Consider the following 72,089-nt stretch of genomic DNA (forward strand, 5'->3'; position numbering starts at 1 on the left):
GGCAAGAAAACTTGCTTAAAATGCAATATTATGCGAAATTCTAAGATTTGAAGGCCAAATCACATATCGTGATACAACATGAAATAGTATCGAAATATTGGTAAAAATGAATATATTTACGTAATATCAAACTACATGAAAAACGTGAAAAAAGTCACTATTTAACCATATTTGAGGATTTTAACTTCAAATCATAGAGCGAGGTTTCGTATTATTTAGATCCAAGAATAGACATATGACAATGTTGTTTCCAATACAAATTATAAAAATCAATGTGTTTTCATTAGAATTAACTAAAATGTTCTTGATTTTCCGTTTATATTACCGAGGGAAGATGTACACGTAAAACCGCTCTAATCCGGCTGAAACGTCGATATATGGAATAAAAACCGAACTTCTCCCCTTTTCATTAGCTTACTCAGTACTTTAACGAGAAACAAATAGATGATTGAAAATGAAGTATTTAAGGTTATTATCTAATCAATAATGTGTTTGCATCATTTTTATCGTATATATATGAATTAATACCCATAGACTGAAAATTCACAAAAACGTGGAAAACGGCAAAATATTGTCTAATTCGATTATATTTTGTTTAAGTCACATAAAGGAAAAGGGGATGATAAACATCAAAATATTGCTAAATTCGATGATTTTTCGTACGAAACAAAAGGCAAGAAAACTTGCTTAAAATGCAATATTATGCGAAATTCTGAGATTTGAAGGCCAAATCACATATCGTGATACTACATGAAATAGTATCGAAATATTGGTAAAAATGAATATATTTACGTTATATCAAACTACATGAAAAACGTGAAAAACGTCAATATTAAACCATATATGAGGATTTTAACTTCAAATCATAGAGCGAGGTTTCGCATTATTTAGATCCAAGAAAAGACATATGACAATGTTGTTTCCAATACAAATGATAAAAATCAATGTGTTTTCATTAGAATTAACTAAAATGTTCCTGATTTTCCGTTTATATTACCGATGGAAGATGTACACGAAAATCGCTCTATTCCGGCTGAAACGTCGATATATGCAATAAAAACCGAACTTCTCCCCTTTTCAATATCTTACTCAGTATTTTACGAGAAACAAATAGATGATTGAAAATGAAGTATTTAAGGTTATTATCTAATCAATTATGTGTTTGCATAATTTTTATCGTATATATATGAAATAATACCCATAGAGTGAAAATTCACAAAAACGTGGAAAACCGCAAAATATTGCCTAATTCGATGATATTTTGTTTAAATCAAATAAAGGAAAAGGGGATGATAAACGTCAAAATATTGCTAAATTCGATGATTTTTCGTACGAAACAAAAGGCAAGAAAACTTGCTTAAAATGCAATATTATGCGAAATTCTGAGATTTGAAGGCCAAATCACATATCGTGATACTACATGAAATAGAATCTAAATATTGGTAAAAATGAATATATTTACGTAGTATCAAACTACATGAAAAACGTGAAAAAAGTCACTATTTAACCATATTTGAGGATTTTAACTTCATATCATAGAGCGAGGTTTCGTATTATTTAGATCCAAGAAAAGACATATGACAATGTTGTTTCCAATACAAATGATAAAAATCAATGTTTTTTCATTAGTATTAACTAAAATGTTCCTGATTTTCCGTTTATATTACCGATGGAAGATGTACACGAAAATCGCTCTATTCCGGCTGAAACGTCGATATATGCAATAAAAACAGAACTTCTCCCCTTTTCAATATCTTACTCGGTATTTTAACGAGAAACAAATAGATGATTGAAAATGAAGTATTTAAGGTTATTATCTAATCAATTATGTGTTTGCGTCATTTTTATCGTATATATAATGAGTTAATACCCATAGACTGAAAATTCACAAAAACGTTGAAAACGGCAAAATATTGCCTAATTCGATGATACTTTGTTTAAGTCACATAAAGGAAAATGGGATGATAAACGTCAAAATATTGCTAAATTCGATGATTTTTCGTACGAAACAAAATGCAAGAAAACTTGCTTAAAATGCAATATTATGCGAAATTCTGAGATTTGAAGGCCAAATCACATATCGTGATACTACATGAAATAGAATCGAAATATTGGTAAAAATGAATATATTTACGTAGTATCAAACTACATGAAAAACGTGAAAAAAGTCACTATTTAACCATATTTGAGGATTTTAACTTCAAATCATAGAGCGAGGTTTCCTATTATTTAGATCCAAGAAAAGACATATGGCAATGTTGTTTCCAATACAAATTATAAAAATCAATGTGTTTTCATTAGAATTAACTAAAATGTTCCTGATTTTCCGTTTATATTACCGATGGAAGATGTACACGAAAATCGCTCTATTCCGGCTGAAACGTCGATATATGCAATAAAAACCGAACTTCTCCCCTTTTCAATATCTTACTCAGTATTTTACGAGAAACAAATAGATGATTGAAAATGAAGTATTTAAGGTTATTATCTAATCAATTATGTGTTTGCATAATTTTTATCGTATATATATGAAATAATACCCATAGAGTGAAAATTCACAAAAACGTGGAAAACCGCAAAATATTGCCTAATTCGATGATATTTTGTTTAAATCAAATAAAGGAAAAGGGGATGATAAACGTCAAAATATTGCTAAATTCGATGATTTTTCGTACAAAACAAAAGGCAAGAAAACTTGCTTAAAATGCAATATTATGCGAAATTCTGAGATTTGAAGGCCAAATCACATATCGTGATACTACATGAAATAGAATCTAAATATTGGTAAAAATGAATATATTTACGTAGTATCAAACTACATGAAAAACGTGAAAAAAGTCACTATTTAACCATATTTGAGGATTTTAACTTCATATCATAGAGCGAGGTTTAGTATTATTTAGATCCAAGAAAAGACATATGACAATATTGTTTCCAATACAAATGATAAAAATCAATGTTTTTTCATTAGTATTAACTAAAATGTTCCTGATTTTCCGTTTATATTACCGATGGAAGATGTACACGAAAATCGCTCTATTCCGGCTGAAACGTCGATATATGCAATAAAAACAGAACTTCTCCCCTTTTCAATATCTTACTCAGTATTTTAACGAGAAACAAATAGATGATTGAAAATGAATTATTTAAGGTTATTATCTAATCAATTATGTGTTTGCATAATTTTTATCGTATATATATGAATTAATACCCATAGACTGAAAATTCACAGAAACGTGGAAAACGGCAAAATATTGCCTAATTCGATTTTATTTTGTTTAAGTCACATAAAGGAAAAGGGGATGATAAACGTCAAAATATTGCTAAATTCGATGATTTTTCGTACGAAACAAAAGGCAAGAAAACTTGCTTAAAATGCAATATTATGCGAAATTCTGAGATGTGAAGGCCAAATCACATATCGTGATACTACATGAAATAGTATCGAAATATTGGTAAAAATGAATATATTTACGTAATATCAAACTACATGAAAAACGTGAAAAAAGTCAATATTAACCCATATTTGAGGATTTTAACTTCAAATCATAGAGCGAGGTGTCGTATTATTAAGATCCAAGAATAGACATATGACAATGTTGTTTCCAATACAAATTATAAAAATCAATGTGTTTTCATTAGAATTAACTAAAATGTTCTTGATTTTCCGTTTATATTACCGAGGGAAGATGTACACGTAAAACCGCTCAAATCCGGCTGAAACGTCGATATATGCAATAAAAACCGAACTTCTCCCCTTTTCATTAGCTTACTCAGTATTTTAACGAGAAACAAATAGATGATTGAAAATGAAGTATTTAAGGTTATTATCTAATCAATTATGTGTTTGCATCATTTTTATCGTATATATATGAATTAATACCCATAGACTGAAAATTCACAAAAACGTGGAAAACGGCAAAATATTGCATAATTCGATGATATTTTGTTTAAGTCACTTAAAGGAAAAGGGGATGATAAACATCAAAATATTGCTAAATTCGATGATTTTTCGTACGAAACAAAAGGCAAGAAAACTTGCTTAAAATGCAATATTATGCGAAATTCTGAGATTTGAAGGCCAAATCACATATCGTGATAGTACATGAAATAGTATCGAAATATTGGTAAAAATGAATATATTTACGTTATATCAAACTACATGAAAAACGTGAAAAAAGTCAAAATTTAACCATATTTGAGGATTTTAACTTCAAATCATAGAGCGAGGTTTCGTATTATTTAGATCCAAGAATATACAAATGACAATGTTGTTTCCAATACAAATTATAAAAATCAATGTGTTTTCATTAGAATTAACTAAAATGTTCTTGATTTTCCGTTTATATTACCGAGGGAAGATGTACACGAAAATCGCTCTATTCCGGCTGAAACGTCGATATATGCAATAAAAACCGAACTTCTCCCCTTTTCAATATCTTACTCAGTATTTTACGAGAAACAAATAGATGATTGAAAATGAAGTATTTAAGGTTATTATCTAATTAATTATGTATTTGCATAATTTTTATCGTATATATATGAATTAATACCCATAGAGTGAAAATTCACAAAAACGTGGAAAAACCGCAAAATATTGCCTAATTCGATGATATTTTGTTTAAATCAAATAAAGGAAAAGGGGATGATAAACGTCAAAATATTGCTAAATTCGATGATTTTTCGTACGAAACAAAAGGCAAGAAAACTTGCTTAAAATGCAATATTATGCGAAATTCTGAGATTTGAAGGCCAAATCACATATCGTGATACTACATGAAATAGAATCTAAATATTGGTAAAAATTAATATATTTACGTAGTATCAAACTACATGAAAAACGTGAAAAAAGTCACTATTTAACCATATTTGAGGATTTTAACTTCAAATCATAGAGCGAGGTTTCGTATTATTTAGATCCAAGAAAAGACATATGACAATGTTGTTTCCAATACAAATGATAAAAATCAATGTTTTTTCATAAGTATTAACTAAAATGTTCCTGATTTTCCGTTTATATTACCGATGGAAGATGTACACGAAAATCGCTCTATTCCGGCTGAAACGTCGATATATGCAATAAAAACAGAACTTCTCCCCTTTTCAATATCTTACTCAATATTTTAACGAGAAAAATAGTTGATTGAAAATGAAGTATTTAAGGTTATTATCTAATCAATTATGTGTTTGCATAATTTTTATCGTATATATATGAATTAATACCCATAGACTGAAAATTCACAAAAACGTGGAAAACGGCAAAATATTGCCTAATTCGATGATATTTTCTTTAAGTCACATAAAGGAAAAGGGGATGATAAACGTCAAAATATTGCTAAATTCGATGATTTTTCGTACGAAACAAAATGCAAGAAAACTTGCTTAAAATGCAATATTATGCGAAATTCTGAGATTTGAAGGCCAAATCACATATCGTGATACTACATGAAATAGAATCGAAATATTGGTAAAACTCAATATATTTACGTAGTATCAAACTACATGAAAAACGTGAAAAAAGTCACTATTTAACCATATTTGAGGATTTTAACTTCAAATCATAGAGCGAGGTTTCCTATTATTTAGATCCAAGAAAAGACATATGACAATGTTGTTTCCAATACAAATGATAAAAATCAATGTGTTTTCATTAGAATTAACTAAAATGTTCCTGATTTTCCGTTTATATTACCGATGGAAGATGTACACGAAAATCGCTCTATTCCGGCTGAAACGTCGATATATGCAATAAAAACCGAACTTCTTCCCTTTTCAATATCTTACTCAGTATTTTACGAGAAACAAATAGATGATTGAAAATGAAGTATTTAAGGTTATTATCTAATCAATTATGTGTTTGCATAATTTTTATCGTATATATATGAATAATACCCATAGAGTGAAAATTCACAAAAATGTGGAAAAACCGCAAAATATTGCCTAATTCGATGATATTTTGTTTAAATCAAATAAAGGAAAAGGGGATGATAAACGTCAAAATATTGCTAAATTCGATGATTTTTCGTACGAAACAAAAGGCAAGAAAACTTGCTTAAAATGCAATATTATGCGAAATTCTGAGATTTGAAGGCCAAATCACATATCGTGATACTACATGAAATAGAATCGAAATATTGGTAAAAATGAATATATTTACGTAGTATCAAACTACATGAAAAACGTGAAAAAAGTCACTATTTAACCATATTTGAGGATTTTAACTTCATATCATAGAGCGAGGTTTCGTATTATTTAGATCCAAGAAAAGACATATGACAATGTTGTTTCCAATACAAATGATAAAAATCAATGTTTTTTCATTAGTATTAACTAAAATGTTCCTGATTTTCCGTTTATATTACCGATGGAAGATGTACACGAAAATCGCTCTATTCCGGCTGAAACGTCGACATATGCAATAAAAACAGAACTTTCCCCTTTTTAATATCTTACTCAGTATTTTAACGAGAAACAAATAGATGATTGAAAATGAAGTATTTAAGGTTATTATCTAATCAATTATGTGTTTGCGTCATTTTTATCGTATATATAATGAATTAATACCCATAGACTGAAAATTCACAAAAACGTAGAAAACGGCAAAATATTGCCTAATTCGATTATATTTTGTTTAAGTCACATAAAGGAAAAGGGGATGATAAACGTCAAAATATTGCTAAATTCGATGATTTTTCGTACGAAACAAAAGGCAAGAAAACTTGCTTAAAATGCAATATTATGCGAAATTCTGAGATTTGAAGGCCAAATCACATATCGTGATACTACATGAAATAGTATCGAAATATTGGTAAAAATGAATATATTTACGTAATATCAAACTACATGAAAACGTGAAAAAAGTCAATATTATCCATATTTGAGGATTTTAACTTCAAATCATAGAGCGAGGTGTCGTATTATTAAGATCCAAGAATAGACATATGACAATGTTGTTTCCAATACAAATTATAAAAATCAATGTGTTTTCATTAGAATTAACTAAAATGTTCTTGATTTTCCGTTTATATTACCGAGGGAAGATGTACACGTAAAACCGCTCAAATCCGGCTGAAACGTCGATATATGCAATAAAAACCGAACTTCTCCCCTTTTCATTAGCTTACTCAGTATTTTAACGAGAAACAAATAGATGATTGAAAATGAAGTATTTAAGGTTATTATCTAATCAATTATGTGTTTGCATCATTTTTATCGTATATATATGAATTAATACCCATAGACTGAAAATTCACAAAAACGTGGAAAACGGCAAAATATTGCCTAATTCGATGATATTTTGTTTAAGTCACTTAAAGGAAAAGGGGATGATAAACATCAAAATATTGCTAAATTCGATGATTTTTCGTACGAAACAAAAGGCAAGAAAACTTGCTTAAAATGCAATATTATGCGAAATTCTGAGATTTGAAGGCCAAATCACATATCGTGATAGTACATGAAATAGTATCGAAATATTGGTAAAAATGAATATATTTACGTTATATCGAACTACATGAAAAACGTGAAAAAAGTCAAAATTTAACCATATTTGAGGATTTTAACTTCAAATCATAGAGCGAGGTTTCGTATTATTTAGATCCAAGAATAGACATATGACAATGTTGTTTCCAATACAAATTATAAAAATCAATGTGTTTTCATTAGAATTAACTAAAATGTTCCTGATTTTCCGTTTATATTACCGAGGGAAGATGTACACGAAAATCGCTCTATTCCGGCTGAAACGTCGATATATGCAATAAAAACCGAACTTCTCCCCTTTTCAATATCTTACTTAGTATTTTACGAGAAACAAATAGATGATTGAAAATGAAGTATTTAAGGTTATTATCTAATTAATTATGTGTTTGCATAATTTTTATCGTATATATATGAATTAATACCCATAGAGTGAAAATTCACAAAAACGTGGAAAAACCGCAAAATATTGCCTAATTCGATGATATTTTGTTTAAATCAAATAAAGGAAAAGGGGATGATAAACGTCAAAATATTGCTAAATTCGATGATTTTTCGTACGAAACAAAAGGCAAGAAAACTTGCTTAAAATGCAATATTATGCGAAATTCTGAGATTTGAAGGCCAAATCACATATCGTGATACTACATGAAATAGAATCGAAATATTGGTAAAACTCAATATATTTACGTAGTATCAAACTACATGAAAAACGTGAAAAAAGTCACTATTTAACCATATTTGAGGATTTTAACTTCAAATCATAGAGCGAGGTTTCCTATTATTTAGATCCAAGAAAAGACATATGACAATGTTGTTTCCAATACAAATGATAAAAATCAATGTGTTTTCATTAGAATTAACTAAAATGTTCCTGATTTTCCGTTTATATTACCGATGGAAGATGTACACGAAAATCGCTCTATTCCGGCTGAAACGTCGATATATGCAATAAAAACCGAACTTCTTCCCTTTTCAATATCTTACTCAGTATTTTACGAGAAACAAATAGATGATTGAAAATGAAGTATTTAAGGTTATTATCTAATCAATTATGTGTTTGCATAATTTTTATCGTATATATATGAATAATACCCATAGAGTGAAAATTCACAAAAATGTGGAAAAACCGCAAAATATTGCCTAATTCGATGATATTTTGTTTAAATCAAATAAAGGAAAAGGGGATGATAAACGTCAAAATATTGCTAAATTCGATGATTTTTCGTACGAAACAAAAGGCAAGAAAACTTGCTTAAAATGCAATATTATGCGAAATTCTGAGATTTGAAGGCCAAATCACATATCGTGATACTACATGAAATAGAATCGAAATATTGGTAAAAATGAATATATTTACGTAGTATCAAACTACATGAAAAACGTGAAAAAAGTCACTATTTAACCATATTTGAGGATTTTAACTTCATATCATAGAGCGAGGTTTCGTATTATTTAGATCCAAGAAAAGACATATGACAATGTTGTTTCCAATACAAATGATAAAAATCAATGTTTTTTCATTAGTATTAACTAAAATGTTCCTGATTTTCCGTTTATATTACCGATGGAAGATGTACACGAAAATCGCTCTATTCCGGCTGAAACGTCGACATATGCAATAAAAACAGAACTTTCCCCTTTTTAATATCTTACTCAGTATTTTAACGAGAAACAAATAGATGATTGAAAATGAAGTATTTAAGGTTATTATCTAATCAATTATGTGTTTGCGTCATTTTTATCGTATATATAATGAATTAATACCCATAGACTGAAAATTCACAAAAACGTAGAAAACGGCAAAATATTGCCTAATTCGATTATATTTTGTTTAAGTCACATAAAGGAAAAGGGGATGATAAACGTCAAAATATTGCTAAATTCGATGATTTTTCGTACGAAACAAAAGGCAAGAAAACTTGCTTAAAATGCAATATTATGCGAAATTCTGAGATTTGAAGGCCAAATCACATATCGTGATACTACATGAAATAGTATCGAAATATTGGTAAAAATGAATATATTTACGTAATATCAAACTACATGAAAACGTGAAAAAAGTCAATATTATCCATATTTGAGGATTTTAACTTCAAATCATAGAGCGAGGTGTCGTATTATTAAGATCCAAGAATAGACATATGACAATGTTGTTTCCAATACAAATTATAAAAATCAATGTGTTTTCATTAGAATTAACTAAAATGTTCTTGATTTTCCGTTTATATTACCGAGGGAAGATGTACACGTAAAACCGCTCAAATCCGGCTGAAACGTCGATATATGCAATAAAAACCGAACTTCTCCCCTTTTCATTAGCTTACTCAGTATTTTAACGAGAAACAAATAGATGATTGAAAATGAAGTATTTAAGGTTATTATCTAATCAATTATGTGTTTGCATCATTTTTATCGTATATATATGAATTAATACCCATAGACTGAAAATTCACAAAAACGTGGAAAACGGCAAAATATTGCCTAATTCGATGATATTTTGTTTAAGTCACTTAAAGGAAAAGGGGATGATAAACATCAAAATATTGCTAAATTCGATGATTTTTCGTACGAAACAAAAGGCAAGAAAACTTGCTTAAAATGCAATATTATGCGAAATTCTGAGATTTGAAGGCCAAATCACATATCGTGATCATGAAATAGTATCGAAATATTGGTAAAAATGAATATATTTACGTTATATCGAACTACATGAAAAACGTGAAAAAAGTCAAAATTTAACCATATTTGAGGATTTTAACTTCAAATCATAGAGCGAGGTTTCGTATTATTTAGATCCAAGAATAGACATATGACAATGTTGTTTCCAATACAAATTATAAAAATCAATGTGTTTTCATTAGAATTAACTAAAATGTTCCTGATTTTCCGTTTATATTACCGAGGGAAGATGTACACGAAAATCGCTCTATTCCGGCTGAAACGTCGATATATGCAATAAAAACCGAACTTCTCCCCTTTTCAATATCTTACTTAGTATTTTACGAGAAACAAATAGATGATTGAAAATGAAGTATTTAAGGTTATTATCTAATTAATTATGTGTTTGCATAATTTTTATCGTATATATATGAATTAATACCCATAGAGTGAAAATTCACAAAAACGTGGAAAAACCGCAAAATATTGCCTAATTCGATGATATTTTGTTTAAATCAAATAAAGGAAAAGGGGATGATAAACGTCAAAATATTGCTAAATTCGATGATTTTTCGTACGAAACAAAAGGCAAGAAAACTTGCTTAAAATGCAATATTATGCGAAATTCTGAGATTTGAAGGCCAAATCACATATCGTGATACTACATGAAATAGAATCTAAATATTGGTAAAAATGAATATATTTACGTAGTATCAAACTACATGAAAAACGTGAAAAAAGTCACTATTTAACCATATTTGAGGATTTTAACTTCAAATCATAGAGCGAGGTTTCGTATTATTTAGATCCAAGAAAAGACATATGACAATGTTGTTTCCAATACAAATGATAAAAATCAATGTTTTTTCATTAGTATTAACTAAAATGTTCCTGATTTTCCGTTTATATTACCGATGGAAGATGTACACGAAAATCGCTCTATTCCGGCTGAAACGTCGATATATGCAATAAAAACAGAACTTCTCCCCTTTTCAATATCTTACTCAATATTTTAACGAGAAAAATAGTTGATTGAAAATGAAGTATTTAAGGTTATTATCTAATCAATTATGTGTTTGCATAATTTTTATCGTATATATATGAATTAATACCCATAGACTGAAAATTCACAAAAACGTGGAAAACGGCAAAATATTGCCTAATTCGATGATATTTTCTTTAAGTCACATAAAGGAAAAGGGGATGATAAACGTCAAAATATTGCTAAATTCGATGATTTTTCGTACGAAACAAAATGCAAGAAAACTTGCTTAAAATGCAATATTATGCGAAATTCTGAGATTTGAAGGCCAAATCACATATCGTGATACTACATGAAATAGAATCGAAATATTGGTAAAACTCAATATATTTACGTAGTATCAAACTACATGAAAAACGTGAAAAAAGTCACTTTTTAACCATATTTGAGGATTTTAACTTCAAATCATAGAGCGAGGTTTCCTATTATTTAGATCCAAGAAAAGACATATGACAATGTTGTTTCCAATACAAATGATAAAAATCAATGTGTTTTCATTAGAATTAACTAAAATGTTCCTGATTTTCCGTTTATATTACCGATGGAAGATGTACACGAAAATCGCTCTATTCCGGCTGAAACGTCGATATATGCAATAAAAACCGAACTTCTTCCCTTTTCAATATCTTACTCAGTATTTTACGAGAAACAAATAGATGATTGAAAATGAAGTATTTAAGGTTATTATCTAATCAATTATGTGTTTGCATAATTTTTATCGTATATATATGAATAATACCCATAGTGTGAAAATTCACAAAAATGTGGAAAAACCGCAAAATATTGCCTAATTCGATGATATTTTGTTTAAATCAAATAAAGGAAAAGGGGATGATAAACGTCAAAATATTGCTAAATTCGATGATTTTTCGTACGAAACAAAAGGCAAGAAAACTTGCTTAAAATGCAATATTATGCGAAATTCTGAGATTTGAAGGCCAAATCACATATCGTGATACTACATGAAATAGTATCGAAATATTGGTAAAAATGAATATATTTACGTAATATCAAACTACATGAAAACGTGAAAAAAGTCAATATTATCCATATTTGAGGATTTTAACTTCAAATCATAGAGCGAGGTGTCGTATTATTAAGATCCAAGAATAGACATATGACAATGTTGTTTCCAATACAAATTATAAAAATCAATGTGTTTTCATTAGAATTAACTAAAATGTTCTTGATTTTCCGTTTATATTACCGAGGGAAGATGTACACGTAAAACCGCTCAAATCCGGCTGAAACGTCGATATATGCAATAAAAACCGAACTTCTCCCCTTTTCATTAGCTTAGTCAGTATTTTAACGAGAAACAAATAGATGATTGAAAATGAAGTATTTAAGGTTATTATCTAATCAATTATGTGTTTGCATCATTTTTATCGTATATATATGAATTAATACCCATAGACTGAAAATTCACAAAAACGTGGAAAACGGCAAAATATTGCCTAATTCGATGATATTTTGTTTAAGTCACTTAAAGGAAAAGGGGATGATAAACATCAAAATATTGCTAAATTCGATGATTTTTCGTACGAAACAAAAGGCAAGAAAACTTGCTTAAAATGCAATATTATGCGAAATTCTGAGATTTGAAGGCCAAATCACATATCGTGATAGTACATGAAATAGTATCGAAATATTGGTAAAAATGAATATATTTACGTTATATCGAACTACATGAAAAACGTGAAAAAAAGTCAAAATTTAACCATATTTGAGGATTTTAACTTCAAATCATAGAGCGAGGTTTCGTATTATTTAGATCCAAGAATAGACATATGACAATGTTGTTTCCAATACAAATTATAAAAATCAATGTGTTTTCATTAGAATTAACTAAAATGTTCTTGATTTTCCGTTTATATTACCGAGGGAAGATGTACACGAAAATCGCTCTATTCCGGCTGAAACGTCGATATATGCAATAAAAACCGAACTTCTCCTCTTTTCAATATCTTACTTAGTATTTTACGAGAAACAAATAGATGATTGAAAATGAAGTATTTAAGGTTATTATCTAATTAATTATGTGTTTGCATAATTTTTATCGTATATATATGAATTAATACCCATAGAGTGAAAATTCACAAAAACGTGGAAAAACCGCAAAATATTGCCTAATTCGATGATATTTTGTTTAAATCAAATAAAGGAAAAGGGGATGATAAACGTCAAAATATTGCTAAATTCGATGATTTTTCGTACGAAACAAAAGGCAAGAAAACTTGCTTAAAATGCAATATTATGCGAAATTCTGAGATTTGAAGGCCAAATCACATATCGTGATACTACATGAAATAGAATCTAAATATTGGTAAAAATGAATATATTTACGTAGTATCAAACTACATGAAAAACGTGAAAAAAGTCACTATTTAACCATATTTGAGGATTTTAACTTCAAATCATAGAGCGAGGTTTCGTATTATTTAGATCCAAGAAAAGACATATGACAATGTTGTTTCCAATACAAATGATAAAAATCAATGTTTTTTCATTAGTATTAACTAAAATGTTCCTGATTTTCCGTTTATATTACCGATGGAAGATGTACACGAAAATCGCTCTATTCCGGCTGAAACGTCGATATATGCAATAAAAACAGAACTTCTCCCCTTTTCAATATCTTACTCAATATTTTAACGAGAAAAATAGTTGATTGAAAATGAAGTATTTAAGGTTATTATCTAATCAATTATGTGTTTGCATAATTTTTATCGTATATATATGAATTAATACCCATAGACTGAAAATTCACAAAAACGTGGAAAACGGCAAAATATTGCCTAATTCGATGATATTTTCTTTAAGTCACATAAAGGAAAAGGGGATGATAAACGTCAAAATATTGCTAAATTCGATGATTTTTCGTACGAAACAAAATGCAAGAAAACTTGCTTAAAATGCAATATTATGCGAAATTCTGAGATTTGAAGGCCAAATCACATATCGTGATACTACATGAAATAGAATCGAAATATTGGTAAAACTCAATATATTTACGTAGTATCAAACTACATGAAAAACGTGAAAAAAGTCACTATTTAACCATATTTGAGGATTTTAACTTCAAATCAAAGAGCGAGGTTTCCTATTATTTAGATCCAAGAAAAGACATATGACAATGTTGTTTCCAATACAAATGATAAAAATCAATGTGTTTTCATTAGAATTAACTAAAATGTTCCTGATTTTCCGTTTATATTACCGATGGAAGATGTACACGAAAATCGCTCTATTCCGGCTGAAACGTCGATATATGCAATAAAAACCGAACTTCTCCCCTTTTCAATATCTTACTCAGTATTTTACGAGAAACAAATAGATGATTGAAAATGAAGTATTTAAGGTTATTATCTAATCAATTATGTGTTTGCATAATTTTTATCGAATATATATGAAATAATACCCATAGAGTGAAAATTCACAAAAACGTGGAAAAACCGCAAAATATTGCCTAATTCGATGATATTTTGTTTAAATCAAATAAAGGAAAAGGGGATGATAAACGTCAAAATATTGCTAAATTCGATGATTTTTCGTACGAAACAAAAGGCAAGAAAACTTGCTTAAAATGCAATATTATGCGAAATTCTGAGATTTGAAGGCCAAATCACATATCGTGATACTACATGAAATAGAATCTAAATATTGGTAAAAATGAATATATTTACGTAGTATCAAACTACATGAAAAACGTGAAAAAAGTCACTATTTAACCATATTTGAGGATTTTAACTTCAAATCATAGAGCGAGGTTTCGTATTATTTAGATCCAAGAAAAGACATATGACAATGTTGTTTCCAATACAAATGATAAAAATCAATGTTTTTTCATTAGTATTAACTAAAATGTTCCTGATTTTCCGTTTATATTACCGATGGAAGATGTACACGAAAATCGCTCTATTCCGGCTGAAACGTCGATATATGCAATAAAAACAGAACTTCTCCCCTTTTCAATATCTTACTCAATATTTTAACGAGAAAAATAGTTGATTGAAAATGAAGTATTTAAGGTTATTATCTAATCAATTATGTGTTTGCATAATTTTTATCGTATATATATGAATTAATACCCATAGACTGAAAAATTCACAAAAACGTGGAAAACGGCAAAATATTGCCTAATTCGATGATATTTTCTTTAAGTCACATAAAGGAAAAGGGGATGATAAACGTCAAAATATTGCTAAATTCGATGATTTTTCGTACGAAACAAAATGCAAGAAAACTTGCTTAAAATGCAATATTATGCGAAATTCTGAGATTTGAAGGCCAAATCACATATCGTGATACTACATGAAATAGAATCGAAATATTGGTAAAACTCAATATATTTACGTAGTATCAAACTACATGAAAAACGTGAAAAAAGTCACTATTTAACCATATTTGAGGATTTTAACTTCAAATCAAAGAGCGAGGTTTCCTATTATTTAGATCCAAGAAAAGACATATGACAATGTTGTTTCCAATACAAATGATAAAAATCAATGTGTTTTCATTAGAATTAACTAAAATGTTCCTGATTTTCCGTTTATATTACCGATGGAAGATGTACACGAAAATCGCTCTATTCCGGCTGAAACGTCGATATATGCAATAAAAACCGAACTTCTCCCCTTTTCAATATCTTACTCAGTATTTTACGAGAAACAAATAGATGATTGAAAATGAAGTATTTAAGGTTATTATCTAATCAATTATGTGTTTGCATAATTTTTATCGAATATATATGAAATAATACCCATAGACTGAAAATTCACAAAAACGTAGAAAACGGCAAAATATTGCCTAATTCGATTATATTTTGTTTAAGTCACATAAAGGAAAAGGGGATGATAAACGTCAAAATATTGCTAAATTCGATGATTTTTCGTACGAAACAAAAGGCAAGAAAACTTGCTTAAAATGCAATATTATGCGAAATTCTGAGATTTGAAGGCCAAATCACATATCGTGATACTACATGAAATAGAATCGAAATATTGGTAAAAATGAATATATTTACGTAGTATCAAACTACATGAAAAACGTGAAAAAAGTCACTATTTAACCATATTTGAGGATTTTAACTTCAAATCATAGAGCGAGGTTTCGTATTATTTAGATCCAAGAAAAGACATATGACAATGTTGTTTCCAATACAAATGATAAAAATCAATGTTTTTTCATTAGTATTAACTAAAATGTTCCTGATTTTCCGTTTATATTACCGATGGAAGATGTACACGAAAATCGCTCTATTCCGGCTGAAACGTCGATATATGCAATAAAAACAGAACTTCTCCCCTTTTCATTAGCTTACTCAGTATTTTAACGAGAAACAAATAGATGATTGAAAATGAAGTATTTAAGGCTATTATCTAATCAATTATGTGTTTGCATCATTTTTATCGTATATATATGAAATAATACCCATAGAGTGAAAATTCACAAAAACGTGGAAAAACCGCAAAATATTGCCTAATTCGATAATATCTTGTTTAAATCAAATAAAGGAAAAGGGGATGATAAACGTCAAAATATTGCTAAATTCGATGATTTTTCGTACGAAACAAAAGGCAAGAAAACTTGCTTAAAATGCAATATTATGCGAAATTCTGAGATTTGAAGGCCAAATCACATATCGTGATACTACATGAAATAGAATCTATATATTGGTAAAAATGAATATATTTATGTAGTATCAAACTACATGAAAAACGTGAAAAAAGTCACTATTTAACCATATTTGAGGATTTTAACTTCAAATCATAGAGCGAGGTTTCGTATTATTTAGATCCAAGAAAAGACATATGACAATGTTGTTTCCAATACAAATGATAAAAATCAATGTTTTTTCATTAGTATTAACTAAAATGTTCCTGATTTTCCGTTTATATTACCGATGGAAGATGTACACGAAAATCGCTCTATTCCGGCTGAAACGTCGATATATGCAATAAAAACAGAACTTCTCCCCTTTTCAATATCTTACTTAGTACTTTAACGAGAAACAAATAGATGATTGAAAATGAAGTATTTAAGGTTATTATCTAGTCAATTATGTGTTTGCGTCATTTTTATCTTATATATAATGAATTAATACCCATAGACTGAAAATTCACAAAAACGTAGAAAACGGCAAAATATTGCCTAATTCGATTATATTTTGTTTAAGTCACATAAAGGAAAAGGGGATGATAAACGTCAAAATATTGCTAAATTCGATGATTTTTCGTACGAAACAAAAGGCAAGAAAACTTGCTTAAAATGCAATATTATGCGAAATTCTGAGATTTGAAGGCCAAATCACATATCGTGATACTACATGAAATAGTATCGAAATATTGGTAAAAATGAATATATTTACGTAATATCAAACTACATGAAAACGTGAAAAAAGTCAATATTTAACCATATTTGAGGATTTTAACTTCAAATCATAGAGCGAGGTGTCGTATTATTAAGATCCAAGAATAGACATATGACAATGTTGTTTCCAATACAAATTATAAAAATCAATGTGTTTTCATTAGAATTAACTAAAATGTTCTTGATTTTCCGTTTATATTACCGAGGGAAGATGTACACGTAAAACCGCTCTAATCCGGCTGAAACGTCGATATATGCAATAAAAACCGAACTTCTCCCCTTTTCATTAGCTTACTCAGTATTTTAACGAGAAACAAATAGATGATTGAAAATGAAGTATTTAAGGTTATTATCTAATCAATTATGTGTTTGCATCATTTTTATCGTATATATATGAATTAATACCCATAGACTGAAAATTCACAAAAACGTGGAAAACGGCAAAATATTGCCTAATTCGATGATATTTCGTTGAAGTCACTTAAAGGAAAAGGGGATGATAAACATCAAAATATTGCTAAATTCGATGATTTTTCGTACGAAACAAAAGGCAAGAAAACTTGCTTAAAATGCAATATTATGCAAAATTCTGAGATTTGAAGGCCAAATCACATATCGTGATAGTACATGAAATAGTATCGAAATATTGGTAAAAATGAATATATTTACGTTATATCAAACTACATGAAAAACGTGAAAAAAGTCAATATTTAACCATATATGAGGATTTTAACTTCAAATCATAGAGCGAGGTTTCGTATTATTTAGATCCAAGAAAAGACATGACAGTGTTGTTACCAATACAAATGATAAAAATCAATGTGTTTTCATTAGTATTAACTAAAATGTTCCTGATTTTCTGTTTATATTACCGATGGAAGATGTACACGAAAATCGCTCTATTCCGGCTGAAACGTCGATATATGCAATAAAAACAGAACTTCTCCCCTTTTCAATATCTTACTCAGTATTTTAACGAGAAAAATAGTTGATTGAAAATGAAGTATTTAAGGTTATTATCTAATCAATTATGTGTTTGCATAATTTTTATCGTATATATATGAATTAATACCCATAGACTGAAAATTCACAAAAACGTGGAAAACGGCAAAATATTGCCTAATTCGATGATATTTTGTTTAAGTCACATAAAGGAAAAGGGGATGATAAACGTCAAAATATTGCTAAATTCGATGATTTTTCGTACGAAACAAAATGCAAGAAAACTTGCTTAAAATGCAATATTATGCGAAATTCTGAGATTTGAAGGCCAAATCACATATCGTGATACTACATGAAATAGAATCGAAATATTGGTAAAACTCAATATATTTACGTAGTATCAAACTACATGAAAAACGTGAAAAAAGTCACTATTTAACCATATTTGAGGATTTTAACTTCAAATCATAGAGAGAGGTTTCGTATTATTTAGATCCAAGAAAAGACAATGTTGACAATGTTGTTTCCAATACAAATGATAAAAATGAATGTGTTTTCATTAGAATTAACTAAAATGTTTCTGATTTTCGTTTATATTACCGAGGGAAGATGTACACGTAAAACCGCTCTAATCCGGCTGAAACGTCGATATATGCAATAAAAACCGAATTTCTCCCCTTTTCAATATCTTCCTCAGTATTTTACGAGAAACAAATAGATGATTGAAAATGAAGTATTTAAGGTTATTATCTAATCAATTATGTGTTTGCATAATTTTTATCGTATATATATGAAATAATACCCATAGAGTGAAAATTCACAAAAACGTGGAAAAACCGCAAAATATTGCCTAATTCGATGATATCTTGTTTAAATCAAATAAAGGAAAAGGGGATGATAAACGTCAAAATATTGCTAAATTCGATGATTTTTCGTACGAAACAAAAGGCAAGAAAACTTGCTTAAAATGCAATATTATGCGAAATTCTGAGATTTGAAGGCCAAATCACATATCGTGATACTACATGAAATAGAATCTATATATTGGTAAAAATGAATATATTTACGTAGTATCAAACTACATGAAAAACGTGAAAAAAGTCACTATTTAACCATATTTGAGGATTTTAACTTCATATAATAGAGCGAGGTTTCGTATTATTTAGATCCAAGAAAAGACATATGACAATGTTGTTTCCAATACAAATGATAAAAATCAATGTTTTTTCAGTAGTATTAACTAAAATGTTCCTGATTTTCCGTTTATATTACCGATGGAAGATGTACACGAAAATCGCTCTATTCCGGCTGAAACGTCGATATATGCAATAAAAACAGAACTTCTCCCCTTTTCAATATCTTACTCAGTATTTTAACGAGAAACAAATAGATGATTGAAAATGAAGTATTTAAGGTTATTATCTAGTCAATTATGTGTTTGCGTCATTTTTATCGTATATATAATGAATTAATACCCATTGACTGAAAATTCACAAAAACGTAGAAAACGGCAAAATATTGCCTAATTCGATGATACTTTGTTTAAGTCACATAAAGGAAAATGGGATGATAAACGTCAAATATTGCTAAATTCGATGATTTTTCGTAAGAAACAAAAGGCAAGAAAACTTGCTTAAAATGCAATATTATGCGAAATTCTGAGATTTGAAGGCCAAATCACATATCGTGATACTACATGAAATAGTATCGAAATATTGGTAAAAATGAATAAATTTACGTAATATCAAACTACATGAAAAACGTGAAAAAAGTCACTATTTAACCATATTTGAGGATTTTAACTTCAAATCATAGAGCGAGGTTTCGTATTATTTAGATCCAAGAAAAGACATATGACAATGTTGTTTCCAATACAAATTATAAAAATCAATGTGTTTTCATTAGAATTAACTACAATGTTCTTGATTTTCCGTTTATATTACCGAGGGAAGATGTACACGTAAAACCGCTCTAATCCGGCTGAAACGTCGATATATGCAATAAAAACCGAACTTCTCCCCTTTTCAATATCTTACTCATTATTTTACGAGAAACAAATAGATGATTGAAAATGAAGTATTTAAGGTTATTATCTAATCAATTATGTGTTTGCATAATTTTTATCGTATATATATGAAATAATACCCATAGAGTGAAAATTCACAAAAACGTGGAAAAACCGCAAAATAATGCCTAATTCGATGATATTTTGTTTAAATCAAATAAAGGAAAAGGGGATGATAAACGTCAAAATATTGCTAAATTCGATGATTTTTCGTACGAAACAAAAGGCAAGAAAACTTGCTTAAAATGCAATATTATGCGAAATTCTGAGATTTGAAGGCCAAATCACATATCGTGATACTACATGAAATAGAATCTAAATATTGGTAAAAATGAATATATTTACGTAGTATCAAACTACATGAAAAACGTGAAAAAAGTCACTATTTAACCATATTTGAGGATTTTAACTTCATATCATAGAGCGAGGTTTCGTATTATTTAGATCCAAGAAAAGACATATGACAATGTTGTTTCCAATACAAATGATAAAAATCAATGTTTTTTCATTAGTATTAACTAAAATGTTCCTGATTTTCCGTTTATATTACCGATGGAAGATGTACACGAAAATCGCTCTATTCCGGCTGAAACGTCGATATATGCAATAAAAACAGAACTTCTCCCCTTTTCAATATCTTACTCAGTATTTTAACGAGAAACAAATAGATGATTGAAAATGAAGTATTTAAGGTTATTATCTAATCAATTATGTGTTTGCGTCATTTTTATCGTATATATAATGAATTAATACCCATAGACTGAAAATTCACAGAAACGTGGAAAACGGCAAAATATTGCCTAATTCGATTATATTTTGTTTAAGTCACATAAAGGAAAAGGGGATGATAAACGTCAAAATATTGCTAAATTCGATGATTTTTCGTACGAAACAAAAGGCAAGAAAACTTGCTTAAAATGCAATATTATGCGAAATTCTGAGATTTGAAGGCCAAATCACATATCGTGATACTACATGAAATAGTATCGAAATATTGGTAAAAATGAATATATTTACGTAATATCAAACTACATGAAAAACGTGAAAAAAGTCAATATTTAACCATATTTGAGGATTTTAACTTCAAATCATAGAGCGAGGTTTCGTATTATTTAGATCCAAGAAAAGACAATGTTGACAATGTTGTTTCCAATACAAATGATAAAAATGAATGTGTTTTCATTAGAATTAACTAAAATGTTCCTGATTTTCGTTTATATTACCGAGGGAAGATGTACACGTAAAACCGCTCTAATCCGGCTGAAACGTCGATATATGCAATAAAAACCGAACTTCTCCCCTTTTCATTAGCTTACTCAGTATTTTAACGAGAAACAAATAGATGATTGAAAATGAAGTATTTAAGGTTATTATCTAATCAATTATGTGTTTGCATCATTTTTATCGTATATATATGAAATAATACCCATAGACTGAAAATTCACAAAAACGTGGAAAACGGCAAAATATTGCCTAATTCGATGATATTTTGTTTAAGTCACTTAAAGGAAAAGGGGATGATAAACATCAAAATATTGCTAAATTCGATGATTTTTCGTACGAAACAAAAGGCAAGAAAACTTGCTTAAAATGCAATATTATGCGAAATTCTGAGATTTGAAGGCCAAATCACATATCGTGATAGTACATGAAATAGTATCGAAATATTGGTAAAAATTAATATATTTACGTTATATCAAACTACATGAAAAACGTGAAAAAAGTCAATATTTAACCATATATGAGGATTTTAACTTCATATCATAGAGCGAGGTTTCGTATTATTTAGATCCAAGAAAAGACATGACAGTGTTGTTACCAATACAAATGATAAAAATCAATGTGTTTTCATTAGTATTAACTAAAATGTTCCTGATTTTCCGTTTATATTACCGAGGGAAGATGTACACGTAAAACCGCTCTAATCCGGCTGAAACGTCGATATATGCAATAAAAACCGAACTTCTCCCCTTTTCAATATCTTACTCAGTATTTTAACGAGAAAAATAGTTGATTGAAAATGAAGTATTTAAGGTTATTATCTAATCAATTATGTGTTTGCATAATTTTTATCGTATATATATGAATTAATACCATAGACTGAAAATTCACAAAAACGTGGAAAACGGCAAAATATTGCCTAATTCGATGATATTTTGTTTAAGTCACATAAAGGAAAAGGGGATGATAAACATCAAAATATTGCTAAATTCGATGATTTTTCGTACAAAACAAAATGCAAGAAAACTTGCTTAAAATGCAATATTATGCGAAATTCTGAGATTTGAAGGCCAAATCACATATCGTGATACTACATGAAATAGAATCGAAATATTGGTAAAACTCAATATATTTACGTAGTATCAAACTACATGAAAAACGTGAAAAAAGTCACTATTTAACCATATTTGAGGATTTTAACTTCAAATCATAGAGAGAGGTTTCGTATTATTTAGATCCAAGAAAAGACAATGTTGACAATGTTGTTTCCAATACAAATGATAAAAATGAATGTGTTTTCATTAGAATTAACTAAAATGTTCCTGATTTTCGTTTATATTACCGAGGGAAGATGAACACGTAAAACCGCTCTAATCCGGCTGAAACGTCGATATATGCAATAAAAACCGGATTTCTCCCCTTTTCAATATCTTCCTCAGTATTTTACGAGAAACAAATAGATGATTGAAAATGAAGTATTTAAGGTTATTATCTAATCAATTATGTGTTTGCATAATTTTTATCGTATATATATGAAATAATACCCATAGAGTGAAAATTCACAAAAACGTGGAAAAACCGCAAAATATTGCCTAATTCGATGATATCTTGTTTAAATCAAATAAAGGAAAAGGGGATGATAAACGTCAAAATATTGCTAAATTCGATGATTTTTCGTACGAAACAAAAGGCAAGAAAACTTGCTTAAAATGCAATATTATGCGAAATTCTGAGATTTGAAGGCCAAACCACATATCGTGATACTACATGAAATAGAATCTAAATATTGGTAAAAATGAATATATTTACGTAGTATCAAACTACATGAAAAACGTGAAAAAAGTCACTATTTAACCATATTTGAGGATTGTGGGTACCGACCTGTGAGATTTATATTTATTTAATTTATATAAATTTATATTTACGTTAATTTATATACTTCGATAGCAATTTGTATAATGATAAGTGGACTGTATTTCTGCAATAATCTCTTAATCTCACAAATCGAGCCTCTACACATTAGGGGGGGTTTATATTTATATATATGCAGCCAATCAAACTACAGTATTAACTACATACATTGAAAAGGTTCCTTATCTTATAGTACAGCAGGTTAGTCCACCAGGTATAACTAGGGTGTAGACACCAAATTATCCTCTTTGAGGTAGCTTCCATATCACCCAGTAACTGGTGCACAAAATCTTCCTCGTCTTGACCTGTCAAAAGTGCGCTAGCTGTGAAGCCAGAATCCTTTATATGACAAGCTATATCAGAGAAAACTGTACATGGAACATTGAAGACCTGGCTTAATTACCTTTAGTTTGAGGCTTCCACGTGCTCTAACCGGTTCACCCTATATCCTGACATTAATGGCCATAAATGAATGATAAACGGGTTTCAGATAGACACTTAACTTGAATTTGTAGACAGCGTGTTGACAATGGTACACCTTTGGTTTCCATAACACTACGTCCAAGTAAATTTAACAGGAGCCGAATTTGCTCCTGTGTGAGCCTCTGGTCTCGATAAACAATGGCTGCCCTCCTCCTCACTCTGACGCCTGGCTTACATTGTCCACATTTCAGAAAGTGATAGAAGGGTCACATTTACTCTACTTTAATATTGATAATTAAGTTAATTTATATAAGATGTTTTATGATGGTAAAGTCCAAAGACTAATGTATTTAAGAACAATTCCCAGCAGAATAGCTGGTGAATTTATAATGGTATGTGGTGATGATATCCCGTTTTCTATAGACGGTAATTCCACTACAAGTTACGTTTTCTATGGGTAACTTGTTTATACAACACAGCTATTATCTGTATGATATATTAAATGCTGTCGGATTTTCCGACATAATTCCCCAGGGGGCTGCTCACGGGTCGAAGTCCTCTTTAGAACAGACGAACACCGATACTCCTCCTTCGAATTATTAGATTAATTTGATGTTAGTAGTTAGTAATCACACATTTGTGTGTCTGTTCGTACAGGACGGATGTCCCGTACTAGAGTTGCAGGGGTTAGAAGTCTAATGCAATTTCATTTCCCTGTCAACTCTTGAAAGGCTAATATTCAAGCCTAATTACTTATTATTTAACCCAGAAGACTGAATGTGATCAAGTACTACAGTCAAGTATGATTCAGGGACTGCAGTGAGATCAGTGACATTAGATATAACTTGAAGTTTCTTCAGGTAACTGGTCACTGATATATAAACACTGAGGCCCATGGAATACATCTTGATTAAATAATAAATGTATCAAATCAGTCATCAGATTTATTGGGGTTTAATTTAGTTAATTGTTTCAGAAGATTGAATAGCTCATCATTAAAGTAAAGTATGGTTCTGAGACTGCAGTGGGTTCAGTGACATTGGTCGCAGTGACTTGTAGCTGGTTTAGGCTACTGTTCACTGATTTGCCACTGAGGCCTCATGAACTCATCTCCAGCTTCAAATGATGATACTAACATCAACCTCTGTTGGTATAGTCAGCTGTAATCTCCTTAGTATAATGCTACTGGAGAAATATAATCAGCTGACAAATTTAGATTTCTACTGGTATTGTTTATCTGCAGGCATAGGTCTCCTCAGGCTTGATACTGGGCCTGAGAGTAATTTACCTCCTGCAGAGTTTAACATGGTTATGCCCTGATATTTAGTAGGGCTACCGATGAATCGATGACAATAGTCTGTCCCTACAAGGAGACCGAAGTCGTTGAGGTGATCAGACTTAATATTATCTGCCAATTTTATTCCTCTATTTCTCAGGAATTTGGCTGTTGCTCTCAGACCTTGAACTTGTAGGTCTACTGGTATTTTGTCCACCACAATGGCTTGTACTCGACAGACGTACCTGCCTAAACGTACTGATGGTTGTACCACCTGGTAGACTTGAGGTCCTGCATCTGTTACAAACCCTGAGATGTTGAATGACATCTGGGCTACAGGCCTTAATTGTAGTTCATCTGCCAACTTTTTAGTGACATATGTTCTCTGGGATCCTTGGTCAAACAACCCACGGGTATGGACCTTGGCCCTCTTATTCAGGATGGTAATTTGGGCAGTAGGCAAAGTCGTATTACCTTTAGACTTTGCCGATTGGACACTCTTTGTTTGTTGCACCTTGCAGTACTGTACTGTGGTGGGAATGCTATCTTCCACCTTGGGGTTTGGAGACGTTGTTTTGGTGTCTCTGCACAATGCTGCATGGTGTTGACCTTTGTTACACCTATTACAGGTGTGTAATTGGGTATCACAGTCCTTGATGTTATGTTTCCTGAGGCACCTCGTGCAATGTTGCAAATCTTTGAGTCGCTCAACACGGGCGTCACTATCAGGAAAATTAGGGCAGTGGTACATTGAATGTTTCTCATTGCAGAACAAACATGTTCCATAGCTTCCAGTACCCTTTGGTGTCACGTTCTTGGATGACACAGTAACTATAGGCTTGGAGGGTCCCACTGCATATACGCCCACACTGCCACTGTTCCACTTTGGTGTTGAATTATATTGTCTAGATTGATTTGGAGTACCTTTGGTACTCTGTGGTTTACTATTATTGGTTTCTGAGGGTTTACTTGGTGGTTTTAATTTGTCATGTGTTCGTAATTGATGAACTACTGACTTTAAACCTTCAGATATTTCATTCATGGATAAGATGCTTTTATTGTAATGAGCACTCATTTGTCTCAATATGTCCCTAGGTATTTTCTCCTGGACAATTATTTTCAAGACCCACTCAGCCCCGTTTGTATCTGCTGTCAGGCTGAGGGCATTGATCAATGATTCTACCTCCAGCTTGAAGACTTGGAGTGAATCAGCTGAAGCCTCCGGTGGGGGTAAATGCAACAGCTCATGAACTAAATGTGATGTTCTTACTTCTGGATCAGCATAATTATCCTTGAGGAGTTTTACTGCCAGATCATAGCCGTCATTAGTTAATCTCAGATGGGATACTACTGTTTTAGCCTCACCTGATAATTGGCCTTGCAAATAAGAGAATTTACTACTCTTTGGTAAAGATTGTTTTGAGTCTACAAGGTCAACGAATTTGTTCCAAAATTCATCCCAATCTTCCTCATCTTTTCCTGAGAAAGTGGGTAAATTAATTGGAGGGAGTCGAGCTTCTGCTTGACTCGTATTAGATGCAACTGTTGTTGTTGTTGCTGCCTTGTTCTGGGCAATTAATTTGACATAAGGCTGTAATGTGGCTTGAGTCTGATCTTCATAATTCGCAAGATCAACCATAATGTCGTCTATTTCTGTTTCTGATAAATTGGTGTTGGCAAGTTCAGCCACATATGTTGCTATTTGACATTTGATTTGCTCAAATTTACCTGCAGCTGCTTGATAATAGCTTTCCAGGTCAGCATAATCAACTGTTGATTGTTGTGACAAATCTTCACATTTCTTGATCTGTCTTGTTAAGTGGCCTTTAAGACCTGCAAGGGTTCTTTTCATTCTCCCTGCATTATCCATACTGGCTAGTTGGTAAAGCCTTGTGGGACTTGTACGTGGGCTGCTCATAATACTGAACAAGCTCTAATGGTAGCCTAGGGTAAATTCTGCACTCACTAGGCAATAATCCTACCTCTACTAGAGGTTAGCACTTAAAATTAATACACATTATATATATACACAATCATCCACACTAATGATTTGAGTGATAAACCAGTGTCATGGAAGTACCTATAGGTTAGCTCTTCTATATCACCCTAGGATGGAAGAGACACTAATTAATCACTCAAAGGTGTAATGATCATAAGTAAATTATTATATATACACAACTCAACTCGAGTTGATAAAAATTACACCCAAAATAGGGTCTGGACCATTCATTAATGGTGTTAGGTTAATCAATATAGTACAACTGACTATGGTAATAATGGGACTAGGATGAACAATAATAGTTCAACTAGACAGTATCCAACCCTGTTGTGGGTTGGCAATTAGTAAATATTATACTGTGATCACTAGTGCAATTTATATTAAATAATTCTCTATTTTGGAGAAATAATATACACAATTATTGATAATAACCTCTTAATTAGCCTCTATGAAACTTCTAATATTATCTAGAAGTATTAAATATTATTAGTGACCTCGCGAAATAAACTCCACAAAATTCGTAGATAATCTCGCGAAATGTAACACCACGAAATCCGTGAACAATCACGCGAAGACACAGTCACTAATTTGGCTGGCTTCTATATTAGCGCTGTCATTTCACAGAATAACACTCCACCAAATCTGTGGGTGTGCATGAAACCGCTGACGAAGCTGATCTGGGCTGAGGGAGACTCCTGAGCTCCCACGAGGCTTCGCCGCTGTCTATGACTGGCTGGCCTTTGTTTAAATAACACTGCACTAGTATATTTAATGAATCCACTGGTTAACTGGTTCATCCGGTACTAAGATGACCAAATGTGGGTTCATAGGACCAAATAATCCGGTTCCGAAGGTCCAAATAATGTGGGTACCGACCTGTGAGATTTATATTTATTTAATTTATATAAATTTATATTTACGTTAATTTATATACTTCGATAGCAATTTGTATAATGATAAGTGGACTGTATTTCTGCAATAATCTCTTAATCTCACAAATCGATCCTCTACACATTAGGGGGGGTTTATATTTATATATATGCAGCCAATCAAACTACAGTATTAACTACATACATTGAAAAGGTTCCTTATCTTATAGTACAGCAGGTTAGTCCACCAGGTATAACTAGGGTGTAGACACCAAATTATCCTCTTTGAGGTAGCTTCCATATCACCCAGTAACTGGTGCACAAAATCTTCCTCGTCTTGACCTGTCAAAAGTGCGCTAGCTGTGAAGCCAGAATCCTATATATGACAAGCTATATCAGAGAAAACTGTACATGGAACATTGAAGACCTGGCTTAATTACCTTTAGTTTGAGGCTTCCACGTGCTCTAATCGGGTCACCCTATATCCTGACATTAATGGCCATAAATGAATGATAAACGGGTTTCGGATAGACACTTAACTTGAATTTGTAGACAGCGTGTTGACAATGGTACACCTTTGGTTTCCATAACACTACGTCCAAGTAAATTTAACAGGAGCTGAATTTGCTCCTGTGTGAGCCTCTGGTCTCGATAAACAATGGCTGCCCTCCTCCTCACTCTGACGCCTGGCTTACATTGTCCACATTTCAGAAAGTGATAGAAGGGTCACATTTACTCTACTTTAATATTGATAATTAAGTTAATTTATATAAGATGTTTTATGATGGTAAAGTCCAAAGACTAATGTATTTAAGAACAATTCCCAGCAGAATAGCTGGTGAATTTATAATGGTATGTGGTGATGATATCCCGTTTTCTATAGACGGTAATTCCACTACAAGTTTCGTTTTCTATGGGTAACTTGTTTATACAACACAGCTATTATCTGTATGATATATTAAATGCTGTCGGATTTTCCGACAAGGATTTTAACTTCATATCATAGAGCGAGGTTTCGTATTATTTAGATCCAAGAAAAGACATATGACAATGTTGTTTCCAATACAAATGATAAAAATCATTGTTTTTTCATTAGTATTAACTAAAATGTTCCTGATTTTCCGTTTATATTACCGATGGAAGATGTACACGAAAATCGCTCTATTCCGGCTGAAACGTCGATATATGCAATAAAAACAGAACTTCTCCCCTTTTCAATATCTTACTCAGTATTTTAACGAGAAACAAATAGATGATTGAAAATGAAGTATTTAAGGTTATTATCTAATCAATTATGTGTTTGAGTCATTTTTATCGTATATATAATGAATTAATACCCATAGACTGAAAATTCACAAAAACGTAGAAAACGGCAAAATATTGCCTAATTCGATGATACTTTGTTTAAGTCACATAAAGGAAAATGGGATGATAAACGTCAAAATATTGCTAAATTCGATGATTTTTCGTAAGAAACAAAAGGCAAGAAAACTTGCTTAAAATGCAATATTATGCGAAATTCTGAGATTTGAAGGCCAAATCACATATCGTGATACTACATGAAATAGTATCGAAATATTGGTAAAAATGAATATATTTACGTAATATCAAACTACATGAAAAACGTGAAAAAAGTCAATATTTAACCATATTTGAGGATTTTAACTTCAAATCATAGAGCGAGGTTTCGTATTATTTAGATCCAAGAATAGACATATGACAATGTTGTTTCCAATACAAATTATAAAAATCAATGTGTTTTCATTAGAATTAACTAAAATGTTCTTGATTTTCCGTTTATATTACCGAGGGAAGATGTACACGAAACTCGCTCTATTCCGGCTGAAACGTCGATATATGCAATTAAAACCGAACTTCTCCCCTTTTCAATATCTTACTCAGTATTTTACGAGAAACAAATAGATGATAGAAAATGAAGTATTTAAGGTTATTATCTAATCAATTATGTGTTTGCATAATTTTTATCGTATATATATGAAATAATACCCATAGAGTGAAAATTCACAAAAACGTGGAAAAACCGCAAAATATTGCCTAATTCGATGATATTTTGTTTAAATCAAATAAAGGAAAAGGGGATGATAAACGTCAAAATATTGCTAAATTCGATGATTTTTCGTACGAAACAAAAGGCAAGAAAACTTGCTTAAAATGCAATATTATGCGAAATTCTGAGATTTGAAGGCCAAATCACATATCGTGATACTACATGAAATAGAATCTAAATATTGGTAAAAATGAATATATTTACGTAGTATCAAACTACATGAAAAACGTGAAAAAAGTCACTATTTAACCATATTTGAGGATTTTAACTTCATATCATAGAGCGAGGTTTCGTATTATTTAGATCCATGAAAAGACATATGACAATGTTGTTTCCAATACAAATGATAAAAATCAATGTTTTTTCATTAGTATTAACTAAAATGTTCCTGATTTTCCGTTTATATTACCGATGGAAGATGTACACGAAAATCGCTCTATTCCGGCTGAAACGTCGATATATGCAATAAAAACAGAACTTTCCCCTTTTCAATATCTTACTCAGTATTTTAACGAGAAACAAATAGATGATTGAAAATGAAGTATTTAAGGTTATTATCTAATCAATTATGTGTTTGCGTCATTTTTATCGTATATATAATGAATTAATACCCATAGACTGAAAATTCACAGAAACGTGGAAAACGGCAAAATATTGCCTAATTCGATTATATTTTGTTTAAGTCACATAAAGGAAAAGGGGATGATAAACGTCAAAATATTGCTAAATTCGATGATTTTTCGTACGAAACAAAAGGCAAGAAAACTTGCTTAAAATGCAATATTATGCGAAATTCTGAGATTTGAAGGCCAAATAACATATCGTGAGACTACATGAAATAGTATCGAAATATTGGTAAAAATGAATATATTTACGTAATATCAAACTACATGAAAAACGTGAAAAAAGTCACTATTTAACCATATTTGAGGATTTTAACTTCAAATCATAGAGCGAGGTGTCGTATTATTAAGATCCAAGAATAGACATATGACAATGTTGTTTCCAATACAAATTATAAAAATCAATGTGTTTTCATTAGAATTAACTAAAATGTTCTTGATTTTCCGTTTATATTACCGAGGGAAGATGTACACGTAAAACCGCTCTAATCCGGCTGAAACGTCGATATATGCAATAAAAACCGAACTTCTCCCCTTTTCATTAGCTTACTCAGTATTTTAACGAGAAACAAATAGATGATTGAAAATGAAGTATTTAAGGTTATTATCTAATCAATTATGTGTTTGCATCATTTTTATCGTATATATATGAATTAATACCCATAGACTGAAAATTCACAAAAACGTGGAAAACGGCAAAATATTGCCTAATTCGATGATATTTTGTTTAAGTCACATAAAGGAAAAGGGGATGATAAACGTCAAAATATTGCTAAATTCGATGATTTTTCGTAGGAAACAAAATGCAAGAAAACTTGCTTAAAATCCAATATTATGCGAAATTCTGAGATTCGAAGGCCAAATCACATATCGTGATACTACATGAAATAGAATCCAAATATTGGTAAAACTCAATATATTTACGTAGTATCAAACTACATGAAAAACGTGAAAAAAATCACTATTTAACCATATTTGAGGATTTTAACTTCAAATCATAGAGAGAGGTTTCGTATTATTTAGATCCAAGAAAAGACAATGTTGTTTCCAATACAAATGATAAAAATGAATGTGTTTTCATTAGAATTAACTAAAATGTTCCTGATTTTCGTTTATATTACCGAGGGAAGATGTACACGTAAAACCGCTCTAATCCGGCTGAAACGTCGATATATGCAATAAAAACCGAACTTCTCCCCTTTTCAATATCTTCCTCAGTATTTTACGAGAAACAAATAGATGATTGAAAATGAAGTATTTAAGGTTATTATCTAATCAATTATGTGTTTGCATAATTTTTATCGTATATATATGAAATAATACCCATAGAGTGAAAATTCACAAAAACGTGGAAAAACCGCAAAATATTGCCTAATTCGATGATATTTTCTTTAAATCAAATAAAGGAAAAGGGGATGATAAACGTCAAAATATTGCTAAATTCGACGATTTTTCGTACGAAACAAAAGGCAAGAAAACTTGCTTAAAATGCAATATTATGCGAAATTCTGAGATTTGAAGGCCAAATCACATATCGTGATACTACATGAAATAGAATCTAAATATTGGTAAAAAGGAATATATTTACGTAGTATCAAACTACATGAAAAACGTGATAAAAGTCACTATTTAACCATATTTGAGGATTTTAACTTCAAATCATAGAGCGAGGTTTCGTATTATTTAGATCCAAGAAAAGACATATGACAATGTTGTTTCCAATACAAATGATAAAAATCAATGTTTTTTCATTAGTATTAACTAAAATGTTCCTGATTTTCCGTTTATATTACCGATGGAAGATGTACACGAAAATCGCTCTATTCCGGCTGAAACGTCGATATATGCAATAAAAACAGAACTTCTCCCCTTTTCAATATCTTACTCAGTATTTTAACGAGAAACAAATAGATGATTGAAAATGAAGTATTTAAGGTTATTATCTAATCAATTATGTGTTTGCGTCATTTTTATCGTATATATAATGAATTAATACCCATAGACTGAAAATTCACAAAAACGTAGAAAACGGCAAGATATTGCCTAATTCGATGATATTTTGTTTAAGTCACATAAAGGAAAATGGGATGATTAACGTCAAAATATTGCTAAATTCGACGATTTTTCGTACGAAACAAAATGCAAGAAAACTTGCTTAAAATGCAATATTATGCGAAATTCTGAGATTTGAAGGCCAAATCACATATCGTGATACTACATGAAATAGAATCGAAATATTGGTAAAAATGAATATATTTACGTAGTATCAAACTGCATGAAAAACGTGAAAAAAGTCACTATATAACCATATTTGAGGATTTTAACTTCAAATCATAGAGCGAGGTTTCGTATTATTTAGATCCAAGAAAAGACATATGACAATGTTGTTTCCAATACAAATTATAAAAATCAATGTGTTTTCATTAGAATTAACTAAAATGTTCCTATTTTCCGTTTATATTACCGAGGGAAGATGTACACGTAAAACCGCTCTAATCCAGCTGAAACGTCGATATATGCAATAAAAACCGAACTTCTCCCCTTTTCATTAGCTTACTCAGTATTTTAACGAGAAACAAATAGATGATTGAAAATGAAGTATTTAAGGTTATTATCTAATCAATTATGTGTTTGAGTCATTTTTATCGTATATATAATGAATTAATACCCATAGAGTGAAAATTCACAAAAACGTGGAAAAACCGCAAAATATTGCCTAATTCGATGATATTTTGTTTAAGTCACATAAAGGAAAAGGGGATGATAAACGTCAAAATATTGCTAAATTCGATGATTTTTCGTACGAAACAAAAGGCAAGAAAACTTGCTTAAAATGCAATATTATGCGAAATTCTGAGATTCGAAGGCCAAATCACATATCGTGATACTACATGAAATAGAATCCAAATATTGGTAAAACTCAATATATTTACGTAGTATCAAACTACATGAAAAATGTGAAAAAAGTCACTATTTAACCATATTTGAGGATTTTAACTTCAAATCATAGAGAGAGGTTTCGTATTATTTAGATCCAAGAAAAGACAATGTTGTTTCCAATACAAATGATAAAAATGAATGTGTTTTCATTAGAATTAACTAAAATGTTCCTGATTTTCGTTTATATTACCGAGGGAAGATGTACACGTAAAACCGCTCTAATCCGGCTGAAACGTCGATATATGCAATAAAAACCGAACTTCTCCCCTTTTCAATATCTTCCTCAGTATTTTACGAGAAACAAATAGATGATTGAAAATTAAGTATTTAAGGTTATTATCTAATCAATTATGTGTTTGCATAATTTTTATCGTATATATATGAAATAATACCCATAGAGTGAAAATTCACAAAAACGTGGAAAAACCGCAAAATATTGCCTAATTCGATGATATTTTCTTTAAATCAAATAAAGGAAAAGGGGATGATAAACGTCAAAATATTGCTAAATTCGACGATTTTTCGTACGAAACAAAAGGCAAGAAAACTTGCTTAAAATGCAATATTATGCGAAATTCTGAGATTTGAAGGCCAAATCACATATCGTGATACTACATGAAATAGAATCTAAATATTGGTAAAAAGGAATATATTTACGTAGTATCAAACTACATGAAAAACGTGATAAAAGTCACTATTTAACCATATTTGAGGATTTTAACTTCAAATCATAGAGCGAGGTTTCGTATTATTTAGATCCAAGAAAAGACATATGACAATGTTGTTTCCAATACAAATGATAAAAATCAATGTTTTTTCATTAGTATTAACTAAAATGTTCCTGATTTTCCGTTTATATTACCGATGGAAGATGTACACGAAAATCGCTCTATTCCGGCTGAAACGTCGATATATGCAATAAAAACAGAACTTCTCCCCTTTTCAATATCTTACTCAGTATTTTAACGAGAAACAAATAGATGATTGAAAATGAAGTATTTAAGGTTATTATCTAATCAATTATGTGTTTGCGTCATTTTTATCGTATATATAATGAATTAATACCCATAGACTGAAAATTCACAAAAACGTAGAAAACGGCAAAATATTGCCTAATTCGATGATATTTTGTTTAAGTCACATAAAGGAAAATGGGATGATTAACGTCAAAATATTGCTAAATTCGATGATTTTTCGTACGAAACAAAATGCAAGAAAACTTGCTAAAAATGCAATATTATGCGAAATTCTGAGATTTGAAGGCCAAATCACATATCGTGATACTACATGAAATAGAATCGAAATATTGGTAAAAATGAATATATTTACGTAGTATCAAACTGCATGAAAAACGTGAAAAAAGTCACTATATAACCATATTTGAGGATTTTAACTTCAAATCATAGAGCGAGGTTTCGTATTATTTAGATCCAAGAAAAGACATATGACAATGTTGTTTCCAATACAAATTATAAAAATCAATGTGTTTTCATTAGAATTAACTAAAATGTTCCTGATTTTCCGTTTATATTACCGAGGGAAGATGTACACGTAAAACCGCTCTAATCCAGCTGAAACGTCGATATATGCAATAAAAACCGAACTTCTCCCCTTTTCATGAGCTTACTCAGTATTTTAACGAGAAACAAATAGATGATTGAAAATGAAGTATTTAAGGTTATTATCTAATCAATTATGTGTTTGCATCATTTTTATCGTATATATATGAATTAATACCCATAGACTGAAAATTCACAAAAACGTGGAAAACGGCAAAATATTGCCTAATTCGATGATATTTTGTTTAAGTCACATAAAGGAAAAGGGGATCATAAACATCAAAATATTGCTAAATTCGATGATTTTTCGTACGAAACAAAATGCAAGAAAACTTGCTTAAAATGCAATATTATGCGAAATTCTGAGATTTGAAGGCCAAATCACATATCGTGATACTACATGAAATAGAATCGAAATATTGGTAAAAATGAATATATTTACGTAGTATCAAACTGCATGAAAAACGTGAAAAAAGTCACTATATAACCATATTTGAGGATTTTAACTTCAAATCATAGAGCGAGGTTTCGTATTATTTAGATCCAAGAAAAGACATATGACAATGTTGTTTCCAATACAAATTATAAAAATCAATGTGTTTTCATTAGAATTAACTAAAATGTTCCTTATTTTCCGTTTATATTACCGAGGGAAGATGTACACGTAAAACCGCTCTAATCCAGCTGAAACGTCGATATATGCAATAAAAACCGAACTTCTCCCCTTTTCATTAGCTTACTCAGTATTTTAACGAGAAACAAATAGATGATTGAAAATGAAGTATTTAAGGTTATTATCTAATCAATTATGTGTTTGCATCATTTTTATCGTATATATATGAATTAATACCCATAGACTGAAAATTCACAAAAACGTGGAAAACGGCAAAATATTGCCAAATTCGATGATATTTTGTTTAAGTCACATAAAGGAAAAGGGGATGATAAACATCAAAATATTGCTAAATTCGATGATTTTTCGTACGAAACAAAAGGCAAGAAAACTTGCTTAAAATGCAATATTTGCGAAATTCTGAGATTTGAAGGCCAAATCACATATCGTGATACTACATGAAATAGTATCGAAATATTGGTAAAAATGAATATATTTACGTTATATCAAACTACATGAAAAACGTGAAAAAAGTCAATATTTAAAGATATATGAGGATTTTAACTTCAAATCATAGAGCGAGGTTTCGTATTATTTAGATCCAAGAAAAGACATGACAGTGTTGTTACCAATACAAATGATAAAAATCAATGTGTTTTTATTAGTATTAACTAAAATGTTCCTGATTTTCTGTTTATATTACCGATGGAAGATGTACACGAAAATCGCTATATTCCGGCTGAAACGTCGATATATGCAATAAAAACAGAACTTCTCCCCTTTTCAATATCTTACTCAGTATTTTAACGAGAAACAAATAGTTGATTGAAAATGAAGTATTTAAGGTTATTATCTAATCAATTATGTTTTTGCATAATTTTATCGTATATATATGAATTAATACCCATAGACTGAAAATTCACAAAAACGTGGAAAACGGCAAAATATTGCCTAATTCGATGATATTTTGTTTAAGTCACATAAAGGAAAAGGGGATGATAAACGTCAAAATATTGCTAAATTCGATGATTTTTCGTACGAAACAAAATGCAAGAAAACTTGCTTAAAATGCAATATTATGCGAAATTCTGAGATTTGAAGGCCAAATCACATATCGTGATACTACATGAAATAGAATCGAAATATTGGTAAAACTCAATACATTTACGTAGTATCAAACTACATGAAAAACGTGAAAAAAGTCACTTTTTAACCATATTTGAGGATTTTAACTTCAAATCATAGAGAGAGGTTTCGTATTATTTAGATCCAAGAAAAGACAATGTTGACAATGTTGTTTCCAATACAAATGATAAAAATGAATGTGTTTTCATTAGAATTAACTAAAATGTTCCTGATTTTCGTTTATATTACCGAGGGAAGATGTACACGTAAAACCGCTCTAATCCGGCTGAAACGTCGATATATGCAATAAAAACAGAACTTCTGCCCTTTTCAATATCTTACTCAGTATTTTACGAGAAACAAATAGATGATTGAAAATGAAGTATTTAAGGTTATTATCTAATCAATTATGTGTTTGCATAATTTTTATCGTATATATATGAAATAATACCCATAGAGTGAAAATTCACAAAAACGTGGAAAAACCGCAAAATATTGCCTAATTCGATGATATTTTGTTTAAATCAAATAAAGGAAAAGGCAATGATAAACGTCAAAATATTGCTAAATTCGACGATTTTTCGTACGAAACAAAAGGCAAGAAAACTTGCTTAAAATGAAATATTATGCGAAATTCTGAGATTTGAAGGCCAAATCACATATCGTGATACTACATGAAATAGTATCGAAATATTGGTAAAAATGAATATATTTACGTAATATCAAACTACATGAAAAACGTGAAAAAAGTCAATATTTAACCATATTTGAGGATTTTAACTTCAAATCATAGAGCGAGGTTTCGTATTATTTAGATCCAAGAATAGACATATGACAATGTTGTTTCCAATGCAAATGATAAAAATCAATGTGTTTTCATTAGTATTAACTAAAATGTTCCTGATTTTCCGTTTATATTACCGAGGGAAGATGTACACGTAAAACCGCTCTAATCCGGCTGAAACGTCGATATATGCAATAAAAACCGAACTTCTTCCCTTTTCATTATCTTACTCAGTATTTTAACGAGAAACAAATAGATGATTGAAAATGAAGTATTTAAGGTTATTATCTAATCAATTATGTGTTTGCATCATTTTTATCGTATATATATGAATTAATACCCATAGACTGAAAATTCACAAAAACTTGGAAAAGGGCAAAATATTGCCTAATTCGATGATATTTTGTTTAAGTCACATAAAGGAAAAGGGGATGATAAACGTCAAAATATTGCTAAATTCGATGATTTTTCGTACGGAACAAAATGCAAGAAAACTTGCTTAAAATGCAATATTATGCGAAATTCTGAGATTTGAAGGCCAAATCACATATCGTGATACTACATGAAATAGAATCGAAATATTGGTAAAAATCAGTATATTTACGTAGTATTAAACTACAGGAAAAACGTGAAAAAAGTCACTATTTAACCATATTTGAGGATTTTAACTTCAAATCATAGAGCGAGGTTTCGTATTATTTAGATCCAAGAATAGACATATGACAATGTTGTTTCCAATACAAATGATAAAAATCAATGTGTTTTCATTAGAATTAACTAAAATGTTCCTGATTTTCCGTTTATATTACCGATGGAAGATGTACACGAAAATCGCTCTATTCCGGCTGAAACGTCGATATATGCAATAAAAACAGAACTTCTCCCCTTTTCAATATCTTACTCAGTATTTTAACGAGAAACAAATAGGTGATTGAAAATGAAGTATTTAAGGTTATTATCTAATCAATTATGTGTTTGCGTCATTTTTATCGTATATATAATGAATTAATACCCAAAGACTGAAAATTCACAAAAACGTAGAAAACGGCAAAATATTGCCTAATTCGATGATACTTTGTTTAAGTCACATAAAGGAAAATGGGATGATAAACGTCAAAATATTGCTAAATTCGATGATTTTTCGTACGAAACAAAATGCAAGAAAACTTGCTTAAAATGCAATATTATGCGAAATTCTGAGATTTGAAGGCCAAATCACATATCGTGATACTACATGAAATAGTATCGAAATATTGGTAAAAATGAAAAGTGGGCCAACAATAGGCTAACTGAGTATACTAAGATTCAGGTTTACAGATCCTGTGTCCTGAGCACTCTCCTTTATGGCAGTGAGTCTTGGACACTCCGCGCCCGTCAGGAAAGACGGCTGAATGCCTACCACATGCGCTGCCTTAGACACATCTTGGACATCACCTGGCAGGACAAGGTGACAAACAACAACGTCTTGGGGAGAGCAAGAATCACCAGCATGTACACAATGCTGAAACAGAGACGAATGCGCTGGCTCGGGCACGTTGTGCGAATGGGCGACGGCAGGATCCCCAAGGATCTCCTGTATGGAGAGCTGAGGCAGGGAAAGCGTCCAGTAGGCAAGCCCCAGCTACGGTACAAAGACGTATGCAAAAGGGACCTGAAAGCCATGGACGTCGATCTCGCTATATGGGAGACACTGGCTGCAGACCGTTCAGCCTGGAGGCAGTCTGTTCAACGAGGTCTCTCCAAGTTCGAGGAGTCACTTGCCAAGGAATCGGAGGCAAAGAGACAGAGAAGGCAAGCCGGAAACCAGGAAGACAGACCAGAATCGGACTTCGTTTGTGCTCGGTGTGGGATGGACTGCCACTCTCGGATTGGCCTCATCAGTCACACCAGACGCTGCACCAGGATTGACAACTAGGGCGCAACTCCATAGTCTCCCGAGACTGAAGGATGCCTACTATTGGTAAAAATGAATATATTTACGTTATATCAAACTACATGAAAAACGTGAAAAAAGTCAATATTTAACCATATATGAGGATTTTAACTTCAAATCATAGAGCGAGGTTTCGTATTATTTAGATCCAAGAAAAGACATGACAGTGTTGTTACCAATACAAATGATAAAAATCAATGTGTTTTCATTAGTATTAACTAAAATGTTCCTGATTTTCTGTTTATATTACCGATGGAAGATGTACACGAAAATCGCTCTATTCCGGCTGAAACATCGATATATGCAATAAAAACAGAACTTCTCCCCTTTTCAATATCTTACTCAGTATTTTAACGAGAAACAAATAGTTGATTGAAAATGAAGTATTTAAGGTTATTATCTAATCAATTATGTGTTTGCATAATTTTTATCGTATATATATGAATTAATACCCATAGACTGAAAATTCACAAAAACGTGGAAAACGGCAAAATATTGCCAAATTCGATGATATTTTGTTTTAGTCACATAAAGGAAAAGGGGATGATAAACGTCAAAATATTGCTAAATTCGATGATTTTTCGTACGAAACAAAATGCAAGAAAACTTGCTTAAAATGCAATATTAAGCGAAATTCTGAGATTTGAAGGCCAAATCACATATCGTGATACTACATGAAATAGAATCGAAATATTGGTAAAACTCAATATATTTACGTAGTATCAAACTACATGAAAAACGTGAAAAAAGTCACTATTTAACCATATTTGAGGATTTTAACTTCAAATCATAGAGAGAGGTTTCGTATTATTTAGATCCAAGAAAAGACAATGTTGACAATGTTGTTTCCAATACAAATGATAAAAATGAATGTGTTTTCATTAGAATTAACTAAAATGTTCCTGATTTTCGTTTATATTACCGAGGGAAGAAGTACACGTAAAACCGCTCTAATCCGGCTGAAACGTCGATATATGCAATAAAAACCGAACTTCTCCCCTTTTCAATATCTTACTCAGTATTTTACGAGAAACAAATAGATGATTGAAAATGAACTATTTAAGGTTATTATCTAATCAATTATGTGTTTGCATAATTTTTATCGTATATATATGAAATAATACCCATAAGGTGAAAATTCACAAAAACGTGGAAAAACCGCAAAATATTGCCTAATTCGATGATATTTTGTTTAAATCAAATAAAGGAAAAGGGGATGATAAACGTCAAAATATTGCTAAATTCGACGATTTTTCGTACGAAACAAAAGGCAAGAAAACTTGCTTAAAATGCAATATTATGCGAAATTCTGAGATTTGAAGGCCAAATCACATATCGTGATACTACATGAAATAGAATCTAAATATTAGTAAAAATGAATATATTTACGTAGTATCAAACTACATGAAAAACGTGATAAAAGTCACTATTTAACCATATTTGAGGATTTTAACTTCAAATCATAGAGCGAGGTTTCGTATTATTTAGATCCAAGAAAAGACATATGACAATGTTGTTTCCAATACAAATGATAAAAATCAATGTTTTTTCATTAGTATTAACTAAAATGTTCCTGATTTTCCGTTTATATTACCGATGGAAGATGTACACGAAAATCGCTCTATTCCGGCTGAAACGTCGATATATGCAATAAAAACAGAACTTCTCCCCTTTTCAATATCTTACTCAGTATTTTAACGAGAAACAAATAGATGATTGAAAATGAAGTATTTAAGGTTATTATCTAATCAATTATGTGTTTGCGTCATTTTTATCGTATATATAATGAATTAATACCCATAGACTGAAAATTCACAAAAACGTGGAAAAGGGCAAAATATTGTCTAATTCGATGATATTTTGTTTAAGTCACATAAAGGAAAAGGGGATGATAAACGTCAAAATATTGCTAAATTCGATGATTTTTCGTAAGAAACAAAAGGCAAGAAAACTTGCTTAAAATGCAATATTATGCGAAATTCTGAGATTTGAAGGCAAAATCACATATCGTAATACTACATGAAATAGTATCGAAATATTGGTAAAAATGAATATATTTACGTTATATCAAACTACATGAAAAACGTGAAAAAAGTCAATATTAAACCATATATGAGGATTTTAACTTCAAATCATAGAGCGAGGTTTCGCATTATTTAGATCCAAGAAAAGACGTATGACAATGTTGTTTCCAATACAAATGATAAAAATCAATGTGTTTTCATTAGAATTAACTAAAATGTTCCTGATTTTCCATTTATATTACCGATGGAAGATGTACACGAAAATCGCTCTATTCCGGCTGAAACGTCGATATATGCAATAAAAACAGAACTTCTCCCCTTTTCAATATCTTACTCAGTATTTTAACGAGAAACAAATAGATGATTGAAAATGAAGTATTTAAGGTTATTATCTAATCAATTATGTGTTTGCGTCATTTTTATCGTATATATAATGAATTAATACCCAAAGACTGAAAATTCACAAAAACGTAGAAAACGGCAAAATATTGCCTAATTCGATGATACTTTGTTTAAGTCACATAACGGAAAATGGGATGATAAACGTCAAAATATTGCTAAATTCGATGATTTTTAGTACGAAACAAAATGCAAGAAAACTTGCTTAAAATGCAATATTATGCGAAATTCTGAGATTTGAAGGCCAAATCACATATCGTGATACTACATGAAATAGTATCGAAATATTGGTAAAAATGAAAAGTGGGCCAACAATAGGCTAACTGAGTATACTAAGATTCAGGTTTACACATCCTGTGTCCTGAGCACTCTCCTTTATGGCAGTGAGTCTTGGACACTCCGCGCCCGTCAGGAAAGACGGCTGAATGCCTACCACATGCGCTGCCTTAGACACATCTTGGACATCACCTGGCAGGACAAGGTGACAAACAACAACGTCTTGGGGAGAGCAAGAATCACCAGCATGTACACAATGCTGAAACAGAGACGAATGCGCTGGCTCGGGCACGTTGTGCGAATGGGCGATGGCAGGATCCCCAAGGATCTCCTGTATGGAGAGCTGAGGCAGGGAAAGCGTCCAGTAGGCAAGCCCCAGCTACGGTACAAAGACGTATGCAAAAGGGACCTGAAAGCCATGGACGTCGATCTCGCTATATGGGAGACACTGGCTGCAGACCGTTCAGCCTGGAGGCAGTCTGTTCAACGAGGTCTCTCCAAGTTCGAGGAGTCACTTGCCAAGGAATCGGAGGCAAAGAGACAGAGAAGGCAAGCCGGTAACCAGGAAGACAGACCAGAATCGGACTTCGTTTGTGCTCGGTGTGGGATGGACTGCCACTCTCGGATTGGCCTCATCAGTCACACCAGACGCTGCACCAGGATTGACAACTAGGGCGCAACTCCATAGTCTCCCGAGACTGAAGGATGCCTACTATTGGTAAAAATGAATATATTTACGTTATATCAAACTACATGAAAAACGTGAAAAAAGTCAATATTTAACCATATATGAGGATTTTAACTTCAAATCATAGAGCGAGGTTTCGTATTATTTAGATCCAAGAAAAGACATGACAGTGTTGTTACCAATACAAATGATAAAAATCAATGTGTTTTCATTAGTATTAACTAAAATGTTCCTGATTTTCTGTATATATTACCGATGGAAGATGTACACGAAAATCGCTCTATTCCGGCTGAAACGTCGATATATGCAATAAAAACAGAACTTCTCCCCTTTTCAATATCTTACTCAGTATTTTAACGAGAAACAAATAGTTGATTGAAAATGAAGTATTTAAGGTTATTATCTAATCAATTATGTGTTTGCATAATTTTTATCGTATATATATGAATTAATACCCATAGACTGAAAATTCACAAAAACGTGGAAAACGGCAAAGTATTGCCAAATTCGATGATATTTTGTTTAAGTCACATAAAGGAAAAGGGGATGATAAACGTCAAAATATTGCTAAATTCGATGATTTTTCGTACGAAACAAAATGCAAGAAAACTTGCTTAAAATGCAATATTAAGCGAAATTCTGAGACTTGAAGGCCAAATCACATATCGTGATACTACATGAAATAGTATCGAAATATTGGTAAAAATGAATATATTTACGTAATATCAAACTACATGAAAAACGTGAAAAAGTCAATATATAACCATATTTGAGGATTTTAACTTCAAATCATAGAGCGAGGTTTCGTATTATTTAGATCCAAGAATAGACATATGACAATGTTGTTTCCAATACAAATTATAAAAATCAATGTGTTTTCATTAGAATTAACTAAAATGTTCTTGATTTTCCGTTTATATTACCGATGGAAGATGTACACGAAAATCGCTCTATTCCGGCTGAAACGTCGATATATGCAATAAAAACAGAACTTCTCCCCTTTTCAATATCTTATTCAGTATTTTAACGAGAAACAAATAGATGATTGAAAATGAAGTATTTAAGGTTATTATCTAATCAATTATGTGTTTGCGTCATTTTTATCGTATATATAATGAATTAATACCCATAGACTGAAAATTCACAAAAACGTAGAAAACGGCAAAATATTGCCTAATTCGATGATATTTTGTTTAAGTCACATAAAGGAAAATGGGATGATAAACGTCAAAATATTGCTAAATTCGATGATTTTTCGTACGAAACAAAATGCAAGAAAACTTGCTTAAAATGCAATATTATGCGAAATTCTGAGATTTGAAGGCCAAATCACATATCGTGATACTACATGAAATAGAATCGAAATATTGGTAAAACTCAATATATTTACGTAGTATCAAACTACATGAAAAACGTGAAAAAAGTCACTATTTAACCATATTTGAGGATTTTAACTTCAAATCATAGAGAGAGGTTTCGTATTATTTAGATCCAAGAAAAGACAATGTTGACAATGTTGTTTCCAATACAAATGATAAAAATGAATTTGTTTTCATTAGAATTAACTAAAATGTTCCTGATTTTCGTTTATATTACCGAGGGAAGAAGTACACGTAAAACCGCTCTAATCCGGCTGAAACGTCGATATATGCAATAAAAACCGAACTTCTCCCCTTTTCAATATCTTACTCAGTATTTTACGAGAAACAAATAGATGATTGAAAATGAACTATTTAAGGTTATTATCTAATCAATTATGTGTTTGCATAATTTTTATCGTATATATATGAAATAATACCCATAAGGTGAAAATTCACAAAAACGTGGAAAAACCGCAAAATATTGCCTAATTCGATGATATTTTGTTTAAATCAAATAAAGGAAAAGGGGATGATAAACGTCAAAATATTGCTAAATTCGACGATTTTTCGTACGAAACAAAAGGCAAGAAAACTTGCTTAAAATGCAATATTATGCGAAATTCTGAGATTTGAAGGCCAAATCACATATCGTGATACTACATGAAATAGAATCTAAATATTAGTAAAAATGAATATATTTACGTAGTATCAAACTACATGAAAAACGTGATAAAAGTCACTATTTAACCATATTTGAGGATTTTAACTTCAAATCATAGAGCGAGGTTTCGTATTATTTAGATCCAAGAAAAGACATATGACAATGTTGTTTCCAATACAAATGATAAAAATCAATGTTTTTTCATTAGTATTAACTAAAATGTTCCTGATTTTCCGTTTATATTACCGATGGAAGATGTACACGAAAATCGCTCTATTCCGGCTGAAACGTCGATATATGCAATAAAAACAGAACTTCTCCCCTTTTCAATATCTTCCTCAGTATTTTAACGAGAAACAAATAGATGATTGAAAATGAAGTATTTAAGGTTATTATCTAATCAATTATGTGTTTGCGTCATTTTTATCGTATATATAATGAATTAATACCCAAAGACTGAAAATTCACAAAAACGTAGAAAACGGCAAAATATTGCCTAATTCGATGATACTTTGTTTAAGTCACATAAAGGAAAATGGGATGATAAACGTCAAAATATTGCTAAATTCGATGATTTTTCGTACGAAACAAAATGCAAGAAAACTTGCTTAAAATGCAATATTATGCGAAATTCTGAGATTTGAAGGCCAAATCACATATCGTGATACTACATGAAATAGTATCGAAATATTGGTAAAAATGAAAAGTGGGCCAACAATAGGCTAACTGAGTATACTAAGATTCAGGTTTACAGATCCTGTGTCCTGAGCACTCTCCTTTATGGCAGTGAGTCTTGGACACTCCGCGCCCGTCAGGAAAGACGGCTGAATGCCTGCCACATGCGCTGCCTTAGACACATCTTGGACATCACCTGGCAGGACAAGGTGACAAACAACAACGTCTTGGGGAGAGCAAGAATCACCAGCATGTACACAATGCTGAAACAGAGACGAATGCGCTGGCTCGGGCACGTTGTGCGAATGGGCGACGGCAGGATCCCCAAGGATCTCCTGTATGGAGAGCTGAGGCAGGGAAAGCGTCCAGTAGGCAAGCCCCAGCTACGGTACAAAGACGTATGCAAAAGGGACCTGAAAGCCATGGACGTCGATCTCGCTATATGGGAGACACTGGCTGCAGACCGTTCAGCCTGGAGGCATTCTGTTCAACGAGGTCTCTCCAAGTTCGAGGAGTCACTTGCCAAGGAATCGGAGGCAAAGAGACAGAGAAGGCAAGCCGGTAACCAGGAAGACAGACCAGAATCGGACTTCGTTTGTGCTCGGTGTGGGATGGACTGCCACTCTCGGATTGGCCTCATCAGTCACACCAGACGCTGCACCAGGATTGACAACTAGGGCGCAACTCCATAGTCTCCCGAGACTGAAGGATGCCTACTATTGGTAAAAATGAATATATTTACGTTATATCAAACTACATGAAAAACGTGAAAAAAGTCAATATTTAACCATATATGAGGATTTTAACTTCAAATCATAGAGCGAGGTTTCGTATTATTTAGATCCAAGAAAAGACATGACAGTGTTGTTACCAATACAAATGATAAAAATCAATGTGTTTTCATTAGTATTAACTAAAATGTTCCTGATTTTCTGTTTATATTACCGATGGAAGATGTACACGAAAATCGCTCTATTCCGGCTGAAACGTCGATATATGCAATAAAAACAGAACTTCTCCCCTTTTCAATATCTTACTCAGTATTTTAACGAGAAACAAATAGTTGATTGCAAATGAAGTATTTAAGGTTATTATCTAATCAATTATGTGTTTGCATAATTTTTATCGTATATATATGAATTAATACCCATAGACTGAAAATTCACAAAAACGTGGAAAACGGCAAAATATTGCCAAATTCGATGATATTTTGTTTAAGTCACATAAAGGAAAAGGGGATGATAAACGTCAAAATATTGCTAAATTCGATGATTTTTCGTACGAAACAAAATGCAAGAAAACTTGCTTAAAATGCAATATTAAGCGAAATTCTGAGATTTGAAGGCCAAATCAAATATCGTGATACTACATGAAATAGAATCGAAATATTGGTAAAACTCAATATATTTACGTAGTATCAAACTACATGAAAAACGTGAAAAAAGTCACTATTTAACCATATTTGAGGATTTTAACTTCAAATCATAGAGAGAGGTTTCGTATTATTTAGATCCAAGAAAAGACAATGTTGACAATGTTGTTTCCAATACAAATGATAAAAATGAATGTGTTTTCATTAGAATTAACTAAAATGTTCCTGATTTTCGTTTATATTACCGACGGAAGAAGTACACGTAAAACCGCTTTAATCCGGCTGAAACGTCGATATATGCAATAAAAACCGAACTTCTCCCCTTTTCAATATCTTACTCAGTATTTTACGAGAAACAAATAGATGATTGAAAATGAACTATTTAAGGTTATTATCTAATCAATTATGTGTTTGCATAATTTTTATCGTATATATATGAAATAATACCCATAAGGTGAAAATTCACAAAAACGTGGAAAAACCGCAAAATATTGCCTAATTCGATGATATTTTGTTTAAATCAAATAAAGGAAAAGGGGATGATAAACGTCAAAATATTGCTAAATTCGACGATTTTTCGTACGAAACAAAAGGCAAGAAAACTTGCTTAAAATGCAATATTATGCGAAATTCTGAGATTTGAAGGCCAAATCACATATCGTGATACTACATGAAATAGAATCTAAATATTAGTAAAAATGAATATATTTACGTAGTATCAAACTACATGAAAAACGTGATAAAAGTCACTATTTAACCATATTTGAGGATTTTAACTTCAAATCATAGAGCGAGGTTTCGTATTATTTAGATCCAAGAAAAGACATATGACAATGTTGTTTCCAATACAAATGATAAAAATCAATGTTTTTTCATTAGTATTAACTAAAATGTTCCTGATTTTCCGTTTATATTACCGATGGAAGATGTACACGAAAATCGCTCTATTCCGGCTGAAACGTCGATATATGCAATAAAAACAGAACTTCTCCCCTTTTCAATATCTTACTCAGTATTTTAACGAGAAACAAATAGATGATTGAAAATGAAGTATTTAAGGTTATTATCTAATCAATTATGTGTTTGCGTCATTTTTATCGTATATATAATGAATTAATACCCATAGACTGAAAATTCACAAAAACGTGGAAAAGGGCAAAATATTGTCTAATTCGATGATATTTTGTTTAAGTCACATAAAGGAAAAGGGGATGATAAACGTCAAAATATTGCTAAATTCGATGATTTTTCGTACGAAACAAAAGGCAAGAAAACTTGCTTAAAATGCAATATTATGCGAAATTCTGAGATTTGAAGGCCAAATCACATATCGTGATACTACATGAAATAGAATCGAAATATTGGTAAAAATGAATATATTTACGTAGTATCAAACTACATGAAAAACGTGAAAAAAGTCACTATTTAACCATATTTGAGGATTTTAACTTCAAATCATAGAGCGAGGTTTCGTATTATTTAGATCCAAGAAAAGACATATGACAATGTTGTTTCCAATACAAATTATAAAAATCAATGTGTTTTCATTAGAATTAACTAAAATGTTCCTGATTTTCCGTTTATATTACCGAGGGAAGATGTACACGTAAAACCGCTCTAATCCGGCTGAAACGTCGATATATGCAATAAAAACCGAACTTCTCCCCTTTTCATTATCTTACTCAGTATTTTAACGAGAAACAAATAGATGATTGAAAATGAAGTATTTAAGGTTATTATCTAATCAATTATGTGTTTGCATCATTTTTATCGTATATATATGAATTAATACCCATAGACTGAAAATTCACAAAAACGTGGAAAAGGGCAAAATATTGTCTAATTCGATGATATTTTGTTTAAGTCACTTAAAGGAAAAGGGGATGATAAACGTCAAAATATTGCTAAATTCGATGATTTTTCGTAAGAAACAAAAGGCAAGAAAACTTGCTTAAAATGCAATATTATGCGAAATTCTGAGATTTGAAGGCCAAATCACATATCGTGATACTACATGAAATAGTATCGAAATATTGGTAAAAATGAATATATTTACGTAATATCAAACTACATGAAAAACGTGAAAAAAGTCACTATTTAACCATATTTGAGGATTTTAACTTCAAATCATAGAGCGAGGTTTCGTATTATTTAGATCCAAGAATAGACATATGACAATGTTGTTTCCAATACAAATTATAAAAATCAATGTGTTTTCATTAGAATTAACTAAAATGTTCTTGATTTTCCGTTTATATTACCGAGGGAAGATGTACACGTAAAACCGCTCTAATCCGGCTGAAACGTCGATATATGCAATAAAAACCGAACTTCTCCCCTTCTCATTAGCTTACTCAGTATTTTAACGAGAAACAAATAAATGATTGAAAATGAAGTATTTAAGGTTATTATCTAATCAATTATGTGTTTGCATCATTTTTATCGTATATATATGAATTAATACCTATAGACTGAAAATTCACAAAAACGTGGAAAACGGCAAAATATTGCCTAATTCGATGATATTTTGTTTAAGTCACATAAAGGAAAAGGGGATGATAAACATCAAAATATTGCTAAATTCGATGATTTTCCGTACGAAACAAAAGGCAAGAAAACTTGCTTAAAATGCAATATTATGCGAAATTCTGAGATTTGAAGGCCAAATCACATATCGTGATACTACATGAAATAGTATCGAAATATTGGTAAAAATGAATATATTTACGTAATTTCAAACTACATGAAAAACGTGAAAAAAGTCACTATTTAACCATATTTGAGGATTTTAACTTCAAATCATAGAGCGAGGTTTCGTATTATTTAGATCCAAGAATAGACATATGACAATGTTGTTTCCAAACCAATTATAAAAATCAATGTGTTTTCATTAGAATTAACTAAAATGTTCTTGATTTTCCGTTTATATTACCGAGGGAAGATGTACACGTAAAACCGCTCTAATCCGGCTGAAACGTCGATATATGCAATAAAAACCGAACTTCTCCCCTTTTCATTAGCTTACTCAGTATTTTAACGAGAAACAAATAGATGATTGAAAATGAAGTATTTAAGGTTATTATCTAATCAATTATGTGTTTGCATCATTTTTATCGTATATATATGAATTAATACCTATAGACTGAAAATTCACAAAAACGTGGAAAACGGCAAAATATTGCCTAATTCGATGATATTTTGTTTAAGTCACATAAAGGAAAAGGGGATGATAAACATCAAAATGTTGCTAAATTCGATGATTTTCCGTACGAAACAAAAGGCAAGAAAACTTGCTTAAAATGCAATATTATGCGAAATTCTGAGATTTGAAGGCCAAATCACATATCGTGATACTACATGAAATAGTATCGAAATATTGGTAAAAATGAATATATTTACGTTATATCAAACTACATGAAAAACGTGAAAAAAGTCAATATTAAACCATATATGAGGATTTTAACTTCAAATCATAGAGCGAGGTTTCGCATTATTTAGATCCAAGAAAAGACATATGACAATGTTGTTTCCAATACAAATGATAAAAATCAATGTGTTTTCATTAGAATTAACTAAAATGTTCCTGATTTTCCGTTTATATTACCGATGGAAGATGTACACGAAAATCGCTCTATTCCGGCTGAAACGTCGATATATGCAATAAAAACAGAACTTCTCCCCTTTTCAATATCTTACTCAGTATTTTAACATGAAACAAATAGATGATTGAAAAAGAAGTATTTAAGGTTATTATCTAATCAATTATGTGTTTGCGTCATTTTTATCGTATATATAATGAATTAATACCCAAACACTGAAAATTCACAAAAACGTAGAAAACGGCAAAATATTGCCTAATTCGATGATACTTTGTTTAAGTCACATAAAGGAAAATGGGATGATAAACGTCAAAATATTGCTAAATTCGATGATTTTTCGTACGAAACAAAATGCAAGAAAACTTGCTTAAAATGCAATATTATGCGAAATTCTGAGATTTGAAGGCCAAATCACATATCGTGATACTACATGAAATAGTATCGAAATATTGGTAAAAATGAATATATTTACGTAATATCAAACTACATGAAAAACGTGAAAAAAGTCACTATTTAACCATATTTGAGGATTTTAACTTCAAATCATAGAGCGAGGTTTCGTATTATTTAGATCCAAGAATAGACATATGACAATGTTATTTCCAAACCAATTATAAAAATCAATGTGTTTTCATTAGAATTAACTAAAATGTTCTTGATTTTCCGTTTATATTACCGAGGGAAGATGTACACGTAAAACCGCTCTAATCCGGCTGAAACGTCGATATATGCAATAAAAACCGAACTTCTCCCCTTTTCATTAGCTTACTCAGTATTTTAACGAGAAACAAATAGATGATTGAAAATGAAGTATTTAAGGTTATTATCTAATCAATTATGTGTTTGCATCATTTTTATCGTATATATATGAATTAATACCTATAGACTGAAAATTCACAAAAACGTGGAAAACGGCAAAATATTGCCTAATTCGATGATATTTTGTTTAAGTCACATAAAGGAAAAGGGGATGATAAACATCAAAATGTTGCTAAATTCGATGATTTGCCGTACGAAACAAAAGGCAAGAAAACTTGCTTAAAATGCAATATTATGCGAAATTCTGAGATTTGAAGGCCAAATCACATATCGTGATACTACATGAAATAGTATCGAAATATTGGTAAAAATGAATATATTTACGTTATATCAAACTACATGAAAAACGTGAAAAAAGTCAATATTAAACCATATATGAGGATTTTAACTTCAAATCATAGAGCGAGGTTTCGCATTATTTAGATCCAAGAAAAGACATATGACAATGTTGTTTCCAATACAAATGATAAAAATCAATGTGTTTTCATTAGAATTAACTAAAATGTTCCTGATTTTCCGTTTATATTACCGAGGGAAGATGTACACGAAAATCGCTCTATTCCGGCTGAAACGTCGATATATGCAATAAAAACAGAACTTCTCCCCTTTTCAATATCTTACTCAGTATTTTAACGAGAAACAAATAGATGATTGAAAAAGAAGTATTTAAGGTTATTATCTAATCAATTATGTGTTTGCGTCATTTTTATCGTATATATAATGAATTAATACTCAAAGACTGAAAATTCACAAAAACGTAGAAAACGGCAAAATATTGCCTAATTCGATGATACTTTGTTTAAGTCACATAAAGGAAAATGGGATGATAAACGTCAAAATATTGCTAAATTCGATGATTTTTCGTACGAAACAAAATGCAAGAAAACTTGCTTAAAATGCAATATTATGCGAAATTCTGAGATTTGAAGGCCAAATCACATATCGTGATACTACATGAAATATAATCGAAATATTGATAAAAATGAATATATTTACGTAGTATCAAACTACATGAAAAACGTGAAAAAAGTCACTATTTAACCATATTTGAGGATTTTAACTTCAAATCATAGAGCGAGGTTTCGTATTATTTAGATCCAAGAAAAGACATATGACAATGTTGTTTCCAATACAAATTATAAAAATCAATGTGTTTTCATTAGAATTAACTAAAATGTTCCTGATTTTCCGTTTATATTACCGAGGGAAGATGTACACGTAAAACCGCTCTAATCCGGCTGAAACGTCGATATATGCAATAAAAACCGAACTTCTCCCCTTTTCATTATCTTACTCAGTATTTTAACGAGAAACAAATAGTTGATTGAAAATGAAGTATTTAAGGTTATTATCTAATCAATTATGTGTTTGCATAATTTTTATCGTATATATATGAATTAATACTTATAGACTGAAAATTCACAGAAACGTGGAAAACGGCAAAATATTGCCTAATTCGATGATATTTTGTTTAAGTCACATAAAGGAAAAGGGGATGATAAACGTCAAAATATTGCTAAATTCGATGATTTTTCGTACGAAACAAAAGGCAAGAAAACTTGCTTAAAATGCAATATTATGCGAAATTCTGAGATTTGAAGGCCAAATCACATATCGTGATACTACATGAAATAGTATCGAAATATTGGTAAAAATGAATATATTTACGTAATATCAAACTACATGAAAAACGTGAAAAAAGTCAATATTTAACCATATTTGAGGATTTTAACTTCAAATCATAGAGCGAGGTTTCGTATTATTTAGATCCAAGAATAGACATATGACAATGTTGTTTCCAATACATATGATAAAAATCAATGTGTTTTCATTAGAATTAACTAAAATGTTCTTGATTTTCCGTTTATATTACCGAGGGAAGATGTACACGTAAAACCGCTCTAATCCGGCTGAAACGTCGATATATGCAATAAAAACCGAACTTCTCCCCTTTTCATTAGCTTACTCAGTATTTTAACGAGAAACAAATAGATGATTGAAAATGAAGTATTTAAGGTTATTATCTAATCAATTATGTGTTTGCGTCATTTTTATCGTATATATAATGAATTAATACCCATAGACTGAAAATTCACAAAACGTGGAAAACGGCAAAATATTGCCTAATTCGATGATATTTTGTTTAAGTACACATAAAGGAAAAGGGGATGATAAACGTCAAAATATTGCTAAATTCGACTGATTTTTCGTACGAAACAAAATGCAAGAAAACTTGCTTAAAATGCAATATTAATGCGAAATTCTGAGATTTGAAGGCCAAATCACATATCGTGATACTACATGAAATAGTAATCGAAATATTGGTAAAACTCAATATATTTACGTAATATCAAACTACATGAAAAACGTGAAAAAAGTCACTATTTAACCATATTTGAGGATTTTAACTTCAAATCATAGAGCGAGGTTTCGTATTATTTAGATCCAAGAAAAGACATATGACAATGTTGTTTCCAATACAAATTATAAAAATCAATGTGTTTTCATTAGAATTAACTAAAATGTTCCTGATTTTCCGTTTATATTACCGAGGGAAGATGTACACGTAAAACCGCTCTAATCCGGCTGAAACGTCGATATATGCAATAAAAACCGAACTTCTCCCCTTTTCATTATCTTACTCAGTATTTTAACGAGAAACAAATAGATGATTGAAAATGAAGTATTTAAGGTTATTATCTAATCAATTATGTGTTTGCATCATTTTTATCGTATATATATGAATTAATACCCATAGACTGAAAATTCACAAAAACGTGGAAAAGGGCAAAATATTGTCTAATTCGATGATATTTTGTTTAAGTCACATAAAGGAAAAGGGGATGATAAACGTACAAAATATTGCTAAATTCGATGATTTTTCGTAAGAAACAAAAGGCAAGAAAACTTGCTTAAAATGCAATATTATGCGAAATTCTGAGATTTGAAGGCCAAATCACATATCGTGATACTACATGAAATAGTATCGAAATATTGGTAAAAATGAATATATTTACGTAATATCAAACTACATGAAAAACGTGAAAAAAGTCACTATTTAACCATATTTGAGGATTTTAACTTCAAATCATAGAGCGAGGTTTCGTATTATTTAGATCCAAGAATAGACATATGACAATGTTGTTTCCAATACAAATTATAAAAATCAATGTGTTTTCATTAGAATTAACTAAAATGTTCTTGATTTTCCGTTTATATTACCGAGGGAAGATGTACACGTAAAACCGCTCTAATCCGGCTGAAACGTCGATATATGCAATAAAAACCGAACTTCTCCCCTTTTCATTAGCTTACTCAGTATTTTAACGAGAAACAAATAGATGATTGAAAATGAAGTATTTAAGGTTATTATCTAATCAATTATGTGTTTGCATCATTTTTATCGTATATATATGAATTAATACCTATAGACTGAAAATTCACAAAAACGTGGAAAACGGCAAAATATTGCCTAATTCGATGATATTTTGTTTAAGTCACATAAAGGAAAAGGGGATGATAAACATCAAAATATTGCTAAATTCGATGATTTTCCGTACGAAACAAAAGGCAAGAAAACTTGCTTAAAATGCAATATTATGCGAAATTCTGAGATTTGAAGGCCAAATCACATATCGTGATACTACATGAAATAGTATCGAAATATTGGTAAAAATGAATATATTTACGTTAATATCAAACTACATGAAAAACGTGAAAAAAGTCAATATTAAACCATATATGAGGATTTTAACTTCAAATCATAGAGCGAGGTTTCGCTATTATTTAGATCCAAGAATAGACATATGACAATGTTGTTTCCAATACAAATGATAAAAATCAATGTGTTTTCATTAGAATTAACTAAAATGTTCCTGATTTTCCGTTTATATTACCGATGGAAGATGTACACGAAAATCGCTCTATTCCGGCTGAAACGTCGATATATGCAATAAAAACAGAACTTCTCCCCTTTTCAATATCTTACTCAGTATTTTAACGAGAAACAAATAGATGATTGAAAATGATGTATTTAAGGTTATTATCTAATCAATTATGTGTTTGCGTCATTTTTATCGTATATATAATGAATTAATACCCAAAGACTGAAAATTCACAAAAACGTAGAAAACGGCAAAATATTGCCTAATTCGATAATACTTTGTTTAAGTCACATAAAGGAAAATGGGATGATAAACGTCAAAATATTGCTATATTCGATGATTTTTCGTACGAAACAAAATGCAAGAAAACTTGCTTAAAATGCAATATTATGCGAAATTCTGAGATTTGAAGGCCAAATCACATATCGTGATACTACATGAAATAGAATCGAAATATTGGTAAAAATGAATATATTTACGTAGTATCAAACTACATGAAAAACGTGAAAAAAGTCACTATTTAACCATATTTGAGGATTTTAACTTCAAATCATAGAGCGAGGTTTCGTATTATTTAGATCCAAGAAAAGACATATGACAATGTTGTTTCCAATACAAATTATAAAAATCAATGTGTTTTCATTAGAATTAACTAAAATGTTCCTGATTTTCCGTTTATATTACCGAGGGAAGATGTACACGTAAAACCGCTCTAATCCGGCTGAAACATCGATATATGCAATAAAAACCGAACTTCTCCCCTTTTCATTATCTTACTCAGTATTTTAACGAGAAACAAATAGTCGATTGAAAATGAAGTATTTAAGGTTATTATCTAATCAATTATGTGTTTGCATAATTTTTATCGTATATATATGAATTAATACCCATAGACTGAAAATTCACAGAAACGTGGAAAACTGCAAAATATTGACTAATTCGATGATATTTTGTTTAAGTCAAAGTTTTGTTTAAGTTATTTTGTTTAAGATAAACGTCAAAATATTGCTAAATTCGATGATTTTTCGTACGAAACAAAAGGCAAGAAAACTTGCTTAAAATGCAATATTATGCGAAATTCTGAGATATGAAGGCCAAATCACATATCGTGATACTACATGAAATAGTATCGAAATATTGGTAAAAATGAATATATTTACGTAATATCAAACTACATGAAAAACGTGAAAAAAGTCAATATTTAACCATATTTGAGGATTTTAACTTCAAATCATAGAGCGAGGTTTCGTATTATTTAGATCCAAGAATAGACATGACAATGTTGTTTCCAATACAAATTATAAAAATCAATGTGTTTTCATTAGAATTAACTAAAATGTTCTTGATTTTCCGTTTATATTACCGAGGGAAGATGTACACGTAAAACCGCTCTAATCCGGCTGAAACGTCGATATATGCAATAAAAACCGAACTTCTCCCCTTTTCATTAGCTTACTCAGCATTTTAACGAGAAACAAATAGTTGATTGAAAATGAAGTATTTAAGGTTATTATCTAATCAATTATGTGTTTGCATAATTTTTATCGTATATATATGAATTAATACCCTTAGACGGAAAATTCACAAAAACGTGGAAAACGGCAAAATATTGCCTAATTCGATGATATTTTGTTTAAGTCACATAAAGGAAAAGGGGATGATAAACGTCAAAATATTGCTAAATTCGATGATTTTTCGTACGAAACAAAATGCAAGAAAACTTGCTTAAAATGCAATATTAAGCGAAATTCTGAGATTTGAAGGCCAAATCACATATCGTGATACTACATGAAATAGAATCGAAATATTGGTAAAACTCAATATATTTACGTAGTATCAAACTACATGAAAAACGTGAAAAAAGTCACTATTTAACCATATTTGAGGATTTTAACTTCAAATCATAGAGCGAGGTTTCGTATTATTTAGATCCAAGAATAGACATATGACAATGTTGTTCCAATACAAATTATAAAAATCAATGTGTTTTCATTAGAATTAACTAAAATGTTCTTGATTTTCCGTTTATATTACCGAGGGAAGATGTACACGTAAAACCGCTCTAATCCGGCTGAAACGTCGATATTTGCAATAAAAACCGAACTTCTCCCCTTTTCAATATCTTACTCAGTATTTTACGAGAAACAAATAGATGATTGAAAATGAACTATTTAAGGTTATTATCTAGTCAATTATGTGTTTGCATAATTTTTATCGTATATATATGAAATAATACCCATAGAGTGAAAATTCACAAAAACGTGGAAAAACCGCAAAATATTGCCTAATTCGATGATATTTTGTTTAAATCAAATAAAGGAAAAGGGATGATAAACGTCAAAATATTGCTAAATTCGACGATTTTTCGTACGAAACAAAAGGCAAGAAAACTTACTTAAAATGCAATATTATGCGAAATTCTGAGATTTGAAGGCCAAATCACATATCGTTATACTACATGAAATAGAATCTAAATATTGGTAAAAATGAATATATTTACGTAGTATCAAACTACATGAAAAACGTGATAAAAGTCACTATTTAACCATATTTGATTATTTTAACTTCAAATCATAGAGAGAGGTTTCGTATTATTTAGATCCAAGAATAGACAATGTTGACAATGTTGTTTCCAATACAAATGATAAAAATGAATGTGTTTTCATTAGAATTAACTAAAATGTTCCTGATTTTCGTTTATATTACCGAGGGAAGATGTACACGTAAAACCGCTCTAATCCGGCTGAAACGTCGATATATGCAATAAAAACCGAACTTCTCCCCTTTTCATTAGCTTACTCAGTATTTTAACGAGAAACAAATAGATGATTGAAAATGAAGTATTTAAGGTTATTATCTAATCAATTATGTGTTTGCATCATTTTTATCGTATATATATGAATTAATACCTATAGACTGAAAATTCACAAAAACGTGGAAAACGGCAAAATATTGCCTAATTCGATGATATTTTGTTTAAGTCACATAAAGGAAAAGGGGATGATAAACATCAAAATGTTGCTAAATTCGATGATTTGCCGTACGAAACAAAAGGCAAGAAAACTTGCTTAAAATGCAATATTATGCGAAATTCTGAGATTTGAAGGCCAAATCACATATCGTGATACTACATGAAATAGTATCGAAATATTGGTAAAAATGAATATATTTACGTTATATCAAACTACATGAAAAACGTGAAAAAAGTCAATATTAAACCATATATGAGGATTTTAACTTCAAATCATAGAGCGAGGTTTCGCATTATTTAGATCCAAGAAAAGACATATGACAATGTTGTTTCCAATACAAATGATAAAAATCAATGTGTTTTCATTAGAATTAACTAAAATGTTCCTGATTTTCCGTTTATATTACCGAGGGAAGATGTACACGAAAATCGCTCTATTCCGGCTGAAACGTCGATATATGCAATAAAAACAGAACTTCTCCCCTTTTCAATATCTTACTCAGTATTTTAACGAGAAACAAATAGATGATTGAAAAAGAAGTATTTAAGGTTATTATCTAATCAATTATGTGTTTGCGTCATTTTTATCGTATATATAATGAATTAATACTCAAAGACTGAAAATTCACAAAAACGTAGAAAACGGCAAAATATTGCCTAATTCGATGATACTTTGTTTAAGTCACATAAAGGAAAATGGGATGATAAACGTCAAAATATTGCTAAATTCGATGATTTTTCGTACGAAACAAAATGCAAGAAAACTTGCTTAAAATGCAATATTATGCGAAATTCTGAGATTTGAAGGCCAAATCACATATCGTGATACTACATGAAATAGTAATCGAAATATTGATAAAAATGAATATATTTACGTAGTATCAAACTACATGAAAAACGTGAAAAAAGTCACTATTTAACCATATTTGAGGATTTTAACTTCAAATCATAGAGCGAGGTTTCGTATTATTTAGATCCAAGAAAAGACATATGACAATGTTGTTTCCAATACAAATTATAAAAATCAATGTGTTTTCATTAGAATTAACTAAAATGTTCCTGATTTTCCGTTTATATTACCGAGGGAAGATGTACACGTAAAACCGCTCTAATCCGGCTGAAACGTCGATATATGCAATAAAAACCGAACTTCTCCCCTTTTCATTATCTTACTCAGTATTTTAACGAGAAACAAATAGTTGATTGAAAATGAAGTATTTAAGGTTATTATCTAATCAATTATGTGTTTGCATAATTTTTATCGTATATATATGAATTAATACTTATAGACTGAAAATTCACAGAAACGTGGAAAACGGCAAAATATTGCCTAATTCGATGATATTTTGTTTAAGTCACATAAAGGAAAAGGGGATGATAAACGTCAAAATATTGCTAAATTCGATGATTTTTCGTACGAAACAAAAGGCAAGAAAACTTGCTTAAAATGCAATATTATGCGAAATTCTGAGATTTGAAGGCCAAATCACATATCGTGATACTACATGAAATAGTATCGAAATATTGGTAAAAATGAATATATTTACGTAATATCAAACTACATGAAAAACGTGAAAAAAGTCAATATTTAACCATATTTGAGGATTTTAACTTCAAATCATAGAGCGAGGTTTCGTATTATTTAGATCCAAGAATAGACATATGACAATGTTGTTTCCAATACATATGATAAAAATCAATGTGTTTTCATTAGAATTAACTAAAATGTTCTTGATTTTCCGTTTATATTACCGAGGGAAGATGTACACGTAAAACCGCTCTAATCCGGCTGAAACGTCGATATATGCAATAAAAACCGAACTTCTCCCCTTTTCATTAGCTTACTCAGTATTTTAACGAGAAACAAATAGATGATTGAAAATGAAGTATTTAAGGTTATTATCTAATCAATTATGTGTTTGCGTCATTTTTATCGTATATATAATGAATTAATACCCATAGACTGAAAATTCACAAAAACGTGGAAAACGGCAAAATATTGCCTAATTCGATGATATTTTGTTTAAGTACACATAAAGGAAAAGGGGATGATAAACGTCAAAATATTGCTAAATTCGACTGATTTTTCGTACGAAACAAAATGCAAGAAAACTTGCTTAAAATGCAATATTAAGCGAAATTCTGAGATTTGAAGGCCAAATCACATATCGTGATACTACATGAAATAGAATCGAAATATTGGTAAAACTCAATATATTTACGTAGTATCAAACTACATGAAAAACGTGAAAAAAGTCACTATTTAACCATATTTGAGGATTTTAACTTCAAATCATAGAGCGAGGTTTCGTATTATTTAGATCCAAGAAAAGACATATGACAATGTTGTTTCCAATACAAATTATAAAAATCAATGTGTTTTCATTAGAATTAACTAAAATGTTCCTGATTTTCCGTTTATATTACCGAGGGAAGATGTACACGTAAAACCGCTCTAATCCGGCTGAAACGTCGATATATGCAATAAAAACCGAACTTCTCCCGTTTCATTATCTTACTCAGTATTTTAACGAGAAACAAATAGATGATTGAAAATGAAGTATTTAAGGTTATTATCTAATCAATTATGTGTTTGCATCATTTTTATCGTATATATATGAATTAATACCCATAGACTGAAAATTCACAAAAACGTGGAAAACGGCAAAATATTGTCTAATTCGATGATATTTTGTTTAAGTCACATAAAGGAAAAGGGGATGATAAACGTCAAAATATTGCTAAATTCGATGATTTTTCGTAAGAAACAAAAGGCAAGAAAACTTGCTTAAAATGCAATATTATGCGAAATTCTGAGATTTGAAGGCCAAATCACATATCGTGATACTACATAAAATAGTATCGAAATATTGGTAAAAATGAATATATTTACGTAATATCAAACTACATGAAAAACGTGAAAAAAGTCACTATTTAACCATATTTGAGGATTTTAACTTCAAATCATAGAGCGAGGTTTCGTATTATTTAGATCCAAGAATAGACATATGACAATGTTGTTTCCAATACAAATTATAAAAATCAATGTGTTTTCATTAGAATTAACTAAAATGTTCTTGATTTTCCGTTTATATTACCGAGGGAAGATGTACACGTAAAACCGCTCTAATCCGGCTGAAACGTCGATATATGCAATAAAAACCGAACTTCTCCCCTTTTCATTAGCTTACTCAGTATTTTAACGAGAAACAAATAAATGATTGAAAATGAAGTATTTAAGGTTATTATCTAATCAATTATGTGTTTGCATCATTTTTATCGTATATATATGAATTAATACCTATAGACTGAAAATTCACAAAAACGTGGAAAACGGCAAAATATTGCCTAATTCGATGATATTTTGTTTAAGTCACATAAAGGAAAAGGGGATGATAAACATCAAAATATTGCTAAATTCGATGATTTTCCGTACGAAACAAAAGGCAAGAAAACTTGCTTAAAATGCAATATTATGCGAAATTCTGAGATTTGAAGGCCAAATCACATATCGTGATACTACATGAAATAGTATCGAAATATTGGTAAAAATGAATATATTTACGTAATATCAAACTACATGAAAAACGTGAAAAAAGTCACTATTTAACCATATTTGAGGATTTTAACTTCAAATCATAGAGCGAGGTTTCGTATTATTTAGATCCAAGAATAGACATATGACAATGTTGTTTCCAAACCAATTATAAAAATCAATGTGTTTTCATTAGAATTAACTAAAATGTTCTTGATTTTCCGTTTATATTACCGAGGGAAGATGTACACGTAAAACCGCTCTAATCCGGCTGAAACGTCGATATATGCAATAAAAACCGAACTTCTCCCCTTTTCATTAGCTTACTCAGTATTTTAACGAGAAACAAATAGATGATTGAAAATGAAGTATTTAAGGTTATTATCTAATCAATTATGTGTTTGCATCATTTTTATCGTATATATATGAATTAATACCTATAGACTGAAAATTCACAAAAACGTGGAAAACGGCAAAATATTGCCTAATTCGATGATATTTTGTTTAAGTCACATAAAGGAAAAGGGGATGATAAACATCAAAATGTTGCTAAATTCGATGATTTTCCGTACGAAACAAAAGGCAAGAAAACTTGCTTAAAATGCAATATTATGCGAAATTCTGAGATTTGAAGGCCAAATCACATATCGTGATACTACATGAAATAGTATCGAAATATTGGTAAAAATGAATATATTTACGTAATATCAAACTACATGAAAAACGTGAAAAAAGTCACTATTTAACCATATTTGAGGATTTTAACTTCAAATCATAGAGCGAGGTTTCGTATTATTTAGATCCAAGAATAGACATATGACAATGTTGTTTCCAAACCAATTATAAAAATCAATGTGTTTTCATTAGAATTAACTAAAATGTTCTTGATTTTCCGTTTATATTACCGAGGGAAGATGTACACGTAAAACCGCTCTAATCCGGCTGAAACGTCGATATATGCAATAAAAACCGAACTTCTCCCCTTTTCATTAGCTTACTCAGTATTTTAACGAGAAACAAATAGATGATTGAAAATGAAGTATTTAAGGTTATTATCTAATCAATTATGTGTTTGCATCATTTTTATCGTATATATATGAATTAATACCTATAGACTGAAAATTCACAAAAACGTGGAAAACGGCAAAATATTGCCTAATTCGATGATATTTTGTTTAAGTCACATAAAGGAAAAGGGGATGATAAACATCAAAATGTTGCTAAATTCGATGATTTTCCGTACGAAACAAAAGGCAAGAAAACTTGCTTAAAATGCAATATTATGCGAAATTCTGAGATTTGAAGGCCAAATCACATATCGTGATACTACATGAAATAGTATCGAAATATTGGTAAAAATGAATATATTTACGTTATATCAAACTACATGAAAAACGTGAAAAAAGTCAATATTAAACCATATATGAGGATTTTAACTTCAAATCATAGAGCGAGGTTTCGCATTATTTAGATCCAAGAAAAGACATATGACAATGTTGTTTCCAATACAAATGATAAAAATCAATGTGTTTTCATTAGAATTAACTAAAATGTTCCTAATTTTCCGTTTATATTACCGATGGAAGATGTACACGAAAATCGCTCTATTCCGGCTGAAACGTCGATATATGCAATAAAAACAGAACTTCTCCCCTTTTCAATATCTTACTCAGTATTTTAACATGAAACAAATAGATGATTGAAAAAGAAGTATTTAAGGTTATTATCTAATCAATTATGTGTTTGCGTCATTTTTATCGTATATATAATGAATTAATACCCAAACACTGAAAATTCACAAAAACGTAGAAAACGGCAAAATATTGCCTAATTCGATGATACTTTGTTTAAGTCACATAAAGGAAAATGGGATGATAAACGTCAAAATATTGCTAAATTCGATGATTTTTCGTACGAAACAAAATGCAAGAAAACTTGCTTAAAATGCAATATTATGCGAAATTCTGAGATTTGAAGGCCAAATCACATATCGTGATACTACATGAAATAGTATCGAAATATTGGTAAAAATGAATATATTTACGTAATATCAAACTACATGAAAAACGTGAAAAAAGTCACTATTTAACCATATTTGAGGATTTTAACTTCAAATCATAGAGCGAGGTTTCGTATTATTTAGATCCAAGAAAAGACATATGACAATGTTGTTTCCAATACAAATTATAAAAATCAATGTGTTTTCATTAGAAATAACTAAAATGTTCCTGATTTTCCGTTTATATTACCGAGGGAAGATGTACACGTAAAACCGCTCTAATCCGGCTGAAACGTCGATATATGCAATAAAAACCGAACTTCTCCCCTTTTCATTATCTTACTCAGTATTTTAACGAGAAACAAATAGTTGATTGAAAATGAAGTATTTAAGGTTATTATCTAATCAATTATGTGTTTGCATAATTTTTATCGTATATATATGAATTAATACTTATAGACTGAAAATTCACAGAAACGTGGAAAACGGCAAAATATTGCCTAATTCGATGATATTTTGTTTAAGTCACATAAAGGAAAAGGGGATGATAAACGTCAAAATATTGCTAAATTCGATGATTTTTCGTACGAAACAAAAGGCAAGAAAACTTGCTTAAAATGCAATATTATGCGAAATTCTGAGATTTGAAGGCCAAATCACATATCGTGATACTACATGAAATAGTATCGAAATATTGGTAAAAATGAATATATTTACGTAATATCAAACTACATGAAAAACGTGAAAAAAGTCAATATTTAACCATATTTGAGGATTTTAACTTCAAATCATAGAGCGAGGTTTCGTATTATTTAGATCCAAGAATAGACATATGACAATGTTGTTTCCAATACAAATGATAAAAATCAATGTGTTTTCATTAGAATTAACTAAAATGTTCTTGATTTTCCGTTTATATTACCGAGGGAAGATGTACACGTAAAACCGCTCTAATCCGGCTGAAACGTCGATATATGCAATAAAAACCGAACTTCTCCCCTTTTCATTAGCTTACTCAGTATTTTAACGAGAAACAAATAGATGATTGAAAATGAAGTATTTAAGGTTATTATCTAATCAATTATGTGTTTGCGTCATTTTTATCGTATATATAATGAATTAATACCCATAGACTGAAAATTCACAAAAACGTGGAAAACGGCAAAATATTGCCTAATTCGATGATATTTTGTTTAAGACACATAAAGGAAAAGGGGATGATAAACGTCAAAATATTGCTAAATTCGACGATTTTTCGTACGAAACAAAATGCAAGAAAACTTGCTTAAAATGCAATATTAAGCGAAATTCTGAGATTTGAAGGCCAAATCACATATCGTGATACTACATGAAATAGAATCGAAATATTGGTAAAACTCAATATATTTACGTAGTATCAAACTACATGAAAAACGTGAAAAAAGTCACTATTTAACCATATTTGAGGATTTTAACTTCAAATCATAGAGCGAGGTTTCGTATTATTTAGATCCAAGAAAAGACATATGACAATGTTGTTTCCAATACAAATTATAAAAATCAATGTGTTTTCATTAGAATTAACTAAAATGTTCCTGATTTTCCGTTTATATTACCGAGGGAAGATGTACACGTAAAACCGCTCTAATCCGGCTGAAACGTCGATATATGCAATAAAAACCGAACTTCTCCCCTTTTCATTATCTTACTCAGTATTTTAACGAGAAACAAATAGATGATTGAAAATGAAGTATTTAAGGTTATTATCTAATCAATTATGTGTTTGCATCATTTTTATCGTATATATATGAATTAATACCCATAGACTGAAAATTCACAAAAACGTGGAAAAGGGCAAAATATTGTCTAATTCGATGATATTTTGTTTAAGTCACATGAAGGAAAAGGGGATGATAAACGTCAAAATATTGCTAAATTCGATGATTTTTCGTAAGAAACAAAAGGCAAGAAAACTTGCTTAAAATGCAATATTATGCGAAATTCTGAGATTTGAAGGCCAAATCACATATCGTGATACTACATGAAATAGTATCGAAATATTGGTAAAAATGAATATATTTACGTAATATCAAACTACATGAAAAACGTGAAAAAAGTCACTATTTAACCATATTTGAGGATTTTAACTTCAAATCATAGAGCGAGGTTTCGTATTATTTAGATCCAAGAATAGACATATGACAATGTTGTTTCCAATACAAATTATAAAAATCAATGTGTTTTCATTAGAATTAACTAAAATGTTCTTGATTTTCCGTTTATATTACCGAGGGAAGATGTACACGTAAAACCGCTCTAATCCGGCTGAAACGTCGATATATGCAATAAAAACCGAACTTCTCCCCTTTTCATTAGCTTACTCAGTATTTTAACGAGAAACAAATAAATGATTGAAAATGAAGTATTTAAGGTTATTATCTAATCAATTATGTGTTTGCATCATTTTTATCGTATATATATGAATTAATACCTATAGACTGAAATTTCACAAAAACGTGGAAAACGGCAAAATATTGCCTAATTCGATGATATTTTGTTTAAGTCACATAAAGGAAAAGGGGATGATAAACATCAAAATATTGCTAAATTCGATGATTTTCCGTACGAAACAAAAGGCAAGAAAACTTGCTTAAAATGCAATATTATGCGAAATTCTGAGATTTGAAGGCCAAATCACATATCGTGATACTACATGAAATAGTATCGAAATATTGGTAAAAATGAATATATTTACGTAATATCAAACTACATGAAAAACGTGAAAAAAGTCACTATTTAACCATATTTGAGGATTTTAACTTCAAATCATAGAGCGAGGTTTCGTATTATTTAGATCCAAGAATAGACATATGACAATGTTGTTTCCAAACCAATTATAAAAATCAATGTGTTTTCATTAGAATTAACTAAAATGTTCTTGATTTTCCGTTTATATTACCGAGGGAAGATGTACACGTAAAACCGCTCTAATCCGGCTGAAACGTCGATATATGCAATAAAAACCGAACTTCTCCCCTTTTCATTAGCTTACTCAGTATTTTAACGAGAAACAAATAGATGATTGAAAATGAAGTATTTAAGGTTATTATCTAATCAATTATGTGTTTGCATCATTTTTATCGTATATATATGAATTAATACCTATAGACTGAAAATTCACAAAAACGTGGAAAACGGCAAAATATTGCCTAATTCGATGATATTTTGTTTAAGTCACATAAAGGAAAAGGGGATGATAAACATCAAAATGTTGCTAAATTCGATGATTTTCCGTACGAAACAAAAGGCAAGAAAACTTGCTTAAAATGCAATATTATGCGAAATTCTGAGATTTGAAGGCCAAATCACATATCGTGATACTACATGAAATAGTATCGAAATATTGGTAAAAATGAATATATTTACGTTATATCAAACTACATGAAAAACGTGAAAAAAGTCAATATTAAACCATATATGAGGATTTTAACTTCAAATCATAGAGCGAGGTTTCGCATTATTTAGATCCAAGAAAAGACATATGACAATGTTGTTTCCAATACAAATGATAAAAATCAATGTGTTTTCATTAGAATTAACTAAAATGTTCCTGATTTTCCGTTTATATTACCGAGGGAAGATGTACACGAAAATCGCTCTATTCCGGCTGAAACGTCGATATATGCAATAAAAACAGAACTTCTCCCCTTTTCAATATCTTACTCAGTATTTTAACGAGAAACAAATAGATGATTGAAAAAGAAGTATTTAAGGTTATTATCTAATCAATTATGTGTTTGCGTCATTTTTATCGTATATATAATGAATTAATACTCAAAGACTGAAAATTCACAAAAACGTAGAAAACGGCAAAATATTGCCTAATTCGATGATACTTTGTTTAAGTCACATAAAGGAAAATGGGATGATAAACGTCAAAATATTGCTAAATTCGATGATTTTTCGTACGAAACAAAATGCAAGAAAACTTGCTTAAAATGCAATATTATGCGAAATTCTGAGATTTGAAGGCCAAATCACATATCGTGATACTACATGAAATAGAATCGAAATATTGATAAAAATGAATATATTTACGTAGTATCAAACTACATGAAAAACGTGAAAAAAGTCACTATTTAACCATATTTGAGGATTTTAACTTCAAATCATAGAGCGAGGTTTCGTATTATTTAGATCCAAGAAAAGACATATGACAATGTTGTTTCCAATACAAATTATAAAAATCAATGTGTTTTCATTAGAATTAACTAAAATGTTCCTTGATTTTCCGTTTATATTACCGAGGGAAGATGTACACGTAAAACCGCTCTAATCCGGCTGAAACGTCGATATATGCAATAAAAACCGAACTTCTCCCCTTTTCATTATCTTACTCAGTATTTTAACGAGAAACAAATAGTTGATTGAAAATGAAGTATTTAAGGTTATTATCTAATCAATTATGTGTTTGCATAATTTTTATCGTATATATATGAATTAATACTTATAGACTGAAAATTCACAGAAACGTGGAAAACGGCAAAATATTGCCTAATTCGATGATATTTTGTTTAAGTCACATAAAGGAAAAGGGGATGATAAACGTCAAAATATTGCTAAATTCGATGATTTTTCGTACGAAACAAAAGGCAAGAAAACTTGCTTAAAATGCAATATTATGCGAAATTCTGAGATTTGAAGGCCAAATCACATATCGTGATACTACATGAAATAGTATCGAAATATTGGTAAAAATGAATATATTTACGTAATATCAAACTACATGAAAAACGTGAAAAAAGTCAATATTTAACCATATTTGAGGATTTTAACTTCAAATCATAGAGCGAGGTTTCGTATTATTTAGATCCAAGAATAGACATATGACAATGTTGTTTCCAATACAAATTATAAAAATCAATGTGTTTTCATTAGAATTAACTAAAATGTTCTTGATTTTCCGTTTATATTACCGAGGGAAGATGTACACGTAAAACCGCTCTAATCCGGCTGAAACGTCGATATATGCAATAAAAACCGAACTTCTCCCCTTTTCATTAGCTTACTCAGTATTTTAACGAGAAACAAATAGATGATTGAAAATGAAGTATTTAAGGTTATTATCTAATCAATTATGTGTTTGCGTCATTTTTATCGTATATATAATGAATTAATACCCATAGACTGAAAATTCACAAAAACGTGGAAAACGGCAAAATATTGCCTAATTCGATGATATTTTGTTTAAGACACATAAAGGAAAAGGGGATGATAAACGGCAAAATATTGCTAAATTCGACGATTTTTCGTACGAAACAAAATGCAAGAAAACTTGCTTAAAATGCAATATTAAGCGAAATTCTGAGATTTGAAGGCCAAATCACATATCGTGATACTACATGAAATAGAATCGAAATATTGGTAAAACTCAATATATTTACGTAGTATCAAACTACATGAAAAACGTGAAAAAAGTCACTATTTAACCATATTTGAGGATTTTAACTTCAAATCATAGAGCGAGGTTTCGTATTATTTAGATCCAAGAATAGACATATGACAATGTTGTTTCCAATACAAATTATAAAAATCAATGTGTTTTCATTAGAATTAACTAAAATGTTCTTGATTTTCCGTTTATATTACCGAGGGAAGATGTACACGTAAAACCTTTCTAATCCGGCTGAAACGTCGATATATGCAATAAAAACCGAACTTCTCCCCTTTTCATTATCTTACTCAGTATTTTAACGAGAAACAAATAGATGATTGAAAATGAAGTATTTAAGGTTATTATCTAATCAATTATGTGTTTGCATCATTTTTATCGTATATATATGAATTAATACCCATAGACTGAAAATTCACAAAAACGTGGAAAACGGCAAAATATTGTCTAATTCGATGATATTTTGTTTAAGTCACATAAAGGAAAAGGGGATGATAAACGTCAAAATATTGCTAAATTCGATGATTTTTCGTAAGAAACAAAAGGCAAGAAAACTTGCTTAAAATGCAATATTATGCGAAATTCTGAGATTTGAAGGCCAAATCACATATCGTGATACTACATGAAATAGTATCGAAATATTGGTAAAAATGAATATATTTACGTAATATCAAACTACATGAAAAACGTGAAAAAAGTCACTATTTAACCATATTTGAGGATTTTAACTTCAAATCATAGAGCGAGGTTTCGTATTATTTAGATCCAAGAATAGACATATGACAATGTTGTTTCCAATACAAATTATAAAAATCAATGTGTTTTCATTAGAATTAACTAAAATGTTCTTGATTTTCCGTTTATATTACCGAGGGAAGATGTACACGTAAAACCGCTCTAATCCGGCTGAAACGTCGATATATGCAATAAAAACCGAACTTCTCCCCTTTTCATAAGCTTACTCAGTATTTTACCGAGAAACAAATAGATGATTGAAAATGAAGTATTTAAGGTTATTATCTAATCAATTATGTGTTTGCATCATTTTTATCGTATATATATGAATTAATACCTATAGACTGAAAATTCACAAAAACGTGGAAAACGGCAAAATATTGCCTAATTCGATGATATTTTGTTTAAGTCACATAAAGGAAAAGGGGATGATAAACATCAAAATATTGCTAAATTCGATGATTTTTCGTACGAAACAAAAGGCAAGAAAACTTGCTTAAAATGCAATATTATGCAAAATTCTGAGATTTGAAGGCCAAATCACATATCGTGATACTACATGAAATAGTATCGAAATATTGGTAAAAATGAATATATTTACGTTATATCAAACTACATGAAAAACGTGAAAAAAGTCAATATTAAACCATATATGAGGATTTTAACTTCAAATCATAGAGCGAGGTTTCGCATTATTTAGATCCAAGAAAAGACATATGACAATGTTGTTTCCAATACAAATGATAAAAATCAATGTGTTTTCATTAGAATTAACTAAAATGTTCCTGATTTTCCGTTTATATTACCGATGGAAGATGTACACGAAAATCGCTCTATTCCGGCTGAAACGTCGATATATGCAATAAAAACAGAACTTCTCCCCTTTTCAATATCTTACTCAGTATTTTAACGAGAAACAAATAGATGATTGAAAAAGAAGTATTTAAGGTTATTATCTAATCAATTATGTGTTTGCGTCATTTTTATCGTATATATAATGAATTAATACCCAAAGACTGAAAATTCACAAAAACGTAGAAAACGGCAAAATATTGCCTAATTCGATGATACTTTGTTTAAGTCACATAAAGGAAAATGGGATGATAAACGTCAAAATATTGCTAAATTCGATGATTTTTCGTACGAAACAAAATGCAAGAAAACTTGCTTAAAATGCAATATTATGCGAAATTCTGAGATTTGAAGGCCAAATCACATATCGTGATACTACATGAAATAGTATCGAAATATTGGTAAAAATGAATATATTTACGTAATATCAAACTACATGAAAAACGTGAAAAAAGTCAATATTTAACCATATTTGAGGATTTTAACTTCAAATCATAGAGCGAGGTTTCGTATTATTTAGATCCAAGAATAGACATATGACAATGTTGTTTCCAATACAAATTATAAAAATCAATGTGTTTTCATTAGAATTAACTAAAATGTTCTTGATTTTCCGTTTATATTACCGAGGGAAGATGTACACGTAAAACCGCTCTAATCCGGCTGAAACGTCGATATATGCAATAAAAACCGAACTTCTCCCCTTTTCATTAGCTTACTCAGTATTTTAACGAGAAACAAATAGATGATTGAAAATGAAGTATTTAAGGTTATTATCTAATCAATTATGTGTTTGCATCATTTTTATCGTATATATATGAATTAATACCCATAGACTGAAAATTCACAAAAACGTGGAAAAGGGCAAAATATTGTCTAATTCGATGATATTTTGTTTAAGTC

The sequence above is a fragment of the Procambarus clarkii genome, chromosome 66, assembly GCF_040958095.1.
Source record: "Procambarus clarkii isolate CNS0578487 chromosome 66, FALCON_Pclarkii_2.0, whole genome shotgun sequence".
Taxonomy (NCBI): domain Eukaryota; kingdom Metazoa; phylum Arthropoda; class Malacostraca; order Decapoda; family Cambaridae; genus Procambarus; species Procambarus clarkii.